This window comes from Sinocyclocheilus grahami, unplaced genomic scaffold, assembly GCF_001515645.1.
Source record: "Sinocyclocheilus grahami isolate Dianchi unplaced genomic scaffold, SAMN03320097.WGS_v1.1 scaffold410.1, whole genome shotgun sequence".
Lineage (NCBI taxonomy): Eukaryota > Metazoa > Chordata > Actinopteri > Cypriniformes > Cyprinidae > Sinocyclocheilus > Sinocyclocheilus grahami.
This window is the reverse complement of record NW_015505589.1, coordinates 1,753,709-1,805,594: the sequence shown is the minus strand read 5'-3', so window position 1 is coordinate 1,805,594 and position 51,886 is coordinate 1,753,709. Positions and strand designations below refer to the sequence as shown.

Below are 51,886 nucleotides of genomic sequence, written 5' to 3'. Positions count from 1 at the left end.
TATTTCAGATAAATACTGTTCTTCTGAACTTTCTATTCATCAAAGAAACCTGAAAAAATTCTGCGTAATAATAATAATAAATATTTTTGAGCAGCAAATCATAATATTAGAATGATTTCTGAAAGATCATATGGAGTAATGATGCTAAAAACTCAGCTTTGAAATCACAGGAATAAATTACATTTTAAAATATATTTCAGTAGAAAACAATTTAAAAAAAATAAAAATGCAGGCTTGGTGAGCAGAAGAGACTTCTTTGAAAACATTAAAAATCTTACTGTTCAAAAACTTTTGACTGGTGGTGTATGTTCCAACTTCTAATAGGTTCCATATATGTTTTCTTTTACTTCATATGGCAATATATTTCATATATGGAAATGTACATATATTACATTTGCGTATGGGAAGCCAGGGTTAGAAAACACTACTGTATGTTGGCCATATGCATCCAGTGAGTATTGATAAAATGCTGTTTTGTGTTTGTGGTTACCAGAGCAGTTGCAGTGGTGATTTTCGTCCCCCCTGAGGCCCCAACCACCATTTTGACTCTGTGGTGTTTGTCAAATATTATCGTGGGGCACATCGATGAAAGTGGTCTTTTACCTTGTCAAAAGACAAAAGTCGTATATTAATACAGTCTTCATTTGAATCGTACCTGTGTGTCTAGAGATAATCTGTCATTTATTTTAGGCACCTGGCTGAATGAAGTTGTTGGGTGAAGGGGGAACCCCAAAGCCATTGGTAATGTAAGGAGAGCTGAAATCATCCATCTCGTCATTAAAAATAATGCCAGTTGAGCGTGACATCACCTTTGAGCCAAAACTGTGAAAACACAAGAAAGATCAAGACAATCAGATAAAAAGGAAGAGAATAACAATATCGCATTTCCCCCTGAGGTCCACTTATAATGTTTTTTTGGCACAAAAACAATCATACTTGTCATTCTCAGGGCTCCAGACCAACACATGAGAGCATACTAAATATTGTAAGAGGAACAGTGTTTTTTTTTTAAAATAAATGAACAGGGAAATGCAGGTCAAGTGGCATTTTTCTCTTACTAAAGGTTGATGGTGCTGGTGGCTGCCACCGCGCTCCCATCCTCTGCGATGACTGACAAGTGAGCCGTGCCGTGGTCATCGGGGACAAAGTACTCAGGATCATAGTAGCTGTCTGGGTGAGTAGTGTCATCTGTGATTTTACTCCTAATGTTGTCTGCAAAGTAGTCTGAGGTCATGTTGTGGATGAGCTGGGAAAGGAGATAATTGAAAATAGATTTACAAAAGGCCATTGAACTCGCAGGTGCGTGAAATTGGAACAGTTAAAGGCCTTGGGAAAATATCATCTGCTGTAACTGATATTATTTATAAAGACTCTTTAAACCACTTCACAGATCTTGAGCTAAAATGCATGAGATCAGGTTGCTCAGGTTAGTCCTCAAAACTCCTTGTGTGAGACACAAAAACAACAAAATATGTACAGTTAGTTGAACTCACGTCAGTGATGTTGCGGTAACGTGGGTCTCCCAGTTTACTCCTCTTGGCATAAGCAAAACGAAACGCTTCTACAATGCGATGATAAGTCAAAGTCCTCTTCTCTGCTGTGGACACACTGCTGTCTGAGAAGTTGAAACCTAGAAAATGAGTTGAATCCTTCATGTGAATTCTCACTGTTATACATTAGGATACACAAACTCTTCGTCTTACATAATTCAGATAGCCTTCATTCACACAGAACGCATTTTGGTAACACTTTAGAATAGGTGCCAATTCTCACTATTAACTAGTTGCTTATTAGTATACCTAATAATATATTGGCTGTTTATTGGTACTTAAAACGCATATTCTGCATGACCATATTCTACATACTTAATCCTACCAATACCGAAACTTAACAAATACCTTAATAATTATTAATAAGCAGCAAATTAGTAGTTTATTGAGGCAAAAGTTGTAGTTGATGGTTTGTTAATAGCGAGAATTGGACCTTAAAATAAAGTCTGACCTGCATTTTTTGTTTCACTGCACTGCTTTTCATTATTTTTATGTAAACCTTTGCTAACCATATGTATTTGACTGCTGCACTCACGTTTTGTATATTTTGCAGAATCACGCCTGACACATCATTCTTTAAACACTGCATTTAATGTAAAATTAGTTCAAGTTTAAAAAAAATTAAAACAGACATTGCATCTTGTGTTTTTCAACCCAGAACACGTTTTTGGTTCTAAATAAGCGAGACGCAGGGCAGTCTGAAGGCAAAATGAAAAATGTCTCAAGACTAATTAAAAGTTGAACTTATTGTGCCTTGAGCATTGCATTTTTACTTTACTTTACATTTTTACTTTAACTGTACAATACACTGCAAAATATGTGAGATATGGTCAAATATGTTCTTCTAGTGCATATTTACATAGAAAAATTAGGGACAAGCAGTGCAGTGGAATGCAAAACCATGTTCTGTGTTTAAGTTACACAACTCTCTTGAATACTTTGTGGAATTTGGCAGATATTTGCTAATATTCTCCGTCATCGTGGCAATGCTGTGTATCAGTCCAAACTGAAAGTGGCACTACTCTCAGATTCAAACTCAACTGGCACTATCCTGCATCTCACTTATTGAATGCAGTGAAGATGAGTAAGCCACATAAGTTGGATAATATACAGTCATCTGATCATTATCACAAAATAAACCCCTAGAGGGTGACACAAGACCTTATACTGCTCACCTTGTTTGCGTTTATTTTGCAATGATCTGCTAAATGTACATTCTTTCTTAATGCATAACATGATGCTGCTTGCCCTAATGAATGAAGCTCTTCTGCGTAAATCACCGGTTTATTTATGAAGACTCTGCTTTGACATCATCAAAGTGTCTATAAATGAGTTAATAAGTGTCTGTGGTGATGGAGGATTATTACACAATCAGGTACTTGAGTCCTAGTAAATTTCCAGTTCAAGGAACAACATGCCCTCTTATAGTTAACACATCTCTTGATTTAAAGACTTTCTTAAACTTTATGTAAAAAACAAGAACAGGTGTACTGTACATTCAATGTGTTTATTAAAGATATCTTAATATATTTTAAAGTGCCATATCTTACTTAATCACATCAAATTAAAGGGTTAGTTCACCCAAAAATGAAAATGAGGCTGCGTTTTACTCACCCCTGAGGCATCCTAGGTGTATATGACTTTCTTCTTTCAGATGAATCCAGTCAGAGTTATATTAAAAATTGTCTTTGATCTTTCAAGTTGTTTAATGGCACTCAGCGGGTGTTGCATTGCTTCAGTCCAAAAGAACTTAAATAAAAATCACCCATCCATAAAAAAAGAGTGTCTCACACGGCTCTGGGGGGTGAACAAAAGCCTTCTGTAGCGAATCGATGCGTTTTTGTAAGAAAAATATCCATATTCAAAACGTAATAATTACTTGAATCTAGCTTGCGCTCACTGTTGTAAACAGAAGCAGTTCCGGGGGAATGCTCAGAAGTGACGCACGCGGAAACGCAGCGGAGAGATGAAAACAAAACAAAGGTCAAGAATTAGAAGTACAAATTACAAAACGAGGATTTGTAAAGAAGAATGTCAGAGGATTTCGATATAAGCCAAGAGGAGACTGGTTTTCCTTTGCTAAAGTAAGGAAACTTTACTTCCTTTGATCCTGTAAACAAACGTTGGTTTTCACGAGACTCACCACCGCATGCGCAACGCTGACCTCATACGTCATCCGCCCGGAGCTGCTTCTGTGTACAACAGTGAGCGCAAGCTACATTAAAGTGATTATTATGTTTTGAACATGGATATTTTTCTTACAAAAACGCATCGATTCGCTACAGAAGGCCTTTGTTCACCCCCCGGAGCCGTGTGAGACACTTTTTTTTATGGATGGGTGATTTTTATTTAAGTTATTTTGGACTGAAGCAATGCAACTCCCGCTGAGTGGCATAACAGCATGAAAGATCAAAGATAATTTTTAATATAACTCCGACTGGATTCGTCTGAAAGAAGAAAGTAATATACACCTAGGATACCTCGGGGGTGAGTAAAACGCAGCCTCATTTTCATTTTTGGGTGAACTAACCCTTTAATGGCTCAGCTGATTGACTCAAAAGATTCCTGGAGGTCTGCAATTAAGATGAATGAGAATGCTAATGGATGACTCTCTCCAGGAATTCTAGAGATTTGATGCAAGTACACACACACAGGAACAATGTAAGACTCACCATCCACTATGTTGAGAATCAGAGCAAGTACAGGTCCACTGGATGGAGCATCAGGAACATTAATGGTGTACTCTCCCACATTCAACTTCAGCGGGGTCTCATTCAACACTGGCTTATATTCCATTAGGTCCTCAAGTGTTATAATCCCTCCTGTAGTGACACATTGATTTGCATATATATATTTTTAATTAGGTAGTCTGACCTTCAGCGCATGATAAAAAAGGTCAATAAAGAAAGTATGAAATGACCTGCAGCCTGGACATCATCCACTATATTCTGGGCCATAGATCCATTGTAAAAAACATCTGGCCCGTCTTCCGCTATCTTCTCATAGGTGTCAGCAAGTTTGGGAAATCTAATGATATCATTTTCCTTCAGGAGGTTTTTGTCTGTGTCACAAAACACTTCACTGGTGCAAAGACAGAGAGAGGAAAAGATCAATATGATGTCTTTAAAACTACAAGTAGAGGCAGTGTTTGGAGTGTGGTGAGTTAGAATAGCTATTTGTGATTGCATCATATGACACAGTATGATGTAATTACAAATTACACAACTGTACACCTTGGTACACTTGTTACTTGACTCAATGTGCTATTTTCATTTATGATAAGTGGATTTTCTCACAGACTGCCCAGTTTTCTAGTGTCCAAAAGATAAATCCTCACCACAATGTAACGTCGCTCAGAATTGAATCCTTGTTTTTTGCAATGGCGTTGGCCAAGGCCCTGCCAATTGGAAAACCATTGCGTGCCAATTCTATACTGGGCTCAAACAGTTCCCTCCATGGCAGTCGCCCATGTCTTTTGTGCGCCATCTCGTAGCCGCGGATTTCTCCTGGTATGGCAATGGACAGCCCTCCTGCCATTCAAACCAGACACAGTAGAGTCATAATTCAATGGCCAAAACTGCAATAACGTCAATGCTCATCTTCTGTCCTATCTGTATTTTTTTTTTCAAATATGTTTTAATGCAATTTAAAAGGCTCATTAAAAGAACAGAATTATATAAAAAACTGCTAATTTAGTACACTATAATTTTTATATGGGAAAAATTTAATACTTTTATTCAGAAAGGATGCATGTAATTGATCAATAGACATTTTAGAATATTACAAAAGTTTTCAAATAAATGCTGTTCTTTTGAACTTGCTATTCAAAGAATCTTTAAAATTTGGTTTCCACAAAAATATAAAGCAGCACAACTGCTTTCAACATTGAAAATAATAAGAAATGTTTACTGATTTAAACTGTAAAAATATTTTTATTTGTATTTTTGATCAAACATAAACAGACTTGGTGAGCATAAAATATTTAAAACATGAAAACAAATCTTATTTACCTCAAACCTCTGAACTGCAGTAGAGTTTGACATAATCTTTTGTTATTTCTTAGTCAAATAATAAATGTATATAAATTAAAAAGATTAACAATACTCCTTCACTGCTTTTTAATATTTGAAAAACTTTTGTTCACCAAATCAGAGTCATGTGATGCAGAAAACAACATGAAATGATGCCATAGAGATTAAGTCTAGACTCTAATAACTGTGTGTCAAGGTCTCTTAAGATATCAGATAATTTGACCTATATGACAAAGCAAGGCTAGTTCATGGGCAGATTAGCTCTATTTATTTTATAGAATGGAGGCTGGACTTGGTGATATTTACAATAATAGTAATGTACCTTTCCGTGACAGCTGGGTGTTATTGCCAAACATGTCCTCTGAAGCATTCATTGGAGCAGTTTCTCTTGCATCAATTGTCTCAACCTTTCCTGTGGACCAACACATGGACTTTTATTATATTTATTACATCAAGGCTAAAAGTCATTTGGACAGAAACCTAAGGCTTGTGTGTCATCATCATTTGTTATTTACTCTGTTAGCTTCACCTGAAGAGGTAGTGGTTGCTGATGTTTTCACATCATTTGCTGACTCTGTGAAGCGAGATTTGTGGTCACTATGATGTTGAGTAAACACCCTTTTGCTAGGCACTTGACCCCAGGGTGCTCCAGGGTCATGTCACTTCTATTAATATACTGTAAGTCACTTTGCATGACAAGTATCTGCTGCATGGCAAATTACCTCTGCGTCATATTAAACTCCTAAAGCCATGTCCTTCCGTGCCAGACTGACTAAAAAAAGATGTCAATTTGGAGGAGCCCTTACAGAAAGTTTGAGTTTAATGGGTTTGTTTTAGACCATGGTGTGAGCAATACCAAGGTCATAGGTTTGATTCTTAGGTAAACTTTTTCAATGCATAAATGAATGCATAAATGTCATTGTTGTACCTGTTGACGCATTGTATATGGAGAAGAACAGCCCTCCTCCGATGCCCATGCTGTGTGCGTTGAACAGCCCAACACACAAGAGAGCAGCAATGGAAGCATCAACAGCTGAACCATTGCGCTTTAAGATGTCCCTGCAAACACAAAGAATGTTGGGTTTTTGAATTGACGTGCATGATGTTCAATGACAAGCACTGAAACTTTTGACTCTAGACATTTGGACTCTTACCTGCCAACCTCAGAGCACTTCCCGGCATCTGCTGCCACGGCTGCTTTTGAGTAGAAGTGGTCCGAGGATACAGTGAGTCTCTTATTTCCGATTCCCAAATACACACCCAGGAAAAAACCCACTGCAGCCACAAGCAAGACCACCAGACCAGCAACAAGAGACTTCTTGACCATTTTCCTGAATAGATACAGAATGTGAATACAGGATGGTTGAGATAAAAACATTTGAGGGCATAATTTGATAAGCGAGATTTATACAATGTTGCGAAGGTTACTTTGGAAATGTAATAGGTTACAGATTACAAGTTACCCTATTTAAAATGTAATAAGTAGTGTAACTATTTCAGTTATTTTATTAAAGTAATGTAACTGATTACATTTGATTACTTTTCTACATTTCTAAATAAACTTTTCAACTGTTATTCATTGTCAAAAAGTTAAACCAGGCAGGGTTAATAGACAGGAAACACTGGCATCTAACAATGCTTTTGAAAAAACAATTAATCTTAAAAAAATAAAGCACATACATAAATCCTAATAGGGAAAAAAACAGTTATCAAATAAGCATGTGTCCTAAACTCCTGATACATTGGGGTCTCAAATTTTAGAGCAGTCAGTGCAATTTGTGAAAGAAATCAATCAAATCTATATGTGTGTGAAAACATTCAGATGTAACCCCCTTTGTAATTGTCAACAATTCCATAAGCAACTGTAATTTAGTTACACATTTTAGTCATAATCTTTTAATGCAGTCATAGTTGCTTTGTCACAATCTGTATTGTTAAAAGCGCTATATAAATAAAGGTGACTTGACTTGACTTGACATTTTTTCCTCAGTAACTGTACTGGATTACAGCTACATGTACAGGTACCTTGTTACAGTGTAATTATACATTTAACTACATGTACTTACTGTATGGTTAGGGTTAGGATTAGGGTTTAGTTTAGGGCAGGGCTGCCCAAACTTGGTCAGTCCAATTTGCCTCAACACACCTGCCTTTAAGTTTCTAGCATGCCTAGTAAGAGCTTGATTAGCTGGTTCAGGTGTGTTCAATTGGGGTTGGAGCTAAACTCTTCAGGACACCGGCCCTCCAGGACCGAGTTTGGGCAGCCCTGGCTTAGGGTTACTTGCATGTAATTATGCATAATTAATTGCTATTAAAATAGTAAGCACATGTAACGTGTAATAAGGACACCAAAATAAAGTATTACCCAGTTACATTTACTTTGTAATTAAATTACATAATTTCGTTTCATGTAACTAGTTACTCCCAACACTGCATTTATGAAATTATTATTCATTACAGACAATGCAAATGTGATTGTTTACATGTATTTTGTAAACTGATGTGCTTATCACCACAACTTCAATGTAATTTACTTCATCATTGTTAGTTGATCAGTGAAGGGTATCCACAGCAACACCACAGTTTCAAATTCATGCACCAGTATATAAGCACGCAAATTTTTGATCATAGAGAACATTTTCCCCTAAGAAAAAAAAACATATACAGTAAGTTACATCACTTTTTCAACATGTGCTGTTCATGGATGGAAGGGCGGGTGTGAACCTTTGGTAATTTTTTAGGAGAAACAGATAACAGTGAAATGTCACCCAGCTCAATAGACCTGTTGAATAAACCCTTTACAGTTACACATCATCATCATCATCATCCTCAATGTTTACAGCAAGTTTAATAAAAAGTTTTAGCATTTTTTACCCAATTATAGTTTACTCTTATAGACAGATAGATTGATCTATAGATAGACACAATGATAATCAGACAGATAGACAGACAGACAGGCAGACAGCTATATAAACATACCTCACAGATGATTTAGTCTGGTGAACCATAATCCAGAGACTGGATCCTTTTTCTTGTACAAGTGTATGTATTAAAACAAGTGTGAACAGGACCGGGGACAGATATAATCTGTGCTAATTAAAATGTAACTCCAGAGGTTATAAATCAACCTGATCCCAAACTTACTTGGTGATTGGCTAAGACAGGATGATTTTTTTAAATGTTCGGTCCTGATGGTAAAGACAGGTATTACTCATATGAAACTTCACCCTGTTTTTAAGAGCTTAGGAACTTCAGATGTCAATCTTGTTGACAATGCATTTACTCCACCCTTAATCTTAGACATTTAGAAAAATAAATAAATACAGAGTGAGGTCCAAATGTCTAAAACCAGATTGATGGGATTATATGGGACATTTTAAACTGTTTAATGTTCAGAGAGTTTTACAAAGGAAAAAGGAATAATGAATAAAAATATTAAAGATTTAGCAGTGTTTCTAGGTCACTAATCAAATAAGAAAATGTGTGACATTGGCTGTGTAAACTCCCCTGTACAAAAGGACAAATGTTCTTTTTCCATTGAAGAACAAGATGCTATTTGGATCATTCTGAAATCATGATGGATAACATGGATCATCAGGTTTTGAACAAACTGTCAATATCAGCTTGAGTTACAGCAAAATTTCCCATACACATACTTAGAAATTGTGAAATGTATGTTAATGAAGTCATTCATGTAATATTATCCAAGTTACATGGATTTTCACTCAAGAATTTTCAAAAAAGAAAATAGAAAGAAATGCATATGAGCATCTTCTCTGGTGGTCTCAGACTTTTGGACGTTATTATTAAAGTTTAGTTAAGCGAGTCAGCACTGCATGTTACGTAAGACTTCTAAGAAATATCTCTGATGCAGCATGTTGGTGTTGACTCACAGCTGAATGAGTGACAAAACTTCAGAGGAAAGATTCTTGACTTTGAAAATGTCATTTTTATGTTTGTAAAACCTCCAGGGACTTTATTCAAGAGCGAGGAATGCTAAAGCCATTTTTCAGGCTCTCGGCATTTAATACCAATGACAGAAAATTCTAGAACTTTCTTACAGTCACAATTCTTGAAACTGGCGTCAAAGAGTTATGTAATAATACCACCATAAAAACAGTCGGTCAGCACTTTTCAGCATGGGACAAGGCACTTGAAGCATTATTAGACCTGTTCAAGAGACCTTTTGTCCCACCGTCCTCAATTCACTAAGTGAACTGTAATTTGTCAGCATTTGTCTTCAGCTCCTCCCATTATGTGTAGCACACTGTCCAGGATTTATTAATATGGTGTCACTCAGCCATAAAACTTCAATTATTGTTGAGTAAATGGATAAAGAGCATGTACGAGTATTTACGTGTCAGTAGTTTTTAGGGAGAGAGAATTTTAGCTACTCACCTACTAGGAATTCACAGAATTGATCTGGAATTAAGTTTGCCAAACAGATCATGACACATTATTTGATTAATTAATCCCATGCTGATGTCTCACAATCATTCAGCTTGAAACTATTTAAACAACTGCTAATAAATACATTTCTGCCCCTTTATCTTGGTATTATATGAATTACACTTACAAATTATACCTGCTCTTAACGCCCATTTAAAAGCATACAATCTAGCTTTCATTTTGATATATGTACAGTCTTGTTTGGTTATTTAAGGGGAGTGGTGATGTGGACAGCCAGATTTTTTGGAAATGAACAATCACTGAGCCAGCTGAGATCAGCACTTCATCTGAAATAATTTTACAACAATGAATTTTACTAAAATTACAGGATATCAAAGCTATGGTCATATATGAAATTATTCATATATCAATATATATTAATTTAATTTAATTTATTTACACTGAGAAAACAGCACATGAAAAAACATTTAAAATGTAAAATAAAAAAATAAAGGTTATTTTGGCATCTATGGTTCCAAGAAGATCATTTCAAATTCATGGAACCTGTCCATACCACAAGAGATTATTTATATTAAAAAATATATATATTTAGATTATTAAAACATTCTCTACACTAAGAAAAACTAATTTATTTGAGTTATTTTAAGAACTGTTCACAGAAAGGTTCTTTGGGGAACCCTGTGGTTCTTCTGTGACATCAAAACATCTTTTTGAATATTTATTTTTAAGCGTGTAAAGCAATGAAAAAACATGGTAACCAAAAAGTAGTAACCAAAAGATTGTGACATAAAAATATTATAAAAAGTCACAAATATTGTTTAACCAACAAAACAAATTTTTATGCGTTAAACCAGGTAGAAATAGCTTTTAAGGTAAAAATTGCAGGTTAACACCTTTTACATTCTACACAAACTTTAGTATGTATAAATTGGCTTTCAAGTAAATTTGATATATTCCACTCATGCTAATATCATACAACAACAGCCAATAATTTAATATGCAAAAGCTTACTGACAGGTTTTTGAAAATCTACCCCAGTAGGAAGTCTTTCTTTTTGTGTCTATTTTGCCTTTACATTGGAAATAAAAGACAGATGGACTTTCAGCAGATATTTTGAAAAAGGCTGTGAATCAGACAGGGACATCAGTAAGGTCTGTTGCTAAGGTCTATTCCATCTGTCATGCCATTTACAGCAGCCGAATAAGAAAGGCTTAAGGCCACAATATCAGCTAGAAGGTCTCCAATGAAACAAAATATGTCATGGCCATTCAATACCAGAAAAAGACCTGTGACTCTTCATATATATGAAAGTATGTCTAGAAGATTTTCTAGACTATCAATGCTAATTTAAAACTTGTTAAAATGTGGAATTTAGTTCAGGAAGCACATCAGGAAAACAGTTAGCACAACATCTTAGCTTGTTTAGAACAGATTGCTATCACTTAGGCCAGGGGTGCCCAAACTCGGTCCTGGAACACTTTGGTTCTGCTCCTTTGTGCGAAGAATCTGATGGTTTGCGATTTAGGCTAGGTGTTCATCTTAGTAGTGATGGGCGCTTTCGAAACACTCTTTCAAGAAGCTTCCAATCATTTATAAATCTTTTGTTTCTAATCAGTAGGTGCGTTCACTCCATATCGTATTTACCGTGATACCAACTTGTAAAAAGTATTCACGTCTTCGTAGAACTCGTAATTACAACTTGTGAACTGGGACTTTTCTGAGAACTTGTACCAATGTACCTGACCACCTCGCTATACCTAACTACCTGCGCTATGCTTAGTCATCGATAGTGCGATAGTTCCAACTACAAGAGTGTGAACAGCTCCAAGTAGAATGTCATGTGTTGTCATCTCGAAATTACAGTAATTACGACATGACGAGAATGCAGCAAGAGGTTTGGAACTTGTGTCAAATTCGCCAGGTCACGTGATTGCAGCAAACAAGGCTTTGTTAAGTCAAACTATTTCGAACCTTCGATTCTAAATATTTCAAAATTCTTATGTTTCACCGCAAATAGCGTTAATTTCGTGAACTGTCTTGTTGTAACTGATCTTGATTAATTGAATTAATGAATTGTGATAGGCTAGTTATTTGTGTTTTTTTTAAAGATAACATTTAATAGATTACACTTTCTAAAAAAACAAACAAAAAAAAAGTTTATCTGATAAATGCGCTCTAGTAGCCGATACTTCTGTATTTACTGACAGAATGTAAACACACACCGCGCATGCGAAATTAAACAGTATCCTGCAAAATCCACCCCGACAGTTTTAAAATAAATAAAATAAAATAAATAAATTTATTTCGAACCTTCGATTCTAAATATTTCAAAATTCTTATGTTTCACCGCAAATAGCGTTAATTTCGTGAACTGTCTTGTTGTAACTGATCTTGATTAATTGAATTAATGAATTGTGATAGGCTAGTTATTTGTGTTTTTTTTAAAGATAACATTTAATAGATTACACTTTCTAAAAAACAAACAAAAAAAAGTTTATCTGATAAATGCGCTCTAGTAGCCGATACTTCTGTATTTACTGACAGAATGTAAACACACACCGCGCATGCGAAATTAAACAGTATCCTGCAAAATCCACCCCGACAGTTTTAAAATAAATTAAATTAAATTAATTAAATTATATGATTGTCTTAGAGAATGGAGGTAAAATGCACAATTTGGATTTTTAAATGTATTCTACTTAATTAGCCTACTAATTTAGTTGATTTCTAACAACAACAACAAATACTATTGTTGACATTTTTGGTCACAGATGTCGACAATTTATTTATTTATTTTGGAGAATTTAATGAAAAATATTTGAGGTCAAATATTTGAGCTCTTCTGAAAATAGGAGATTACTGCACTGTAAAAAATGACAGTGAATTTAACGGTAAAAGACTGTAAAAATGCTACAGTAAAAGCCTGTTAAATGGTTAACGGTAAATTCCCCTACTATATACGGTGAAAAACTGTATTGGACATTAATTTTACGGTAGTATACCGTATTTGGAAGTGATAATTTACAGTGAATAACTGTAAATTGACATTCCCAGAATTCCCTGCATTACATTTCAAATTTGATGTTTTTTTGTTTAAATAACTATGTTTCTTTTTAGTTTTTTTTATCAGTTTTGTATATTAGTGTTGTGTGTTACACCTAATGTTGTTAAATTATAAGTAAAGCCTGTAAAACCTAAAACGTTGCTACCATATTTTTTACGGTAAAATTCCGGCAACCACAGCTGCCGTTTTTTTTACCGTAAATTTTATTTGACTGGATTTTTACAGTTTTTGACAATTGCCGTTGTTTAGCATTGGGATAGGGATTTCTTTTATATAAGACCTCATACTCAGCATCAATTCATGAAATTAATTGTCCATCAGTTCAATAAACTTACTTAAAAATCGATTCAAATGTTGTTATGACTTCACCACCCCACATTTCTTTTCTTGGCATGTGGGGCACATAAACGAAACCAATGGCAGGACAGTACTCAGTAATGATCCACGCGTGGTGCTGTGGAGAACATCTCCATCATCCACTGAATACCAACTAGAGCATCAGGCGGACGTGTCCTACTGACAACAAACACAAATACGAGGGTGCGAGAGCTGGGATAAAGAACAAAACACTGACATTTCTGCAGCTAAAACTACTACTTGTGTCGTCGAGTGTATTTCACAAAGGACATTGACTGTAAGCAGAGCGAGTACGTGCTACCCAAGTTGGTATATAATAACATTTTATCAGTTAATGAAATTACGGGATTTAACTGTAAATTTAAGTTAATACTGTAAAACCTAAAACGTTGCTACCATATTTTTTACGGTAAAATTCCGGCAACCACAGCTGCCGTTTTTTTTACCGTAAATTTTATTTGACTGGATTTTTACAGTTTTTGACAATTGCTGTTGTTTAGCATTGGGATAGGGATTTCTTTTATATAAGACCTCATACTCAGCATCAATTCATGAAATTAATTGTCCATCAGTTCAATAAGCTTACTTAAAAATCGATTCAAATGTTGTTATGACTTCACCACCCCACATTTCTTTTCTTGGCATGTGGGGCACATAAACGAAACCAATGGCAGGACAGTACTCAGTAATGATCCACGCGTGGTGCTGTGGAGAACATCTCCATCATCCACTGAATACCAACTAGAGCATCAGGCAGACGTGTCCTACTGACAACAAACACAAATACGAGGGTGCGAGAGCTGGGATAAAGAACAAAACACTGACATTTCTGCAGCTAAAACTACTACTTGTGTCGTCGAGTGGATTTCACAAAGGACATTGACTGTAAGCAGAGCGAGTACGTGCTACCCAAGTTCGGACCGATGTGGAAACCTCTGGGCGTTATCGTCCAGGCTGCCATGGTTACGCCGTAAAAGGGTAGTATTTATTGTAACATTTGTGATTTCAACGTAATTGAGATCATGGGTTCCAGGCTCAGCCGCCAAAACAGTCTCGACAACGAGAATTTTTCAAGGAGGCGACGGAAACATCTCGACAGTACGGGAGAAAGCGATCGGAGCGGAGACTTCTTGTTTACATCCCTGATGCCCAGGTCGGATAAGCTGCCGGGGATGCTGAGGAGAGCCAACCACAGCCCGTATGTCAGACGAGTCGCCTGGGTCCGAGAGATTCAGAAGCTCCTTCGGGAGAGGAAGAGAGAAGACGCGACGGACGTGCTCAAACTGTTGAGGAAGGTGAGGGAAATAAATGTCCTGCAGTGCTTAATAAACATGTGCATCTAATAGAGACAGCTGTAAAAAATGCATGAGTTTCTCTCTCTCTCTCTCTCGCTCTCTCTCTGCTTTATTGGCACTGCATGTTGCAATCACTGACACAAATATTGCACAGATGCATCAGTAGAACACACAAAGACATGATCATAAAGTGCAATTCATGTAGAAATCTTGAAAATTCCTGTAATATGGTCAACATGTTTACAATTTCTGAATAAAAAAAAATATTTTTTTATATTTTTGGGGGTTTAAAGTGTGCAAAGCCAAAGTGGTGTAACTGTCTTAAGGTAAAAAAAAAATTAATATACATGTTTTTAATTAAAAAATTTTTTTTTATTATGTTGTTCATAATAATTAAAATATTAAAAGTAATATTATAATATGATATATATGTAAAATAAGCACTTTAAAAAATATATTATTCATATCTGCCAAACTTGTTTACCCTAATCAAAGCATGTAACCAGCATGCATGAAGCCATTTTGTTGTCATGTGATAAGAAAACCATCAAACAAAAAGGACCTGTTTAGATTGTCATAACTCTGTCAAGTTTTTATTAATTTCATTCCAGTTTTAGTTATATTAGTTAGCACATCAAGTCAAACTCAATTATAATGAGAAATGTTGCCTTGGCAAGTAGCTGAAAAAACAGTCCCAACCTAAAGATACATCCATACAACTCTATAAAACTCTCTCTCTCTCTCTCTCTCTCTCTCGCTCTCTCGCTCGTCTTTGTTCTCGTCTTTGCAGCTGCTTATTCCCTCATTCCAAATGCTGTTGCCTTGCTCATATGAATTGGCTACTGTTGATTTTCATCTGTTGTTTTGATTAGAAAGCATCTGCCAAGAATTATAAATGGATCTGTTGCTTGCTGGCTTATCAAAGATATTTCAATAAATGGTGAGAAAAACAAGAATTCTGAAACCAAAACTTTTTGTATAATATAGCTTAAGGGTCAAACATATTTTCATGTACATACACTGTAAAAAATGTATGTATTTATTTTACTGTAAAATAATGTAAAAATGTTTGGAAGTATGAATTTATAGGATAGTTTTTTTTAATGGAAATCTAAATTAAATGTAACAAGAAAATTGTAACTGTACAGTAAAAATGGTAAAAAGAGGATCCCAGAAGTTATGTGATGCTTCACATTTTATTATATTTTATTAAAATAACAATGTTTCTTCTTATTTTTACAAGGTAACACTGTACACTACCTTTAGTTTATTAACCATAGATTATGGAGAGACCAAAGCACATCTTGTATTTTACCACTCATATTATTATATTATTATTTCTGTTTGTCTTGCATGAATCAAATCCAGTGAGGAAAGTGTCACTCATTAGATAAATACATAATACATAAAAGGTAGGAATAAGCAAAGGCTTCAGCCTACAATTTTTTCGGTCATTATTAATTTAATTTATTGTGAAAAATTGTCTGTGAAGACCTAAATAAAATGTATTGAATTTATGCAAGTTATGCAATATAGTGGTCTGAAATCAGGAAATCGGGTTGCATATATATCAATAAATCAAATACAATCCTGTGATGCTGAGAACATCATTTTACTGTGAATTTCTTATAATTTACCAGAATGTATGTTTTATTTATATATATATATATATGCAGTGTTAAGATTAGGAGAAATAGCTTTCTTACAGATAGACAAGAAAAGGTAAAGGCTTTCATTCAAAATATTAATGCATGTTTGTGTATACATTTAAATGACAAGGATTCCTATATGTATATGCTGTCAAATTTGTTTAGGGGTGAAATATTCCAGCAGTAAAAATATAACCTCGCAGAGGGTCAACATTTTAATATGTACAACATGCCACACAAATCAAGAACAGGAGTTGCACAGGCCTGTACCAGCAGGTCTTATATCTATTAGTCACTTGTGTGTATTTAATATTCACACTGTGTGCTCTCTTCTCATGTTTTCAGTCTTTTATGTCATTTCCCCCCCACAGTTTGCCTATTGTTGTAACACCCCTGTGGACTGTCTGTTGTGGTTTCTTCCCCTTTTGTTGGTTTAGCCCGTTTATCATTAGTTAATTACCCTCATTGTGTTCACCTGTCTGCCCCTCATTATCTGCCCTATACGTTTCTGTCTCTTGTATTCCAGTGCTGTCGGTTATTGTGAATGTTACCCCGAGTGTGTGTCTGTCTCTGCCTTGTTGTCGCTACATTACAGGTCCTTATTTTGAATCCTTGTCGTCCTCGTCATCCTGCCTGCCTCCACACACCTGAACCGTGACAGAATAACCGACCCAAAAAGTGAAGTATAGCAGCGTCCTTCCCCTCGTTTGTTTTTCCGTTTTTTTTTGTCCGTTTTTATTGATTTTGTTTTTTTTATGGATTACTCTGCCTGTCCCATGGCCCGGCCAGCCCGCTTTTCGGGTGAGGCAGCCTTCAGCAGTGGGTTCTTGCTGCAGTGTTCCCGCTACCTGGAGATGCAGCCACACCTGTTTGTGACTGAGCGGGCCAAGGTGTCGTTCATTATCTCGTTGCTGTCTGGACGAGCCTTGCAGTGGGCTGAAGCCTTATTCGGCCAATTGACCACGGAGGTCCCAGTGCATGAGGAGGAGAGACCGTGGAATCCTTGGTCCAGCCCAAGAAGGGCTCCTGATCCCTCGTTAAGCCCAGGAAGGGCTCCTGATTCCTCGTTAAGCCCAGGAAGGGCTCCTGGTTCCTCTCTGTCCTACCAGCTCCGTTGGGCTCCTTCCTCCCGTCACCTCCACCTTGGTCCTCAGTCGCTCCGGCTCCGCCGCGGATCTCTGGATCTCAGCCTCCGCCTTGGTCGCCAGAGCCCTCGGCTCCACCCTGGCCCCCCGGATCCTCGGCATCCACCTGGATCGTTGGCTCTCCGTCTCCGCCTCGGGCTCCTCCTCCACCTGCTCCGCAGCCGTTAGTCGGCCCCCTGGAGTCGGTGGACATTCCTCCTCCATGGGTCCTCCCTCCATCGGCTCCACCGTGGGCCACTATTATAGCTGTGGCCAGGGTCCCACCTGGCTCCACCTGCTCCGGTTCCCTCCTGTCGTCTCCCTGGCTCCTGCCTCCATCGTCACCTCCCTGGACTCTGTTAGCCGTCCTCCTCCTGGAAGTCCATCCTCCGCCGAAACCTCCACCTCCACCTCCACCTCTCTGCTCAGCCTGCCAGTCCTTTGCCTTCCCCTGTCACCATCTCACATCCACTGCCTTGTCCCCCTCCGCCCCTCCCTTTGTTTCTACGGTGCGAGGACGCACCTTCCGGGAGGGGGGAGTAAATGTAACACCCCTGTGGACTGTCTGTTGTGGTTTCTTCCCCTTTTGTTGGTTTAGCCTGTTTATCATTAGTTAATTACCCTCATTGTGTTCACCTGTCTGCCCCTCATTATCTGCCCTATAAGTTTCTGTCTCTTGTATTCCAGTGCTGTCGGTTATTGTGAATGTTACCCCAAGTGTGTGTCTGTCTCTGCCTTGTTGTCGCTACATTAAAGGTCCTTATTTTGAATCCTTGTCGTCCTCGTAATCCTGCCTGCCTCCACACACCTGGACCGTGACAATTGTCATCCCTTTGTTTTCTTTTTTTTAAATTCAGTTTTTCATAGTCTCCTTTCATTGTCTCCCTCTCTCAGGACATGCTTTTAATTACATTTGAGAATTTGACATCCCAGAGCAGAGAGCGTTTTTAATCAACACAGAAAGATAGTCTTGGATACCTATGCTGCGACAAGCATGTCACCGGAGACCCGCGATGTGGTCCTCTGTGTGCATGCCCTATAAGTTTCTGTCTCTTGTATTCCAGTGCTGTCGGTTATTGTGAATGTTACCCCAAGTGTGTGTCTGTCTCTGCCTTGTTGTCGCTACATTAAAGGTCCTTATTTTGAATCCTTGTCGTCCTCGTCATCCTACCTGCCTCCACACACCTGGACCATGACAATTGTCATCCCTTTGTTTTCTTTTTTTTTAATTCAGTTTTTCATAGTCTCCTTTCATTGTCTCCCTCTCTCAGGACGTGCTTTTAATTACATTTGAGAATTTGACATCCCAGAGCAGAGAGCGTTTTTAATCAACACAGAAAGATAGTCTTGGATACCTATGCTGCGACAAGCATGTCACCGGAGACCCGCGATGTGGTCCTCTGTGTGCATTCACAGTCTTTATTAAGGCTTTCTCCCATTATCAAGAAACAGAGAATTAAAAATGGGTCTCATGTTTCAGAGACCTAGTCATGTAACAGGACCTAGCACAATTAGAGTGGACATGGAAGCAACTGATAAGAGGACATGGGATAAGTAGACCAGTGTCTAAAAAAACATGTACAAATGATGATAAATTGCAACATATGAATTTAGCATGTGCATTATGATGATGCATTATCTAGTTTATTATTAGGGGAAATAAACATTTGCTAATATACTTGTTACAGCACAAAACTTGGGTACCTCCTACCAAGCAAGAAACCCCCCGTAGGAAACCATCTGTTATCTGATTTTTACAGAAAAATAATTCTATTGCAGAAATGTATTATATATTTACTTGTTTTTTAAAGTATAATAATACTAGTGCTGTCAAATGATTAATCACATCCAAAATAAAAAAAATTGTTTACATAATATATGTGTGTATACGGTGTATATTTATTATATATATATAAATACACACACATACAAGTATATATTTTGAAAAATTTCCATGTATATATTTATATTCATATAATTGATATTATGTATAAATATTTTAAATGTATTTGTAACATGTTTTTCTTAAATATATACATGCATGTGTGTGTATTTATATATGCATAATAAATATACACAGTACACATACATATATTATGTAAACAAAAACTTTTATTTTGGATGCGATTAATCACGATCAATCGTTTGACTGCACTATAATAAACACAATATTAATTCATATAAAATACGAAATAAATACAAAATCAAATATTCTATTTTAGAGTATGCATTTAATTAGTTTGACTTAAAATGACTAAACTATAATAATTCAAACTGAGTTGTTTTTGAACATTAATCATTTAAATATGCATTATATTTTTTAAACGATGTACATTCAGAATAAATGTATAAATCCCTCAAAAGTTGTTCAAATATCAAAACAATGCACTGAATTCTGTGGTCAAGTGGAAATTGAAGGAGAGAACATCTTACTCCGGAAGGCATCTTACCCGGTTTTCCTCTACTACTTACAGAGATGTGAGTTGGTGGCAGGACTGCAGCTACAGTATAGTGATCTCACATTGATGAAAAATTATTTTGGCATAAAGGATCTAGAGATACCAGCTAGCCAGACTGCATCTAAAAAACAAGCTGACAGCCCCAGATCTCGCACGATATAACTTGAGGCAGCTGTCAGCCGGTGCTTGGTCTTTTACTCAAATCTCTTTCTCAAAAGGCTTGTCATAGAGATGATATTATTAGGATTCTTGGAAGTCACAGTAACAGGAATTCTTTTGAAATCCTAAAAGGTTTTTCATCATCATCTCCTGCTTACTGTCTCCCAGAACTCTCAGGTCAATCTGAGTTGACTTTCACTATAATTTCTTTGTTTGTGTTGGTGTGTGTTGTTCATGCTAAGATAAAATGTTTTTTTAGAGTAAAGAGACATAAGCGTCATTAGACATCCTCACTAAAACAAAAATACATCCATCTTGCCCACCATCTGAGACATGTATGTGCACATAACTGGCCCTACACATCTTGTTATGTGCTTTTTTCATATTCTGCTCACTTGCTGTCTGGATTTCATAGAACACTATTGACATTTACATTTCTCGGACAGGCAGTTTAACCCTATAAACACTAGACTTTATATCATTTTTGCAGACAATGCGTAGCTGCTAGTTAGTAACAAAGAAATCAATGTAGGCTCATTGGAAAAATGTGACTCACGTTTGTTTCTGATAACACTATATTAATTTGGTTTTATCAATTAGGGTGGGATTTTCAAATGTGATTAACCTTTTAGCACCACTCACCAGACGTTTAATTTCTGAACTGGCATGATGTGTACAACAATCAACAATAATACAATTTTACCAGATTCACATTTATCCATTTTAGATGAAACTGTATGTGCTTTTAGAGCCTCACTGGATATTTTACTTTGAAAGTAATATCATTTTGCTGAAATGTCACCACAGGCATGTTTTTTCCAATGATCCTGGGTTAAAAGAAACGATACAAGCTCAACCTTCAAACCAGTGCTATCCAATATTCATTCTGGAAATTCATGCTGGTCTAAGCAGGTCTTTCCAGCAGTCGAAATGACCCCTGTGCTCTTTTTTTCTCTGGAATTGAGATTCAGCACACGAGAATGGGGAAAAAAGAGAAGGTGTTTGGTGCTGGATGGATGGAGAAGAGTAGGGGACAGAGAGGTGGGTAGATGTGGGCATCTCCTTCCCTGCTGCTAAACACATTTAAGCATGCACACTCCAACTGCACTGAGTGCAAAGACCTGTTCCAATCAGAATATGCAAGTCACCATAGAAAAAAGCATCTGGTCTTTGAATATTAATAACCCAATGGAGGCAGTTTCATAATCCCTTCTGTGTTATTGAAAGTCTGCGGCTCTCACTCTGTCTCAGTGAAACACCCCAATCTTGCCATTCTAGAGTTATTCTTATCTATGTAAATCAAAGTTGCATAATACATGAAAGTTATATTCTCGATTTTTTGCAACACTGGGACTTTCCCAAAGGGCCAGTTGACTTTTTGGGACAGCTGTCAAAACCAAATTTAGATGTAAAATAAATGATCAAAGATTTTAAAGCCCCACCACCACCACCCATGGTGAAAAAAATTCAAAAAACGTTTACATGTCTGTCTGGTGTTTTTAGTATGCTTGAAAACAAACTATGTGCAAAATCATCAGTCAACACCACTGCTAAGTATTTTCTCCTTAAAACTGTGGTGTACCAAAATCAGTCTCAAAAACGCAGTTTGAAAGTGCCCGTTTCCTACCATCACAGACATGTAATCAATCCCATCAACCTACAAGGCAGGACTTTTCGTTCATTGGTCAGAGGTTTCTATTTACAACATGTTTTTGCAGCATTGAGCATTGTAGCCAATCACAGACATATCTGTTGATTTCATTAATGCAATGGCCAATCAGAGGTGTTGAAGTTAATCAGAATCTACTCACTGCTCTAACACTGGAGTTTTATTTAGCGCTGAGTTCAACACGCTCACAAATCCTCTCATTATAACAAACAAAGTGTAAACACAGGGCTCTATTTTAACGATCTAAGTGCATGGTCTAAAGCGCACGGCGCAGGTGCACTCAGGGCGAATCCACTTTTGCTAGTTTAATGACGGGAAAACGGTCGGCGCACCTGGTCTAAACTGGTTGTCCCTATTCTCTTAATGAGTAATGGGTGTTTTTTGGGCATAACGTGCAATAAACCAATCAGAGTCTCATTTTCCATGGGTGCACAAATGGGCGCAAATGCATTTGCTATTTAAACAACGCGGCGCAGGACGGGAAAATGAGAACTGCGTCGGGCTGAAACTAGCAAAAACACTTGCGCCGCATTGCGCCAGGTGTATGATATAGGGCCCCCTATGTAAATAAGAGATTCATTGTGCAGTGTAATGCTTCATTGAATATAATGGAACTTTGCGAAATTGCAATGTACTAAGATGTGTGACAGCTTTTTAGTCATAATAAACTGGGCGTACTTTGTGCACATTCTAGGCTATAATCCATTCAGAATTTAAATAATTTCACTCACGGATTCACTCTCCTATAATCATTTATCCAGTATTGCCTCTTGCCATTGTGTAGTGTTTACTGCTTCAGTTAAAGTGAAAGTAGTAAAGTAGAGTGAAAGTAGAGCAGGTGTGATTGAGTGGAGGCCAACAATGCGCCTGAACACACCTCTTTTTTAGACCAGCACGCCCATGGGCGCACAAATGGGCGCAAATGCATTTGCTGTTTAAACAACGCGGCGCAGGACGGGAAAATGAGAACTGCGTCGGGCTGAAACTACCAAAAACACTTGCGCCGCATTGCGCCAGGTGTATGATATAGGGCCCCCTATGTAAATAAGAGATTCATTGCGCAGTGTAATGCTTCATTGAATATAATGGAACTTTGCGAAATTGCAATGTACTAAGATGTGTGACAGCTTTTTAGTCATAATAAACTGGGCGTACTTTGTGCACATTCTAGGCTATAATCCATTCAGAATTTAAATAATTTCACTCACGGATTCACTCTCCTATAATCATTTATCCAGTATTGCCTCTTGCCATTGTGTAGTGTTTACTGCTTCAGTTAAAGTGAAAGTAGTAAAGTAGAGTGAAAGTAGAGCAGGTGTGATTGAGTGGAGGCGGGGACTAATTTGCATATTCATAGAGCCTTGTAAACTCAATAAGGTACGGGTTTAAAATTATATTCAAGTAATTTTAAGACATAAGGAAATTATTTTCTTGGGAAAAACATTTAAATATGCTATTTTGATTATCAAAGTTTTAAGTGATAAAATTAGTGTCTGTAGGACTTTAAAAGAAGAGAAAGAATAAAATAGTCAGGCCCATTAAAGCCATAATAGTGGGTCTTGGCGACATGGACAGTGTTCTCTGAAGTCAGTAAAATCACAAATCATACATGTAATTGATAGCTAGTTTGTTAAAAAAATTACAAAATTTGAGCATTGGGGTCTATAATCATTTTAAAAAGAGACCAGAGATGTTTGGTATTAACTATTTCAAAGTAGAAAACTTCATTGCAAAGTCTCTTTTTTTTAAGCAGACTTTTTAGTTAAATTCTGCTATTCTTCAATATGTTTTTGTCTCAGTTACAGTAAATACATTAGAGTGTTTTCTAACTTCGTTATTTATTTTAGTGAAATTAAATTATTATAAAATGAGTTTCATTTTAATGCTTCGTTTAAATTCAAATTTCATTTTAATTGGCAATATCCAAATGTTTTTGTTCCAGATAAAAGTATACGCACATACTGTATTTGTGCAAACTCTTGCATATGGACTAATTCAGGCAGAAATACTGATACATCATTTGCATAATTTTTCCCCCCAAACAATGCGCGAACATCGGCCCAGCAAATTCTAAAGAGCAACCCAACTTACAGTACATACTCCCAACCAATACAAAAACTAGTTGTTGTACTTTGATTTTAGAGTCACCAACTGTTGCACACATAAATAAGGAAATTGTGTGAAATTATTAGTAAATGTGGCCCCTTGTTATCTTAGCTTCCATACAGATAGCAATCAAGATAGTAACTTGTGTACCTAACTACCTATATGGATATAGATTTCAGCATAAATCCCTGGCATTACCAATATGAAAAAGGACAAAAATAAGCATTCAGAGCCATACAGTACATCATGAAATTGCCAGAAAAGGCAGCTTGAGTGAGGGACTGATAATATGTGCTCTCTTTCTATCTTTTTCTTTTTCAGGACCTGGGATTAGAGGGTACATCACTCAATGATATCCTCTATAAGAACACATCCTTTCTAAACCTGGTGGACCCCATATCTCATGAGCTCCTGCTGAGCCTGGCTAGAGACATGCAGTGCCCAAAGAAGGTGAGTCATTCAGCTTCACTTCAGCGTGTAATTTCTTCACTTCATTGATTGCTAATTAAAGTAAATGAAAAGAAACGTGTTTGCGTATAGTGATTAGTTGTCCTAAGATGTCTAGTTTGTGTTTCTTCATGTATTTATTTCAAACCCTGCATGCATCAAGCAGAAGTTGAGTTAATTCTCTTCAATCAACTTTTAAGCTCAGGTCTGGATAAACTCAAACTACTGTTGTTTTTGAGTGACGTCAGTTGTTATTTTAACAACTTGCATCACAACCATTTCTTAAAGGAATAAATTCTTTGAAAGATATTCAGAGTGTTATCTGACCACTGTGTCTGAATTCGCTGATATGCTGAAAGTACGATATGATTGAAGATCAGCAAAGCATCTGTGCGCCTTAAGTCAGCCCAACAGCTATATAGGATCTTTGAATCAGCACCACAGGCCATTCCATCGAGACCGATTTCCTTTTCCTGCTGAAGTCTTGATTTGTAAGCCATACTAGCTGTGGGGCACAATAGAAACTAGCAGTTCTATGAAAACTAGAGTCTGCTTGCTTATCATTCTTGTCTATTAAAGATGGTCTATAATAGCATGCAGAATTTTTCTTCTTCTCATAATGATTAATGCAGCTGCTGAACCCATGAGGCTGCTTCGGAGTATAGGAGAAGATGCATTAAATTAGATGGAGATCTTGCTGTGCATCTGTCAGAGTCATGAGGAGGTGGTTCATAAAGGAGATGTACATTCTCATCTAAAGATTCAGCTCAGTTTGACACTCAGTATAGACTACAGGACTGTAAGTAAACTGACTCTAGGAAACTGCACGCTTCAGTCTGACCTGCTTTGCAAGTGACCGTGGCTGAATTTGATTATATCAGAGAGATGGCTGCCAAAAAAGGCTCTGTGCGTGGCAGACATTCAGGTGGGATTTGTGCCCACTGATACCCAGTTCACTAAAGGAATTATGCAAATTAGGTAATGATATAGAAACGGACACAAATTCGTGCTGGACACAACTGTACGATGCCATTGCACAGGATTCAATACTATGAAATCCCATTTCAGTCACATATGAACAAAAAATCATAAGTATGAGATAAAAACTTTACAACTGACATAATTATGACATAAGAAGTTGAAATTATGAGATAAAAATTCATAATTATGACATAAAAAGTAGAAATTATCATATAAAAAGTCACAATTATGACATCAAGAAGAAATTACAATATACGACATAAGTATGACATTAAAATTATGATATGAAAAGTCATACATTATAAGATGGAAAGTTTTAATTATGAAAAAAGTCATAATTATGACAAAGTGGATATTATAGAAAAAGCTGCAATTATGAGATACTAAGGCAAAATTATGAGAATGTAAGTTAGAAGTCAGAATTATTGCATTAAAAAGTCATAAGATAAAAAAATCAAAATGATGGGATACTAAGTTACTAATTGAGATTAATTACCTATTATAATTATGATAACACTTTATTTTAGGGTCTCTTAACTAGTTGCATATAAATAGAATATTAGCCATTTATTAGTAGTAATTAAGCACATATTAATGCCTTATTCTACATGACCTTATTCTACATCCCTAATCCTAAATTTAGCAACTACCTTATTAACTATTAATAAGCAGCAAATTAGGAAATTATTGAGGGAAAAGTCATAGTTAATAGTGAATAAGTGTTCCCTATACTGAAGTGCTACCATAATTATGAGTTTACATAAAAACACATCTTTTTGCCATTCCTTCTTTTCTAGGACCTTGAAAATCTTCAAAAATTTGCATAAACTGCTGATCTGTTCCATGATTTACTGAGCAGAAATCTGGTAGCAGTTTCTGACAGTGTGATTATAGATGAGTGTAACAAATTAGAGCTTGTTTGGCCTGCCACCGCCAGCCCATTAATCTCAGCCCCCCATCTCTGCTATTGATTGGTAGAGTCTTTTTACCAGCACTGCTGCTGGATATGGATAGTGCTGTCTGTAGAGAGAGCCATAATGCCCTTTGTGACTTGGGTGTATAATGCTCCACAAGTTTGACCTGAACTTTATTTATCCAACATAAACCTGTTCACTTCACTTGATTAATTAAATTCATTAGAGCAGCCAGTTTGCAGGGTGTTAAACAAGCATCAGTCAATGGTTGCAGAATATATTTCACATATTTTGTGTTTGTTGAAAAGCGGATAGATGTGTGTATGTATGCGTTCCACCCACATGGCCATTACATGCGCCCTGAATCCATTGCCTCTACTCAAAACAGTTTTTCCACATTCCGAATTAACCATGCTGCTCTGCTCCATTACCTTTAGGCTCTCAGGGGAGGATAAAGCAATGAGTGGATGAGAGACACAGAGAGAGAAGGGTATTTTCACACTGCAGTTCTCATGTATTATGCAGGGTCGCTAAACAGAAGCAAGTGTTACAGTACTGGTCATTTTGAAACAAGGTCATATCGCTTATGAGAAATAATGTGGCAGTTCCAATAGTTCAGTGATGCTATCAAATGGTTCACTGCCAAAAATCTTTTTCTTAATCAATATTTTGGTCCACTAAAATATCTAGACATACAAAAAATACTTAAAACAAGATACATTTACTTGAGAAGCAAATTTGCATGATATATTAAGACTTTCAGAGAATATATCTTGTCATGCACAATTTTTTGTTTTATATATATAAACCTAACTAAATTAGTTAGATTCATGTTCAAAACCAGACAAAAATGAACACAGGTTAAGATATATTGGTGTGTGCCACATATAGTTAAAATTATATTGTAGCATAATATATAATATTATGGTGGTACATATCTAAAGAATGGTACAAACATTATATTATAATATATTATATTATATTATATATTTTTTTACAATGTAATACTATGGCTCTGTTATACAGCCTTACAGTGGTACTTATGCATGATTAACAAATGCAAGTGCATTATTATTTACATGGCACTCCAAGATACTTTGAAGAATACCATGGTACATGTTTAAAAAACATGGTATTATGGTGGGTAATGCATTATGTAAACATATTATTAATTTATACTAATTTGTATTATATTATATAATATTATATTTATTATACATTTGTAATTCTTGCTGAAGAAATTATGTAAAATATTTTGCAAGTTATTTAATTTTTAACATAATTTATTAAATGTTTCGTTTTTAACAGTGTAATATCATGGTAAATTTATATATAGGCTGTTATTGATGTGTTACTGATTAACATATGCACGTGCCTTATTATTTACATGGTACTCAAGGTACTTCAAAGAATACATGTCAAAAAAACTTACTATAAAGATGTCCAAAAACATGGTATTACCATGATTCTTTTGATACTTTTCTGTTAGTAAGAGTTTTATGTGTGTGCAAGTTCATCTAATTTGGCTTTATTGGCAGTGGTGCCAACCTTCTGTGTGATTAGAGATTCAGAGAAGATTGCTCTGCAGTGTGTGTGTGTCTGTAGCTCAGGTTTAGGAGCCCTGTTGCGGAGGATCTGTTATACTCTCCCTAGAGCTCCCTTTGTGTTCATATAAGTCAATCTGACAAACAGAGAGTTTGCAGGTCCCTGCTGCTCTACACTACAGAAACCAGACACAGCACAAGGAACGCGCTCTTCAAAAGAGTCTGAGAAAGAAATGAAGAAACAGGGTATGGCCTTAGAGCAAAGGACAAGATAAAACAAGACAGCGAACCTCAGAAATGGAGAAAAAGTGTTTGTTCTGAATCAATATTTTTGTCTTTTTTCAGTAAAATACCTAAAAGATGCATTTACTTGATGCTTTGCGATTTGAGACTTATTTTCAGAGGATATATCTTGAGATATTTTATAGGTTACATCGTATGTGTGCCCCTTTATTCGCTATTTTTCATTTCATGATTTCTGGTCCTATTAGGTGTCATATCACCGTAATCCAGCTCCATTTACATGAAAATGAAAAACTAAATGAGAAAGAGGGTTGATTATATTTTAATTGACAGATTTATATGTGTCTGTTCACTTTTGATGGATCTGCATTAGTTTGCTCGTCTCTTATAGAGACATCCTCAGACTTTTATTGGGGTTTAACTTGCATGGATGGCGACTGAAGATAATGTAATTATAGAGTGGGTAAAATGATTAATGTAACATCACGGTGTGTTACTCGATAGGAAAGAGAGAGCAGAACGGTCTGACAATGCTACATGTAGGGAGTAAGAGAGATCTAAGAGGCGATGAAAGAAGCAGGATTTCGTGTTGTGCTGGTTCTTTTATGTGCAGATTCTTGGGGCTTGATCAGGAGTGTCAAACAGGCATTGTGGAGAATCTGCATGAAATAGGATCTTTCTGACACCCTCATGTGTTTGATTGGCAGTATAAAGCGACTGTCTTTGATGACTGTGTGACTGTCTGGTTTATCCAGACTGCACACATGCATGCTCAGACATACACAAACACAATCGGTCAGTCAGCCATTTTTGCTTTCACATGTATTAGGGATGCACAATTAATTCTACTTCCCTTGCATCAACATTTTCTATTTGCAATGTGTTTTTGCAGTGACTGAGTATTGTAATTGATCACATATATGGATGCACATGAATGCAATGATGAAGAGGTATTTAAATTACTACCGTTCAATTGTTTGTGACTGTCTTTGATGACTGTGTGACTGTCTGGTTTATCCAGACTGCACACATGCATGCTCAGACATACACAAACACAATCGGTCAGTCAGCCATTTTTGCTTTCACATGTATTAGGGATGCACAATTAATTCTACTTCCCTTGCATCAACATTTTCTATTTGCAATGTGTTTTTGCAGTGACTGAGTATTGTAATTGATCACATATATGGATGCACATGAATGCAATGACGTATCAATTGAACGTTCAATTGTTTGGGATTGGTAAGATTTTTTATGTCTCTTATGCTCACCAAGCTTGCATTTATTTGATTTAAAATACAATAAAAACAGCAATATTGTGACATTATTACAGTTTTCTTTTAAAGATTTATTTTTGGCATTTTTTTTCACCTTTATTATGATAGGACAGATCACAGCTGACAGGAAGCAAAGTGGGAGAGAAATAGTGGGGCGGATCGGGAAAGGTCTTCGATTTGGGATTCGAACTCGGGACACCCGTAGCACAACGGTGCTGTATATCAAATTATAAAAAAAATTCTGCTCAAATTAACATTAACAATAATTTTTGAATGTTATAAATATGTTTACTGTCATTTTTGGCTGTCTCATGCATCCTTGCTGAATAAAAATATTAATTTCTTTAAAAATATGTCTTACTGACACCTAACTTATGAACGGTAGTGTAAGTAAAGGTACGGCAATGACAACCACTCCTAATGAGCAAGGTTTAAACAGTCTGAATCACAAATGTGTGTTGCAATTTTCACATTTGCTCAGTTCTGTCATTCTAAATTATTTTGGATTTGCTCCTTTTTACACTGCACATTTGAAACGTAGATAGTGTAACAACTAATAGACACTCTAAGAGAGCTACCCAACAAAACTTGAATGTTTTCCTAATCAACAAGGCATAAACACCATGAACTAAGAGAATAAGTGATTGCATAAAACTTATGCGCTTAGCTTATGAATATTATTCATGTGACTGGTTAGTAATTAGGCACTAACGTTATGAGAGATCACGACTTGATGATTATGTGTTCATATATTAAAATGAGTTGCCACTTTATGTGGAAAGGCTTTTGTTTGCACTTTAGCCAAACAAAATGAAACTTCTAAAATATGAGCAAAAAGTTTCCAAAAAGTTGCAGACTGAACAGGAATTTCTCTGCATACAACTTTCAAGCTATAAACCTATTATGGATTGCATGGTCTAGAATCTAGATAATCTGCTTTTGGAAGAATTTGATTAGCAATGCTTCAGTGCCTGTTTCAAATCTTTTTGGATTGCGAATTGATATCTCTGCAAATATGAACAGTTTGTGACACTGTTGAGATCTTATCTGAAACTCTCTAGTGGAGACACATGAAAGATTACTAGGGGTTAGTTCTCAGTGGTAAATCTGAAATGCCAGAGACTTTAACAATTAGTTTACACAAACAAAAGACAATTCTGTCATTGTTTGCTCACCCTCATGTGGTTTCAAACCCGTATTTGTGATTTGAATTTCAGCAGGTAGTGATTCTGTTCTCAGATGGCATGTAATTGTCAGTGTTTCTACTTCTGTGTGTTCTATACCTGTGCTCAGTTAAGGCCACGATGTGTTAGTGATATTTGCAGGCCTTCATAGAAAGACAGACCAGCATCTGCTCCTGGAGGTAAGTGTGAGTCTGAATCTCACACTGATCAAAGGTGTAAAAGCATCCACTCAGGTAGAAAACAGCTATTGCCATGTCAACGGCGGTGGGAGACATGTCTTTGTACCACTCTTTTCCTCTTGTCTTCCTTTTCACTGTCACTCATTCTGCTTGGTTGGTTTTAAGCTTTCAGTATCCTCTGCATTATCTGTCACCTCTCAGACCCTTTCAGACCCATTCAGGGATGAAGAACAGACCCCGGAAAACCGGCTTTACTTCTTGTGAACAGGTTTTGCTAAATAATCACACTCACAACCATGTTTGCTTTGCACTGGAGATTCTTTTATATTTTTTGTCCCATTTGTAGACTATTATCATAGTCAGACAAACAAACACTATGTTAGCATTCCTACTCATCTCTGTTGCAGTTGATTGACTGACTCAGGACTGCTCTGAAGTGATGGGGACAAAAAATAAACCAAAAAATGGTGTAAATGATGCCTATGCCAATGGAAGTAGCCAGCTATGAGGTCACCAAGGTCCAGACCTTATCTTCATGTTCAGAAATAAAATTTGTTCTCTGAATGACTTCGCTGTTTAAAACTTCTCATATGAGTATCTGCATAATTAGGTTTAGACAGTTTGCAAGAATGTACAGTGTCCGTGGTATGAAAATGTTCACTGTTGGAGTAAACGAGGCTTGATAGAGTTGTGAGTGAGGGCACAGCCTCCATCGTGTTGCCAGATTTGGACTTGTCTTTTCCACTTAATTTGACAATTTAGAAAGTTAATAAGGTGGGAAGTTGCAGTTTACGGTTAGTGATATCTTTATCTTATTTGCAAAAGATTTGAACTAATTTCGGTTTATTTTTTATTTATTTTTAGTTTTGTTTTCATTGTAATACTTGGCAACACATGCATCACCGGCACTTAAACTGACAATAATCAAAAAATGCATTTATTTGATCAAAAATAGAGTATAAACAGTAATATTGTGAAATATTAATACAATTTAAAATTACATTTTTTTTCTATTTTAGTATATTTAAGTTGAAATGTATTCCTGTGATGGTAAAACTAAATTTTCAGCAGCCATTACTTCAGTCGTCAATGTCACATGATCCTTCAGAAATCAGTCTAATATGAGCATTTTGTGCTTTGATGAATAGAACGTTCAAAAGGATTTATTTGAAATGCAAATATTTTGCAACATTCTAAATCTTTACTGTCACTTTTGATAAATTTATTGCATCCTTACTGAATAAAATTGATTTCTTTCCAAAAAAACGTACTGACCCTAAAGTGCAAGAGTAATGTATTATTTTAATTCACTTACAAATATAATGTACAATAATGTAAATACATTAATAAATCAAATGCATTTTGTTTTATGTATATTGTTGTGCCAAATTGTCTCTTTCTTTTAATATAGAATATTTAGGCATAAACAGTTCTATGAAATCCAGAAAAGAAGCTTAATTTTTTTTTTTCACACTGACAGAAATATTTTGATTACTTTTTGATTTGTCTTTTTTCATAGAATTTCATGGGAATGTAGAGAGTTGCAGTGTGCGATGACAACAACCCGCAGTACTTTAACATTCTCAGGGTCTTAACACTAGCTTCTTGTCATGCTTGACTGCCATACAACCGTGTAGGTCTTTTCACTGCCAAAGCAGAACAATTTCTAGACAAAAGTCTAACAGATGATGAAGCTGTATGCACAAAAGTAACAGTTGACTCCACACATATGCATTACCATAAAGTCATTTTATGTGTGGTTGTGTTTAAGATGCTATCAGCTATAGCTTGAAGCAGTTAGTTGGTTTCTTGTGCCTCTCATTAGCATATTAGACAACACTTCCCTTATTCCTTTGTTCATTTAGACAGATTACTGAACGAGAAATTCATATTTAAATGAGGATTTTGCAGTAATGCTAGAATACAATTTTGTGTTCTTGTTCAGATTTGCATATTTGCTTTTTAATGAACAAGCTGTTCATGATTAGGGAGACGTTAAGCTATGCTGCTTGCCTCTTTTCAACCCTTTGTGATCAAAATCAGATTGACATAGGTGCTAAAAGGGCGATTTTATACCTTAAATGAAGCAATTTGGGATGAGCGAGAAGAGAAGAGCCTGTTGATTACTGATTGTGTAACATGCCAGTAAAGCAGAAAAGATTCAGTGAATTCTTCTTGCCAGAGGTATCAGAATAATATGGAAATATCCTTCCCTCTTACATCTGTAATTGTGATATATTTAGTTGGACTGTCAATTTAGCATAATAATTAATGCAAAGTGTGCATTTGTAGAAAAAAAAAGCATGTAGACACTTTCTGTAAAGTCTGTTCAATGGTTTACTCATCTGCCAAAATAATATTATGCCTTTGAGGCTATTCATTTGGGGGATTTTCATGGCAGATTGATGCTTGTGATTATTTTAAGTAGTTATATTATGTTCAGTTTAAAAACTTTTTTGGCAGCAGATATGTAATATTGGATTAGGGGATGAAAGTCCAGCAGGGTACTTACTGAAAGAGTGAAAGAAAATAGAGAAGACGACGAATGTACCTTTAGGCCAGAATTAATAATGGAGGTATTTTGCATCATTGATGACTCTGTACAAACAAAATGGAGTGAGGCTTGAATCAGACACGTCAGGGAAGACTGGAGGGAGAAAATGAGGGCTGAGCAATCTTGTCTTTCTATTGATGCTTCGATGTGTTTCAGAACTCACATATTTCTGTAGACTAGAAAAGTGGTGCAGAGGGAACAGACATTGGTAGCGTCTGAGTGCAGAATGCTTAGTGTCTGTGATCGTACGAAAGCTGACAGAAAGGAAAATGAATGTCACTCATAGCTGCTGGTTGCCAAAGAACGTGAAGTGAGCCCGAAGTGACTGTAATTCAAACTGGCACCTGGTTGCGAGAACAATAAATAGATAAATAACACATTAAAATGACTTTTATTATTCTTTTACCCATCCTGCAGTGGCACAGATGGCACATTTGTGCTGTAGTTTAGGTATCACAACCTGAAATTCACAGTTCACCTTTTGACAACATACAGCACATCACACAAAAAAACTATTTAAAAAATGATCAATCAGTATTTTTCTTATTTTTCAGTAAAAATATCTCACGTATATTGAGATTACGCTTTAAAACAAGAACAAAACATTGTAGACAATTGTGCTCCTCAAGTAAATTGATCCTGTTTTAAGAATGTTTAAAGAAATAGTTAATCCAAAAATGAACTCAACCTCAGGCCATCCGAGATGTAGATGAGTTTGCTTCTTCATCAGAACAGATTTCTCACCTGATTCAGATGAAATGACTTTTTCAGTGGAGAAAGCAATATTATGGATCGAGAACTCATATTTTAACGAGAAGCAATGGTTTGAACAGTTCTTTTCACATCAGAAGATGTTAACTGATGGACTGGAGTTGTGTGGATTATTGTGATGTTTTATCAGCTGTTTGGATTCTGACGGCACCCATTCACTGCAGAGGAGCCATTGGTGAGCAAGTGATGTAATGTTACATTTCTCTAAATCTGTTCAGATGATGAAACAAACTCATCTACATAATCTAAGGGTGAGCAAATTTTCAGAAAATGTTCATTTTTCGGTGGGCTATTTCTTTAAATGTTTTGCTGTTTTGTTTTTGTTTTTTTTTACTTTTATTTAACTTTTTTCAATGCTTAAAATGGCAAAATGCAAAAAAAATAAAATTTGAATAACCAATTTGTCCTTGCCTTTAAATAATTCAAATCTGAAGCAAGTTTGACAGGTCAGACTAATCAAATTTTCTCTCAAAAGCACCTCCCTGCTGACTTTTTATCTAAATTGATCCCTAAAGCATCTTCAAAGAAATTCTTCAGCATTTCATCAAAGCACGCAGTCTTTTCATGGGCCAACCTATTGCTATTTAATCACAAAGATCCCTCAAATGTCACTGTTTAAAGGCAGAGCAGATTGCCGTGTGAGTTAGCAAAAATGAGGCAGCAAGCTTAAAAGAACCACTGTATGTCAAAATAAAGCCTGTGGATACTCGTATACAGCACAATCCCCAGGGGGTTTGGACCTGGAGTTATATTTGGCAAATAAATTGAATTGGGTCCCAAACACAGAAGAGCGATGCCACCTGCTACCAGTCATAGGAAAATAGAGGAAGACTGTCAGTGGGATTTCATGAGGAGATATCAGCCTTTGAGAGGATTTTAATAATACATTTGCATCTCAGTGTGGGTGTATATGTGTGTGTGCTTCCTCAGCAAATGAGTATTCTTTTGATCTCTGTCCTGTGGTTAGTGTGGCATTATATATTACAGGACCATCCCTATTTCCATTTCAATCTCTTCATTGTTACCATGTGACCCAAATCATGACGAAAGTATCATGTACATCTGTGGAGCTGAGTGATTTTCAAGTGGATGTATGTCTGTGTTTGCATTTTATTGATCCTGTTAATGGAACCGGGTCAAAATGAAGCACACACGCTGGCACAGAGATGGAAATGGTGCTGGATAGAGGACTGAGGTGGGGAGGAACGCTACTCTTTTGACAGGAGCATCTTTCCTGATATTCACTTCATTTAAAAAATAAATAAATAAAAGTATCTTGTGTAAGCATAAACATTTTAGTTGGTTTTAAAGGTGAAGCGTATAATTTTGGTACCATTACTGGCACCAAATGGAATTGGAAAAATAATGTTTTAAAAAAGGGTTCCTGAACATGCCCCCATCTGCCATTGGTCAACCAAATAGATAGCCACGCCCCAGACTCATATTTTTGGTTGTCACGCTAGTCTAGATCCTCATACAAACTGATCAGTTCTTTATAGGCACCACAGAGACACTGAGAAACCCTTGTGAAAGTACACTTTAGCATGCCTTTAAAAAGAGTACTTATTATGGAAATAATATATTTAGTTAATGGTGAAATGAATGTAATGTTTTCAGACACTTAATTGCATGTTATGTAAATTAAATGGAAATGCATTAAGTTGCCATTTAGTGAAGTAAATGTAAAGTAAATGCACTGTAATATCAGAAAACAGTTAAAAATATAAATAAGTACTTTATAGGTGCTTAGTATGTTATATTAGTATAGTATGTTAGTCAACATGTCAAAATAATTGCATGTCTGTAAAACACAATAAAAGATTAAAGCCAAATAATTTAAAATGTACTTAAAAAAACTTTTATTCTCACATTACAAATTGCACTTTTTACAAGTTTGTTAATAAATACAGTTTTAAATTGTATGCTCTTTAAGTACAATGGCCTTTTGTTTCATTAATATTATATTATCTGAAACTTCTAAGAGTTTAAGTACAACTGCACATTCATTACAATTATAAGTGCACTTCTTTTTCATAAGGGAATGGCTTACTTGTTTAACTTTGCAAATTAGACTGGGAAAGTATGTTTTGTATTGAATTACACCTCCTAATGAACATTCTTATCTTTTTGTATTTTTTGTATAATCCTGTTCTTTTCCATTCAGATGAGCAGGCTTTGATTAGTCTAATATTCAAATCTAAAAAGTACAGTTCAGTTGAATGCTAGACTTTGAACTAAATATGGATGTCTTATCAACTGTTCATTGGAACTGTTTTGAGAGTGTAAAAAAGATTTATTTTGGGTGAGCAGAAAGGCACTGATTCTGTCTGCTGCCTGCAAACATCATAAGAAACAAACAAACAAAAATCATAACAGCAGCTTTCACCAGCGGCAGGGATCCAGTATTTGGCAGAACAATAGTGAACTCTGACTATGAACCTTACTTCAGAAATGGTTTGAGAAGAAAAATCATACTTTAGGAGGTTTTATCAGTCTCTTATAGAGCTCTAATATTATCTCCTCTTACAGACTGTATGTTTCCCCAGTGCTACTTTGGTACAGTACATCTATGTTCTTATGTACAGTATTTGACTTGCATACTCAAAGACATCCCATATGTTCATGCATAAATTAGAAGCATGAACTCGTGCGAGGAAGTCACTGATTACTGATTCATGAGACTACTATGCATCACAGAGTACCTGAGAAGACTTTTCATGCTGAAAATTGTTTGTGCCTTGCAAATAGACTAAACATTCACCAAATAATGACTCAAAAAGAAGAAACAGAAGGTTCAGTTAGGCAAAGACAAGACATGACCAATTTGTGGTCAAAAAAGAGGTACAAAATAGTCACTGGGGCGGTACCCTTTCAAAAAATACTAATATGTACAATTTAGGTACTAATATGTACTTTTAAAGTAGGCCTACTAATATGTACGTTTAAAATATTAATATGTACCTTTAAGGTAATATGTAGCTTTTGTACCTTATAGGGTATTGCCCAAGTGACAGTTTTTTTTTCTGAGAGTGCATGACTCTAAGTCGTTGAACAAATAATTGCAAAGGATAATATTCACTGAATAGATGTTTATCAGTATAGATACAATAAAGATGCAATTTACATAGATAGTGGCAACTCATGCTTCTCACGACTTGGCAAAGACAGATGACAATCAATAACAGACTGTGTACTCAGTTCTTTATTCCTGTTTCTTGTTTTATATCTGCAGTGTTCTTCCGAAAAGCTGCTTCTTTAATCACACTAATGTACTAGAGAGTAAAATTACTTGCATACGATTATGAAATAATCAAATTCCAAAGGCAAAGGATGAGTTTGAGCGCAAAACTATCCCAAACTCTTCCCCCACCACAGCAGCCTTCTTATCCTTTTTCCTGTAATTTGAAGTACTGAAAAGTAACTGCTTCAATAATTTCAATAAAGACCAAAAATCCAAATCCTATTTTCTTAAAGCTACAACACTTCCTTATTTGTTATAAATGATCAGATTTACAGTTCAAATCACCCCAATGCTTGTATATCTGTTTTTAGTTTTCTCATTGAATTCCTCAGTGTATCATTTTTTTTCTTTCACTTTTTAGTCTTAAAACAACACTTCAGAAGAAGCTCTGCAGTGACTCTGTGGACCTGTCTGGCATCCCTTTATCAACTCGCGACATACGGCATGTGGCGTATTACCTCCAGACCAGTGGGGGCGCTGTGATATCCGTAGATCTTAGTTTCACTGAGCTCCGGGACGAGGGCCTACGTCTACTTCTGCCCTTCCTGGGTGCATTGCTCAAACTCACAACACTGGCTCTCAATGGGAACCGTCTGACTCTTGGCATCCTTAAAGATCTGACTGAAGCCCTCAAAGATTCCAAGAAGTTCAGTTGTCTTGCCTGGGCTGACCTGGGCAACAACGTGGACATATTTACCATGCCACAGGTAAAACAACAGAATCTTAAAATCAATTACAGTTCCCCTTATTGTAATAATTACACTGAGATAAATGCTTTATTTTGGGTAAAACACGGTTGTACTACAAGACATGTTGCCTACTTTATAAGAGGTACAACATGGATTAGCCTTGTAGGACATACTTGATGCTCCTGGAGCAATATTCGCTGACAAACAGTCATAGCCTTACTTTTGAGGCTAATTCAGAGACCCAAAACATAAAATATTATTGGCTGATTGTAATGTTGTACCAAGAACATCAAGGATGTTGATCCAGGAACATGTTCTACTTGGATGAATCAGTTTATGCAAGATAAATATTTGTTTTATATGTTTTCACTCACCATTTTCAACTGGCAGGGTGAACCAGTTGATTAAAGTCCTATTTGGATGGGACTAGTTTTCCCTGAGGAGAAAAGCATCAATGTGTTATCAGTAGTTGGTGCATTATGTATCCTGAACTAACAATGAACAATACTTATACATCATTTTTATTGGTTCCTGTTCATTTCTACAGTATACATTTTACGATGTGTATGCACGTATATATATATATATAATGCATTTATAAATAAACATGATTTAACAATTATCAATAGAATTGACCTAGATTAATACATTTTGTTGCTTTTTGATAGTTCATGATACCTTATGCATTGACTGATGTAAAAAAATTGAACTATATTGTGAAGTGCGTTACCAATATTTTTACTGTACACTTCTCATTTAGTTTGACCTTTGTCGAAATATTTTCTTTGTTCAAATAATTTTAGAACTTTTTAACCAACTTTCAATGTTAAGTAACAGATGATCATTCAAGTACTGCTGGTATCTCATCTAATATAAGAAATAAATTTAAGGAGACTCCATGATTTTCTGTAACCCACATCCAGACAATAGACATTCTTCAGATATTATCTGTAGGTAAATGTAACTCAAAAGTTTTTAAATTGTTTCTACTCTGTTCTCAGCCTCTTCTGGTGGCCCTACGGCGACGCTGTAGTCTAAAGGGCAGTCTGCCCACCATCTATGAGTACACAGAGGGTCAGCCCTATTGCTACCACATGGAGAGCTCCATTGAAGAACCCAGCCACTATGAAGAAGAGGAGGATGAAGACGATGATGAGGAAGAGGATCTGGAGCCATGGAGCATCGGGGAACAGAAAAGTTCAGGTAGTTTTACCCTGCACCATTGTGAGAGGTGAACCAATCACGATCATTGTCACCTGACGATGGGATAAAGAAAGAACGGGAGAGCGGAGGCAAGAGATCTCTCTTCTCTCAGTACCATTTCTCCCAATCAACACCTTTTACCATCTCCCTCCTCCACTGCAGCTCCATGACCTTCCCATTGTGGTTATGTGTGAACCAACAGCATCACATTTAAAGAGCCAACTAACCACCTGAACACGGCAAACGGTGAAACACGCTGGTTTGAAATTCTCTCAAAGCTTCACCATTGACTTACTGTATTGGCAGATGACGCTCCTTGACTCGAGGTGGGGGTTCATTGGTGGGGGCCACAGAGAGTCGCGTAAAAGATGCTTTCTTACGCCCCTCTTCGGTCACGAATGACCAGTGATGGACAGGAAAAAATTATGACGATGGGATAAAGAAAGAACGGGAGAGCGGAGGCAAGAGATCTCTCTTCTCTCAGTACCATTTCTCCCAATCAACACCTTTTACCATCTCCCTCCTCCACTGCAGCTCCATGACCTTCCCATTGTGGTTATGTGTGAACCAACAGCATCACATTTAAAGAACCAACTAACCACCTGAACACGGCAAACGGTGAAACACGCTGGTTTGAAATTCTCTCAAAGCTTCACCATTGACTTACTGTATTGGCAGATGACGCTCCTTGACTCGAGGTGGGGGTTCATTGGAGGGGGCCACAGAGAGTCGCGTAAAAGATGCTTTCTTACGCCCCTCTTCGGTCACGAATGACCAGTGATGGACAGGAAAAAATGCCAATAAAAAATCCCAGAGTCAGTCAACTGGCTGATGCATACCAACGGTGGATTTGAAGCTCTACGGACCCCGCTTTTAAATAAGGTATGGTTAGGAATTTTGTGGGGTCTGGTCAGGTTTGGTCATATTTGTCAGTGTTGCATTGCTGAGGCCATCTCTGCCGCAGCAGACTGGACCTATCACCCCTCTGTGTGTGCTCTACTAATCTCCCAACAAAAGCCATGAAACCAGCTCAACAGACTATACAGCCGACCCACGTCACGTGACGCAAGCAAAACTGCCATGTCAAGACTTTTGCACCCCCCCCCCCCTTTCCAAAATGTTCACTTGTGAATACCCACGCACCACTTGTCGTGTAGTTGTGAGTGATGATACAAAAAGGAAACGCTGTTGAACTGCCAGCATCTGGTTTTTGTTGTCTGCTAATGATGAACAAACTATAGGACAGGTGTATTTCAACAAAGAAACATTTTTGTTGTATATGAGAAAATTGCTCACCTTTTTGTGTTCAGGTCATCTTAAATATGTCTTGCTGTGTCATTGCAGTGCTGCTGCTCCCTTTGGAATCATCCGTTGAAATATGGCGGTTCATTATGCTACATTTCTGTATGGTGTATTTTAATATCTCAAGCACATTGATTAATCATGTCTGGTCAACTTTATTAAAACGTTCTTAACATCATGCTCAAAATAATCTTGCCTGTAACACAGAGTTGCAGCAACACCCCATCTATTTTAAATCTAATTTTGGTCATTAATGATAAAATTAATGGACCTCGAGATAAAGAGCTAATGTTCCATGGCCTTCAATTACCTGAGCACTTTAGTCTGTGTTTTCATCAGGTTTGTGACTGAAAACTTGTTGTAGCGATGTCGTCTTGTAACATGAACATCTTTATGTTTTTCTGAAACCATAATGAGCCAAACAAATAGTTACTGTACTAACCAGCACTTAGTTGTTTGGGAGTAAAGCTCAGATGATCAAATAGTTAAATGTCAGTGTTATTTATGATATATGTATTCTTTTAAATGTGTCAGTTGTGTGTGTGTATTTGTTTAATGTTATCTTAATGTTTTCTCAGTATTGACTTCAGACTATTAATATTATATGTAATATCCCACAACATGTGCTAATAACTGTCCATTTTCACAGGGCCTCAACAAATTCAAATGGCAAAGTGACCTCTTTTTATCTTTCCAAAACTAAATATAAAATTAATTTGGACTATTTAGTAGTACCTGTGAAAAATTCATTAATAAAAAACAGCAATCTTTGCATTTGTTGTTTGGCTCTGTGTCTAGATCATTGTAGTTACCTGGCTTGTGATCAGTTTATCTGGGATGTTTAACCTGCGTAATCTGTGTAAATCTGTCACTCATAAACACCAAGTTGGTGTCAATACCCACAATGCTAAGCAAGCTAATACACTCAGTGGCAGGTTATTTGTCATGTTGTTTTATGTGTAAGTCTGAATGAGCTTTCTCTGTCTGTGTCATATACTGTGTCCTCTGAATCTGTGCTTCAAACAGTTTATAAGACTGACTGTTCAACGCTTCTGTAATAAACTTTTATTAATAATACCATGGGTGTGGCAAAATAATACTTTCTGTTTATTTTTAGGATGGAAAATCAGTGTGAATGTGTTTGATGGTTGCAAGTGCCTGTGGGAGGCTGGTGAGGTGCCCATCTGCTGATTGATGTGCTGGAGTGCATGGAGGAGACGCAGAGAAGTTTTTTTTTTGATGGGGGTGGTGCTAGGATCTGTGACAGCCCGAGGGATTATTACACACACACTTCTGAAATGTTAAAGTAATAGCTGAAAAAAATGAAAATTATGTTATTTAGTCACCCTCATGTCATTCCAAATCCATATTTGCTGTTATTTTTCTGTGGAAAAAAGAAAATCTTTGAAGAACTGTCATATAGCTATTTTCTTATACAGTGACGGTTCATAGGAAACTTGTTTAGCTCCAAAACGGACACAAAAAAAAAACCTACATAAAAGTGTTCCATACCCAGCTAACAAAAATATGTTCTAAGATCATCCACGATCCACGATAAGTTTGGAAAATGTTATTTCTGAATGTTCGCAGAACGTTGAAAACATCCTGTTTTTTAAATGTTTAAAATGTTGTTATGGTTATGTGAATGTTAAGGGAACATTCTATTTTAGAATTTTGCAAACATTATGGGAACATTAAGGGGGGAATACACTACATGACTTTCAAAATCTGACCAGCCTTTAAAACATTGGGCATCATACACTTAACCGACTTTGTAATAATCACAGAGGAAAAACTGGCGATCATACACTAAACGACTAAGGATCATACACTACCAGACTTTAAAGTGGTTCAGATCACAACAAACTCACGCAGAAACTGCTAGATGCAGCATGACAAATGAAAGCAATATGTGTTCTAAAATCAGCTCAAATATATCAACATATCTGATATCCTGCAACTGGATAGATTCATAGTCTGAAGATAAAAAAATCATCACACACTATGTGATTTTCAGTCAAATCTATCAGCTCAAATCTGCAGACTGGCTCTGACTTTCGGCAACTAGTATCAGCTTCTCCAGACTGTAAATTGGCAGAAAATCGAGGCAAAAATTGTGTAGTGTGTTCCAGCCTTTACAGTCGAATGTTCTCTGAAGGTTCTGAAAGAAGTTAAGCGTTTATTGTCACGTAACATTTTAAAAAATGCTAGATGAACATTGATCTAATATGTTACAGAAAAATATTTCAGAATCAGAATCAGATCTGCTTCCTGAAGACCCGGTTCACATCCTCTACACAGACCTTAAGCACAGGTTGAATGGTGGAGGAGGGAGGGAGGGGGGTTGCAGGGGTGGTAGGTGAAGGTGTGAAGTGCAGATCAGAGCGGATGGGGGGTGGTAGACGATCCTTTTCAAATCTGCTGTAAAACACATTCAGATCGTCAGCCAGTTGTTGATTCTCCGCAAGCTGTGGGGGTGGTGTCTTGTACATGGTGATGTTCCTCAGACCAGTCCATACTGACGCTGGATTGTTTGCTGAAAGCTCTTTTCTCAGCTTTTTAGAGCAGTTTTTTTTTGTCACTCTGATCTCCGTTGTTAATCTGTTCCTGGCCTGGATAAATAAGATTTTATCCCCACTTCTGTAAGCATCCTCTTTGGCGTGACGAAGCTGTTTGAGTTTTCCAGTAAACCACGGTTTATCGTTATTAAATGATAAGAATGTCCTGGTAGGAATGCACATATCTTCACAGAAACTGATATATGAAGTTACAGTCTCTGTGAGCTCGTCCAGATCGGTGGCTGCAGCTTCAAAGACACTCCAATCAGTGAGGTCGAAACAAGCTTGTAAATCCTGCTCTGCTTCATTAGTCCATCTTTTTACAGTCCTTAATACAGGTTTAGCTGATTTCAGTTTCTGCCTGTAGGTCGGTATTAGATGAACTAAACAGTGATCAGAGAGCCCCAAAGCTGCTCGTGGGACAGAGTGATATGCATCCTTTATTGCTGTGTAACAGTGATCCAAAATAGTGCTGTCTCTGGTGGACACGTAATGTGCTGCTTGTATTTTGGCAGTTCACGGGAGAGATTTGATTTGTTAAAGTCTCCAAGAATGATTAAAATAGAGTCTGGGTACCTTTGCTCCATTTCAGTTATTTGTTCGGCCAGCTGTTGCATCGCGGCGCTCACGCACGCGTCCGGAGGCACGTACACATTCACAAGAATGAAAGAGGAAAACTCCCGCGGCGAGTAGAACGGTTTACAGTTTATGATGAGTGCCTCTAAATTAGGACAGCATACCTTTTTCAGCGTTGTTACATCTGAACACCAACTTTCGTTGATGTAGAAACACAATCCACCACCTCTGGTTTTCCCCGTTAACTCCGCGATGCGATCCGCTCTGAACAGCTGGAAGCCCGGCAGATGAAGCGCGTTGTCCGGAATGGCTTCACTCAGCCAGGTTTCAGTGAAGCACAGTGCAGAAGAGTTTGAAAAGTCCTTGTTGGTGCGGGTGAGGAGAAGAAGTTCATCCGTTTTGTTAGGAAGGGAACGGACATTCGCGAGATGAATGCTTGGGAGCGCAGTCCGAAAGCCGCGCGCGCGGAGCTTCACCAGGGCGCCGGCGCGTTTCCCTCTTCTGCGTCTGCACGCGCAATGTGTGTGAATGTTTCATGTGCAATGTGAAATTTTGTGCTAAAATTTTTAGAACATTTTTGTTTGAAAACTTTATTTCTGAATGTTCTCTGAACGTTCGAAAAATCCAGTTTTTTTAAAACATTTTATTTTATTTATTTATTTGGGGGGTTGTGCAAACATTATGGGAACATTATGTCACATCAATGCTCTCTGAACATTCTGAAACATAGTAACATTTAAAAAGTGTTAAACAAATGTCCAACTAAAACGTTTTAGTTGAACAATGAATAAATATACTATTCTTGCGCTACCATTTTGAGAACATTATTAAAGATCAAATAACTCTGAATGAACATTCTAATAATGTTACTGGTAGAATGTTTGGTCATAAGTTTGAGAGAATCTTGCAAGAACATTAAACAATGTTTTGAGAATGTTCCCTGTTAGAGGTGTATGAGTCTGTTGAAGACATACTATAGTTATTGTTAGGAAGAGGCTATATTATTATTATAATGTACATTTTAATTTGAATATGGTGCAGATTTGAAATCATTTGCATTTGGTCATAAGAACCATTGGCATTTCATATCCAACATCACGTGATATGTCAAAAAGCATTATTTCTGTCTTTTCTTATTCAGTAGGCTATATGAAACCATGATTTGAACCGAAGAAGGCCTTGAGCCGAAAATGCTTGTGTTTTGTCTTGCTGGTTATTAATGTAAAATAAAACGCTAAAAGAAGAGTATATGAGTGCAGATCATAGTTTTATAAGATGCGTAATTTAATAGATTGACGCTCCAAAAAATATTAAATGACAAAAGCACAGTGCAAACGAATTTGTTGTATGACTTCAGAAGACTTGGAATACAAAACATATGGACTGCTTTTCTGGTGCCTTTTTTGCTTGATAGCTTGATAGGAATGGTCACTATAAACTATGAAAATAAGATTCTTCAAATACTTCATGAGTTCCATTGAAAAAAAGAAAGAAGACAAAATACAACTGCACTCTCACTTTAGCTTTTTTTTTTATGAGAGTGCAGCTATATGTTGTTCTTTCTCTGATTTGCACAGCACCTCAAAAAGGTGTGCATTTGCTTCATTGCATAAAAAATAGCAGCAACAAGTTTTGGACGACATGAGGGCGAGGAAACAATGACAGAATTTTAATTTTGGGGTGAACCACTTTAAAACATCCCTGTTATATTTCAAGAGAAAAGAAGCATGATGCAGAAGCCCAGTTCCTCTCAAATATGGAGTTGAGCTTGTATGGTTCTTGTCAGTGTGTGTATATAACTGTGGTTATAAAGAGTGTGTGTGTGTTAAACATCTGTAAACAGATCTTCAGCAGTGTGTACACTTGCTTTTGTCACTGTGATCTCAAACAAGAAGTGCAGACTGTTCTGCTCGGTTACATCTGGTTGTATAAACAGTGATGCTGTAACAGCTTTCGAGACAGTCCCATTGAGGTCTTGGGAATTATGCATGTCTTGGTCTGTGTTGGTGTGACAAGCATACAGACCCACATTACTGCAGAAGAAATAATACCAGAGTCCTCGTCTGCCACCCCATGGCTAAACAAAACAAAAACATAAAATAATAGTAATAAAAAAAAAATCATAGACCAGAATGAATATGAATTTAATCACATTCTTGTTGCTTGTTCCTGAAAGGACAGTTCAACCACAAATTATTTGTCATTGTCATTCATGTATCACTAACAAAAGTACCATTAAAGTATCAAAAAAGACATTTGGCTTAGTTTGTATGATGTTATTGACATTCCAACAAGGAAATATCCTGCATGTAATTTTCATTCATTATGCTCAGTCTTGAAGTTTCCCATGGAGTTTTAGGCTCAGCAGTGCACCTTATGGGGTCTTCTGTGCTGTCAAAGCAAACGGGGGCCCTTTTGATCAGAGCTCACAAAATGTCAGAGCACAGTCAGGCAGCGGTAACCCCACCAGGATGAACTTTGAAGCTTAAGAATGTACGCCTTCACTTGTCTGGACGCTTGGTACATTTAGTGCTGAGGATGTTTCTCCTCTAAGAACAGTGTGATAGATTGGCTGGGTCAAGCTGAATCTGTTAAACATGAGGACAGGGAAGGTGATTGCTACAGAGTTGGCAGAGATGGACATCAACTCATTACTCTGTTCTTTGGCATTTGTGCCTCTACTGTCACATTAGTCAGAAGGATGAAGAATGAGTGTACAAGGGCTGTCGCTTTCTAAGATTTCTGCTTATGGCCTCTTGGAGAAAATCACAGCTAGAAAAAAATCAAATTATTGTATAATAAATATAAAAAAATTAATATAAAAATACATTATATTGACAATGGACAGAAGCAATAGCTAAACAAAGGAAACTGGAATACTATTTGTCCCCCCAAGAAACTGCTAGCCTACCCTAGACCTAAAGTATGCTACATATAGGGTACACTGTAAACACTGCCTCTGTTTTTGATTGCTGTAATGCACATCTACAACCTACCTTCTAAATAGAGCATGCTAAATACTAATGTTCACTAGTATGTTTTACAGTGTACACTAATGACACTATACAGGCTAATGCATTATACATAACAGCGCATATTGTACTGCCATATAGATACTGTTTTTTCCCTTTACACAAACCACCATTTTCAGTTAGTTGAATTAAAATGAATCAGGTGCAGACATGGCAACCATGCAACCTGAAAGTGAGAGAGAAATCATTTGTCATGTTGCACGATTTTGCCATCTAGTGGACATGGAAAAAAATACATTTTTTTGTTTTTTTTTAACAAAACAACAAATAATTGCCATTACCATTAAGACTGAGGTTTGGTTCTCCATGCTCCATATGGATGTTTGGCATTGTAGTTTTCATAAACTAAAAGAAAAGTGTTTAAATATTGTTTTTTCTGTTATGCAACTTTTGTGAAACAGCATTCCTCAAAAATTATCACAGAATTTCACGATGATGGATTTTGTTACGTTTAAAGACCCCCCCCCCCCCCCAGGCTTTTTATTATTCAAACATACAGACCAGACCTGCAGGCTGAATAAGTACTGGTCCAGTTTTTCGCTGAAATTGTTGCATATGCTCCAAAACAACAGTGCACTTGTGTATCTTTGTGATATTCTCAGTCTTCAAATGCTAACAAATATGCTACTTCACATGTTAAGCCATTGATCATAATTTTTATTCAACAACAGTTGTCAAGTAAACATTACTTAACAGGCAAGACAAAGTAATACTTTTAAGAAATAACATTACTTCTTATATCCCATGCTAATCTGAATTCTGTATGTGCTAGTGTAACTGAATATGCATTAATCTGCAATACTTTCGTTTAATCCAATAGAGTAACATATACAGTTACAAACTTGATTGTTCAGTGGTTTTCTTGTCACATGCCAGAAAAGTGGTTTGAAACCTTTGCATGGTTGCATCTTTAAATATTCCAGTTTGATTGTTAAAAGACATTTCAAAAGGTATAGTTTTTCAAAATCATATTTCCTTTCACAAAAATTCTAATTATTTATTAACATTAGCACACACATACAAGCACACAAAGACAGGCCTTACTGACGAATCTTATGCCAGTTTCTTTCACATTTACCAAAATAACACAGAAGATCTATACGCACTTAAACGTCTCTAAAGGAGTTTGTGCACATCATAGTTCCTGTCTCTTCTTCAATATGATATTCCGCACAAGCGCTGTGGCTTCCTTTCGGATGTCATCTATGGGCTCCTCCGGCTTCCAGAAACGCACCACCTGGCCCTCAGGACTCACAAGAAACTTCCAGAAAGTCCATTTTGGGATTCTCTGTATTGAATCTAGAAATTTTCAAAAAACAATATAGATATCAATATTTCATTTAGTAATTGCCTCTATTTTAAACCAGAGGTTATGATTATCTTTACTGTCGACTGAATTATCAGGGTCTGGGACAACATTTTTGAGTGCTCAATCATCTAACACCCCACCTCGGGCTGCTGTTGTTGTATTGTTTGGCTAGCTTATTTTTTTTAGAAGTATTTTTATGTTCACGTGTGTGTAAAATATCTTGAACACTGGCTTGTGTTACATAAAGTACATTTTCTTATTATTAATAACTCACTATTAGTAGGAGCTGATCATAGGATGTCAAAATGGCGGCGACCATGAGGGGACGCCTTTCCCCGCTCTGAAGAATACAACAACTTTATATATATATAAAAAAAATGCCTGCCCTGGGGTTTTAAACTCGTGTGAGTGTACATCGTTCTCATGGTATTCATTTTTTAAAACGTAAGTTATTAATTTTATTAGCAAAAAGTTCCTGAATTAAGATTATTCTCAGGTAAAACCTACCTGTGATGAACCTGAACGCGGGCTCCGCCTCAGACCCCATTATTTTGATCTTGCTGAAGATGGGTAACGTCACACCGTAGTAGGATTTGTCGAAAGCCTCGATTTCTCGGCTGGTACCTGATTCAGTGTCACCGTATTGCGAGCAGGGAAAGGCGAGCACGTTAAAATGAGACGTGCCGCGCTCTCGGTGGAGCTCCTGCAGAGCCCGGTAATTCTGCTCCGTCAACTCCCTTCCACTCGCCACGTTTACAACCAGAGAGACCTATTATCAGAGACCTCGAGTGAAAACACCACTGCACGGGACACATTTGTACAATCATGCATTTTCAAAAGCCTCACAAATTATGTTAAACCATTTAAAAGAAAACTTTTGTGCCTATGATTGCATAACTTACTTTCTCCCGATACTTTACACCTCCAGTGAGGCGGTCCTGCCTCTCGCGTCCTTCACTTCATATGAGTAGAAATCTTTGGCTTTTTGCGACTTTGACAGTTTACTCTGCAGTAGGTACAGTGAGCCCATGCACACAGCCACACTCAGTAAGACCTTGATCAGTCCTGCTCTAGAAGCAGATGGTTTGGTGGGGTATCCCCCGAGAGCCTCCATGATGGAGGAGAAATGTGGAGGAATCCAGGTGAAAAACTTCAGGTATGGTTCTCTGCAGGTCAGAATAGTGGGCGAAAAAATTTGCCCACTAAACAAAAACACAAAACACAAAACCTTTCCCACCTCATGTTTGCGTGGTCAACCAAACATTACAACATAATAATAGTCCTAAAACACAACAACATAATAATAGTAACATAATAATAACTTCTATTGATTCTTAAAATGTTTATTTCTACTACATTTTATCTCTTTCTCTTCATCAAACAGCCAGATTAATGAATGGCTTGACACAAACCGTACCGAGGCAGAGCCTTTGGTCCTTTGGCACACCGCCTGATCTATTATAGCTAACTATCAAAATCTGTGTGGCAAAGCTGCGCAACACACTGCAGCGCAGGGAGAATGTATTGTAGTGAAGCACAGACCACTATCAATTTATGTGAACATACAGTCATAACTTTTGTGTTAGACAATACGCTGCATTTTAGACAAAGGAGGAACTTAAATAATATGACAGATATGAAAAGAAATGACTTTGTGTAATTTACCTTCACAGCACATCTATTTTTTTTCTTTTTTGAGTTTTATTCATAGAGCACTTTCTAGAAATTTAGGAAATCATATGTTGTTATCCCACTGGCATGGGACTATTTGTTTCAGTGATTGAATTTAGTGAAATGTGAATTTGACGTCATGATTTGAAGGTAGGGCTGGGCGATATGGACAAAAAATTATCACAATAATGTCTTTTCATATCAGTCGATATCGATAATTATCACGATAAATGTCAGATTTTTATTTCTTTCAAGTTTTAAGGCAGATTTTTGCTCCAATGTGAAAGTTGTAAAAACCAGAGAGTTAATTGTGGTTTTGAACTATTCTTTATGGTCAGAACACGACAAACACTTCACGTTTTTGAATTCTTTACACTTCTCCAGTCATTTTTCTTTAACAAAATAAATATCTTGATAGAAAAAAATTATTTCTTAGTTCTGCACGTTCTAATGAGTAATATTGTTTCAACTCAAGAAACATGTTTGTGTTGCCAGATAATATTAATAATAATATAAAACTTTTTGTCTCTTAGAAATACACATTTAATAGTAGTTTAAGTTAGGATGCAGATGTAGATTTATGTTCATTACCAAAATTGGTAATATCTGTAAGTATTGTAGCAACCTCATTTTTATATGGGGAAATGTAATTATTCTGGCTGTTTGAGTTTTTTTTTTTTTTATTAACCACTGGTCTTCCATAGTAGCATACATTTAGATAATGATTATCACAGTTAAAACCACAAATATAGCACCTCAATACCATGGTAAAAATGTAATATGGTTTTTAGGTATTTGTATGAAAAACAGTAGCTAGTCTACATAAATTTAGTATAAATGCATAAACGCTATAGCTTAATCACACACAAAAAAAATACTGTAATTGTATTCCATTACTCCTCCTTCAATACATTTAAAACATCTCTACTAGGGCTGGACAATATGGTCAAAATTCATATCACGATATATTTCTTAAGTTTGGTCGATACAATATAATTCCGATATCGATATGAACATTGTTAAAAAAAGCCTCATAAAAACTGCCAAGAACACCCACAACAGATGTCTTTACCTACAAACTTATGAAAAATTAATTTGCCAAGTCTATGAAACCTCTTCCTATAAAACGATTTAATTTTTTAGAAAAAAACCCCAGCACAAATAAATTAATGTTCACCTTTTATTTGTATTTAGCCTTCATACAAACAAGAAATATGAAATCACTGTCAAATAAACATCTCAGTCTCACTTTATTAATTATTAATATCTTTAACTTCAAACTATATGCTAACATACACTACCAGTCAAAAGTTTTTAAACAGTAAGATTTTTTATATTTTTTTAAGAATTCTCTTCTGCTCACCAAGCCTGCATTTATTTGATCCAAAATACAGCAAAATCAGTAACATTTTGAAATATTTTGACTATTTAAAATTAGGGCTGAACGATTAATTGCATTTGCGATAATATCGCGATATGAAAAAACGTGATTTTTCAATCGCAGAGGCTGCGATTACACTCGGTCACGTGACAGGCGAGAGTGAAGAGGTGTGTTCCACTTGAAGATCGATCAGTGTATAACATCTAAGTACGGAGAGAAAGCATAAGGAGACGTCCGTGCTCTCTTATAGCTCTCGCAGTACTTTGATGACACACACCCATCGGTCTAAGCAGCGCTGCTTCAAGTCGAGCGCGGGCCATCAGCAGAAAAAGAAAATAAATAAAACAGTAAACAGCCAAAGGACGTAACTTAGAATGGGAGATGGATCGGTTTGTGAAAGCGAAGAGAAAAGCCATAGATGAAGTCGCACAGACCCAGGCAGGTGCTGGTCATTTAAAAGCTAAATGCAGAAAATATGATGAGGCATATCTTGCTCTCGGCTTCACTGTGTCTATACCGGACGCCGTGCCGCAACAGCTCTACACTGGACGCGACAAAGCGACCGGTGCAAATCATTTTAACTTTGTGTCAGTACGTCATAAATAGAACAAGGTATCAGTTTAATGTCGGGTTTTGTCGTGTCGCGTGTAGAAATCTTTTGTAACATTATAAATGTCTTTATCATCACTTTTGATCAATTTAAAGCATCCTTGCTAAAAAATAGTATTAATTTCTATAACCTATTTCTATAATAGACTGGAGTAATGATGCTGAAAATTCACCTTTGATCACAGAAATAAATTACACTTTAAAATATTTCCAAATAGAAAGCAGTTATTTTAAACAGTAAAACATATTTCAAAATTTTACTGTTTTTGCTGTATTTTGGCTCAAATAAATGCAGGCTTGGTGAGCAGAAGAGAATTCTTACAACAAAAAAAAAAGTTCTTAAAAAAT

At 36.6% G+C, this 51,886-nt stretch overlaps 2 protein-coding genes and 1 pseudogene across 2 annotated transcripts in view; 1 reads left to right on the top strand and 2 right to left on the bottom strand.

The window, feature by feature from the left end:
• Positions 1–8,646, bottom strand: part of LOC107550935 (gamma-glutamyltranspeptidase 1-like) — a 9,710-nt gene extending 1,064 nt beyond the window's left edge. Inside the window, exons 1-11 of the mRNA XM_016232385.1 lie at positions 8,561–8,646; positions 6,736–6,912; positions 6,510–6,640; positions 5,904–5,993; positions 4,888–5,080; positions 4,471–4,631; positions 4,223–4,372; positions 1,494–1,630; positions 1,059–1,246; positions 695–822; positions 491–603 (exon numbers count right to left, since the gene is read on the bottom strand). Coding sequence (XP_016087871.1) covers positions 491–603; positions 695–822; positions 1,059–1,246; positions 1,494–1,630; positions 4,223–4,372; positions 4,471–4,631; positions 4,888–5,080; positions 5,904–5,993; positions 6,510–6,640; positions 6,736–6,912; positions 8,561–8,589 — 1,497 coding nt within the window. The 5' untranslated portion in view covers positions 8,590–8,646. The remainder of the gene's footprint in view (positions 1–490; positions 604–694; positions 823–1,058; positions 1,247–1,493; positions 1,631–4,222; positions 4,373–4,470; positions 4,632–4,887; positions 5,081–5,903; positions 5,994–6,509; positions 6,641–6,735; positions 6,913–8,560) is intronic.
• A 5,521-nt stretch (positions 8,647–14,167) lies between these two features.
• Positions 14,168–39,502, top strand: LOC107550923 (leucine-rich repeat-containing protein 75B-like). The gene is made up of 6 exons (XM_016232371.1): positions 14,168–14,707; positions 24,195–24,323; positions 25,246–25,298; positions 37,570–37,915; positions 38,899–39,100; positions 39,263–39,502. Exons 1-6 carry the CDS (start codon positions 14,435–14,437, stop codon positions 39,268–39,270), a joined length of 1,011 nt encoding a protein of 336 aa, XP_016087857.1. The 5' UTR covers positions 14,168–14,434; the 3' UTR covers positions 39,271–39,502.
• A 7,711-nt stretch (positions 39,503–47,213) lies between these two features.
• LOC107550978 (probable glutathione peroxidase 8) overlaps positions 47,214–51,886 on the bottom strand; it is a 13,424-nt pseudogene continuing 8,751 nt past the window's right edge.

Coding starts and splice junctions, on each gene's coding strand:
- LOC107550923 (XM_016232371.1), top strand. CDS start 14,435: ATGGGTTCCAGGCTCAGCCGCCAAAACAGTCTCGACAACGAGAATTTT. Junction 14,708..24,194: donor TGCTCAAACTGTTGAGGAAG/GTGAGGGAAATA, acceptor TTTCTTTTTCAG/GACCTGGGATTAGAGGGTAC. Junction 37,916..38,898: donor ACATATTTACCATGCCACAG/GTAAAACAACAG, acceptor CTCTGTTCTCAG/CCTCTTCTGGTGGCCCTACG.